Source organism: Medicago sativa, chromosome 1, assembly GCF_051527215.1.
Source record: "Medicago sativa cultivar Bolivia chromosome 1, Bolivia_mono, whole genome shotgun sequence".
In the NCBI taxonomy this organism is placed as follows: Eukaryota; Viridiplantae; Streptophyta; class Magnoliopsida; order Fabales; family Fabaceae; genus Medicago; species Medicago sativa.
The window spans coordinates 15,898,421-15,970,509 of NC_140749.1; the positions used below are offsets into that span (position 1 = coordinate 15,898,421).

Sequence of the window (72,089 nt, forward strand, 5' to 3'; positions counted from 1 at the left end):
TGCCATATAGACACGGACACCTTCGACAGAATAATTTTATTCCAAAGTTTTTTCATCGGAAACTCCTCATCACCAACACTCTCACCGTTTAGAACATTATATGTTGAATTGACAGAATATATATTCGAATTATCCTCTTCCTTCACTAACATATCCCTACTCTCCCTTCCCTAAAATTAACTGCCTCTAACTCATCAAACAGTGTGTTCAGCATTTCTCCTTCCCAACCATCTAGCTCTCTAGACCAGTTCAGGTCCCACATTCAAGTATTTTCAACTTTCCTCCTCACATCTGAGATTCTAGCCGCCTTACACAATGATAGGGAATAAAGCCGATCGAACCTCCTTTTTAAGGTGGCTCCACCATCCCATTTGTCGCTCCAAAAAATTGTGTCCTCACCTCCCCCCATATTTCTACTAATCCCGGTTTGAAAACCAATTATAATTATCTCCCAATCCCCTACTCCACTCTGTCAATCTCTTAACCAAAGAGACAAGTCCCTCGTGTTACATTTAATTTTCCATGCCTCTTCCTCGTGCTTGCTTTTGAAAACCTTGTACCATAGTCGACCTTTCTATGTTCTCAACCTCCATGAATTAAAGACCCTAATGTTTTTTTACACAGAATCCCCTCATTTCCTTATCCTTAAAAACCTTGTCCCAATTTACCCAATTCACTCTCCTACTCTCATGATTCCTACCCCACCAAAATTGATTTAAAAGAGATTCAAGTTTAGAAAAAATATCTGCCGGAGCTTTGAAGAAAGAAAGATAGAACACTGGTATGGAAGAAAGAGAGAAAAAAAAACTAACTAAAATGTGCATGCATTCATGTTATGAAACAACACCCAAGTGCAATCGTAAACATATTTTTTTTGCACCCAAAAAACTAAAAAAAATATGCAACATCCAAATACTAATTAAAGACTATAACTTAAGTCATAAAAAGAACCAAGAGCATAAACTAGAAGAAATATCACAAACAACAAAAATAACAACATTATCATTAAGCCGACTAAAACAAATATATCTTTCGATTTAAATAAGTAGTTGTAAATTTAACAATCAAACTTCACGCCTATATTTTTGAGTCGTCAACTACATTTTGAGGGGGGAAATCCATAAAACATCTTCGAATTCAAAGCACAATATTTATAGGATGCAAGCAAACAATGCATCCTTGACACGAGAAGAGATTCTTCTTTCTGTCACTCAAATAATGCTATTATCTTTCTTGAAGATGCCACTGATGCAACAACATTAGCATGCAATTTATCACAACCTCTCAAATCGATTTCTTTCAGTTGTGTGCTATTTTCTACCACACGCTTCAATCCATTGTTTGTGACACGATAACAATTTTTCAGTAAAAGATGCAAAAGTCCACAACAATTCTTTGAGGTCACATAAAGTGTTTCATCATTAACTTGTGTAGATGACAAGTTCAACACCTCTAGCTTGGGGACTTCAAAATTAATTTCAAGTAGGTTTACTCTTGAACAAGATATGTTCAAATGTCTAATCTGACAACATCTTTTTAAAACTTGACAAATACCTACTTGGGATATGTTATAGCAATAGCTCAGATTGAGCAGCTGCAAATTGGGGAAAATTGAAGCAAACATTATGATGCTTTTATCTCTTAACCATTGGTTGTGACCCAAATCAAGAGACTTCAATTGAGGTCTTACAACAATATCCTTCAAAAATTTAGAATTCTCTATCTCTCCACTCATTTTCCAATTACAGTGAGATACGATAGTCTCTTCAAGAAGATTACAATTTTTGAACAAGTGGAAAAGCGATTGGTTGTTGAGGTAGCCCTGACCAGAGAGATTAATTTTGCGGAGTCTGAAAAGTGCTAACGAAAGAGTCTCTACCCCATGGAGAAAGCTATTGCAACTGTCGTCACAAGATAAAGGGTCACTGAGGTCAAGTATTTCAAGTAAAGGGAAACATTTGGCAATGAGGAACAAGTCATTACTATTGAAATCACGGATGTTCGAACAAATGAGAGATGTCAACGTTGTAATCTTTAAGGAGAAAGCTTGCAACCCAATTGCGGGAATGTAGGATTGACTGGAGAGATTGAGCGATGTGAGTTTCAATGGGAAACAAGAAACTTGAGACAGAAGCTCGTTGAGGTCACCTTTGTTGCACGTAAGGTCGAGGGAGGTGAGGTTGGTGAATCTTTGGAAGAGGCGAGAGGGAAGAGGAGAGGTTGATTCACAGCAGGCAGGCACAGCCAAAGAAAATAGGAGACCGTTCGTAACGGAGAGAAACTGTTTTGAGACAACAGAAAGAGACTTGAAGTAGAAACCATCGTTGACGTCGTTGTCGTTGATGAGGAATTTGAAGACGGATTCCCAACAATCATTAGGTAAAGAAAAATCTGATGCTGCAACAGCAATTGTGTTTCTTCTTCTTCTTCTTCCTCTTCTTCTTCTTGAGTCACTGGACCTCGCCATTGTGAAGCAAGCAAGCTTCGTGGTGTTCGTCTTGCGATTTAACAATAGGAGTTTGGTCTGATAGGGTTAGGGTTTCAATTTCAAATAAGAAGGAAGGATGGTGGAGTAGTGGACCCGGGTTGAGCTAATATAGCCACATATTTCTAGGCCAGGTTAGTATTAACATAGCAAAAACTTTCGAAAGTTGCTCTTTAGGCACCTATTATTTACTTAAAAGCACCTCGAACCACCTAAAATATCTTCAACGGTAAAAGCAAAATGCAGTGGCACAAACTCAGAATTGGGCATTACTTACACAAATAGTCGACCAAATTATTATTATTATTATTATTATTATTATTATTATTATTATTATTAGAGTTAAATATGTTTTTAGACCCTATTCCAACTTTTTGTTTTAGCCTTTTAAAAAATTTCTTCGACTTTTAATGTGTATCATTTGTAATTTTGAATTTTTTTATGCATTTAAGTTTGGTACGTTATAGAATTGTCTCTTGTAAAAAGGTAATTTTTTTTTTTTAACAATGAATTAATTAAATATGAATTCTTATGTTTTTGACACTTAAAAATTTATATTTAATCCATTTTAATTTTTTATAACAATGGATCTAAAAGAATTATGTTTTTCTTTATCTACTAGTACAGGTCATAGTTTGACCTTTCCACACAGACCATGGTAGTTTTTTTTTTATTTTATTTTAATGGTAGTATTTTTTTTTTTGAAGGAATTTTAATGGCAGTATTAACTATCCCTCAAAAAAAAAAAATGGCAGTATTAATTAGTGGTGTATTTGAACGAATATATCTACTAATTTAAATTTTAGTCTATATTTAGGGACATTTTTTTCTTGGTAGCTTGTGCATAATTATAAACTAAAATGTTAAGAATGATATCCTCGAGTTGGATGTCAAATTTATGGTAGATGATTTTTATTCTTCATCAATTATTTTTCAATTTTAGAATACTGTAGTTTCAGTCACATCTTGTAGTCTTTCATCAATGCTGCTATCAACTAGTAACTTGCAATCCTTCTCGATGGTAACCCTCACATCTTGTTCTTGTTGATGAAACACTGCAGTATCTGTATTGCATTTCAGCCCTGTTGATTGTCCTTTTTATGCTCTTTGCTTGCACCTCTCATTCCTTTGCTTTAATTAACTGCACTTTGTGTTGGAAATTAAATAGAAGTACAAGGAAACTAATATACACTTGGTTCAATACTATATACATTATTTGGGGGTTTTTCATGAGTTTTCTTACAAAATAAGTTAATATCTAATTCACTCTTGTTAGAATTTGTTTTTTTATGTTGTTGGATTTTTTATTTTAACTAAGCTAAAGAAGCAAAAGAGAAAAAAACAACAAAACAAAGAGAAAGGAAACTACAATCTATGGATCATGAGATAAATTCTAGAGGAAGTGCCTAGTTTAGCTAAAAAATCAGCATAATTATTTCCTTCTCAAAGAGCATAAAGAAGGACTATTAGTTGAGCTGATATCTTTTTAGAAGGATTAAAACGAACAGTTATAGTATTTATAAGGACCAAAAATATATTAAACCATTAAAAGATTTAAAAAAAGAAAAGATTTTCAATGCATTTTTTTATAACTAAATATATTCAATTTGATATTTGCCTTTTCGTAAAACTTCTTACTTATTAACTTGTCGTGCATGTTGTAACCAATCAAAAAAAAAAAAAAACTTATCATGCATGCCCTGAATTGCAACTTTGGCCGAATTATTTTTGATATTGATTGTCTGTCAGTTGTGAATGTAGTGAATAATACTTGTTGGTGTGAGAATGAGTTAGGCATTTTACTTTCTATCTATAAGGCCGTACTTTCTTCTAATGCTAGTTACAATCTAGTTTTTATTTGGAGGCAAGCTAATAGAGTTGTTTATAATCTTGTTAGAGCGTACGTATTGCATGCTAGCCTCCATAACTTTTCTTATCCTCCAAATTGTATTTTCTCTATTGTCTTAGATGAAATGAATTGAGTCATCTTTCCCTTGGAAAAAAAAAACTTATTAGGCACATGCCAATTTTTTTTTTTTTTGGTGGTGGATTAGGCACATGCTAATATTCATGAATATCAATGACAAATTACAAATTTTGTCAAAAAAAATTGCAAATAAAAATAGGTACTTATTGAAAACTAATGGCAATTTCATTTTATAACCAACAATGAATTGGTTCAAAATGGTAAAGAATTTAAACCCCGTAAACTGGTTAAGGAATCAAATGTAGTAAGTATTACATTAATATTTGTGTTGTCAACTCTTCAAAAGCACAAAAAATATTATTTTTATTTTAAAACTTCCTTTTTTTAGTTTCCTTAACCAGTGCCCATGGGCAATGGTTAACATGACCCTTTTTTTTTTTTAATAGAGCAATTGACACAAATAATTTTGAATATGTATTCCTTATTTTTCTTATAGGATATATCCTCATCTTTTTGAGAGTCAAACAGATGAAATGAGAGTAAATTTTTTATTTATTTTTAAAATAATGTTTTGAGATATATTTGAGAGGCACACTAGATTTTCATATTTTGTTTTCTTAGGGTTCAGTTTAGACCTTTACTCTAATTGTTACTCTCTAACAACCATTTTCCTCTAATTCTTAATGATGCAGCAAAAGAAACAGAAAAATGATAATCTAGGAATTGAAAAGATAAAGAACACTCTAAGCTAATATGTAACTATAACTTTCAGCTACAGCATAATGCATAAACTGCCATAGTAGTGATAAGTTAAACAATAAATAAACATTGTTGCATGTCCATGTTATTCAAAAACCACTGCTTCCAAATCCTAGATATAAGTGATTCCATTTTTACATTTTTTGCAATATTATGCAAAAATGAATAGACAAAAGTGCATCAAAATAACTTCCATCGCAAGCAATTCACAAGAAAAAATTATCAACAGTTGAATTATGAAACAAACAATGCACCTAATAAAACTGTACAATTATCTAGTGAATAATTCCATGAGATGTTTATGCTACGTCACAGAAATAATCATAATTAAAAAGTACTAAACTAGTAATTTCTTATACGTATATGAGACACAGTAAAGTTCTATATTCAATTTCCCACATGCACTTTTCTGAGTTGGTAACTGGTTCGGTTAATCAGTCATATTGGTTGAATGCCTAAAGCAAAGTTTATAAAATTATTGCTAAAAGGAATAGCCAAACATTGCATTTGCAGGCAACTGATAAAGGATATAATTGACAAACCAGCAATAGCAGAACGCAGCGACTGCATCCCTGAAAACAGATAGCACAAAACAACGCCGCCGCCACCTGAAACAAAACCGCTTCCAATAATGCACTATTTTACGAAAACAAACATCCCCTGATACTTGACACTGGTTCAACCAACTACATGATAAAAGCTTGACACTGTCGACAATTGATTCAATATCCCAATCCATATGATGAAAAATCCTTGCATTTCTTGCCTTCAAAATGCTCCACATACTCGCGAACCAAATGGCTTCTTTAGTCAAGCGGCCCTGTAAAGGTAATAAAGTGGATGTACACATAATGTGAAATACCATCTGTACTCCCACAGCTAATGTACAATTCCGAACCATACAGTCGGGCAAGCAAAAAATAAGTGGTTAGAAGTCTGTGTCTCTCTATATCCTTCTATGCAAATGTAACTCTTACCTACCTAAAATTTCTTTTCTACATAAATTGTCCTTCGATGTAATACAATTTTGCATTACCTGCCATACAAACACGAACACCTTCGACATAATAATTTTATTCCAAAGTATTTTTGTATCGGAAACTCGTCATCACCAACACTCTCGCCGTTTAGAACATTATAAGTTGAACAACATTATCATGTTTCTAAAATTATAACTGCCTTTAACTCCTCCAACATTGTGTTCAGCGTGTCTCCTTCCCAACCATATAGCTCTCTAGACCAATTCAGGTCTCACACCCAAGTATTTTCAACTTTCCTCCTCATATTTGACGCCAAACTCCTTACACAATGATAGGGAATAAAGCCGGTCGATCCTCCTTTTTAAGGTGGTTCCACCAACCCATTTGTCGCTCCAAAAATATGTGTCCTCACCTCCCCTCGGTTTGAAAACCAATTATGATTATCTCCCTCCTTTTTAACACGAGAAGAGTTTCTTCTTTCTGTCACTCAAATAATGCTATTATCTTTCTTGAAGATGCCACTGACGCAACAACATTAGCATGCAATTTATCACAACCTCTCAAATCAATTTCTTTCAGTTGTGTGCAATTTTCTACCACACGCTTCAATCCATTGTTTGTGACACCATAACAATTTTTCAGTAAAAGATGCAAAAGTCCACAACAATTCTTTGAGGTCACATAAAGTGTTTCATCATTAACTTGTGTAGATGACAAGTTCAACACCTCTAGCTTGGGGACTTCAAAATTAATTTCAAGTAGGTTTACTCTTGAATAAGATATGTTCAAATGTCTAATCTGACAGCATCTTTTCAAAACTTGACAAATACCTACTTTGGATATGTAATGGCAATAGCTCAGATTGAGCAGCTGCAAATTGGGGAAAATTGAAGCAAACATTATGATGCTTTTATCTCTTAACCATTGGTTGTGACCCAAATCAAGAGACTTCAATTGAGGTCTTACAACAATATCCTTCAAAAATTTAGAATTCTCTATCTCTCCACTCATCCGATTACCCTTAGATACGATGGTCTCTTCAAGAAGATTACAATTTTTGAACAAGTGGAAAAGCGATTGGTTGTTGAGGTAGCCCTGACCAGAGAGATTAATTTTGCGGAGTCTGTAAAGTGCTAACGAAAGAGTCTCTACCCCATGGAGAAAGCTATCGCAACTGTCGTCACAACATAAAGGGTCACTGAGGTCAAGTATTTCAAGTAAAGGGAAACATTTGGCAATGAGGAACAAGTCATTACTATTGAAATCACGGATGTTCGAACAAATGAGAGATTTCAGCGTTGTAATCTTTAAGGAGAAAGCTTGCAACCCAATTGCAGGAATGTAGGATTGACTGGAGAGATTGAGCGATGTGAGTTTCAATGGGAAACAAGAAACTTGAGACAGAAGCTCGTTGAGGTCACCTTTGTTGCACGTAAGGTCGAGGGAGGTGAGGTTGGTGAATCTTTGGAAGAGGCGAGAGGGAAGAGGAGAGGTTGATTCCCAGCAGGCAGGCACAGCCAAAGAAAATAGGAGACCGTTGGTAACAGTTAGAAACTGTTTTGAGACAACAGAAAGAGACTTCAAGTAGACACCATCGTTGACGTCTTTGTCGTTGATGAGGAATTTGAAGACGGATTCCCAACAATCATTAGGTAAATAAAAATCTGTTGCTGCAACCGCTATTGTGTTTCTTCTTCTTCTTCCTCTTCTTTTTCTTCTTCTTGAGTCACTGGACCTCGCCATTGTGAAGCAAGCAAGCTTCGTGGTGTTCGTCTTGCGATTTAACAACAGCAGTTTGGTCTGTTAGGGTTAGGGTTTCAAATAAGAAGGAAGGATGGTGGAGTAGTGGACCCGGGTTGAGCTAATATAGCCAAATATTTCTACAGGCCTGGTTAGTATTAACATAGCAAAAACTTTCGAAAGTTGCTCTTTAGCACCTATTACGTACTTACAAGCACCTCGAACATTATGTTTTATCGATCTTTAAAATTAATGATACTCCATCCGTCTCATAATTATTGTCTATTTAGCATTTTTTTCTTCTTTTTCTTAAAATAATTGTCACTATTATACCGTTATTTATTGAATTTCATCCAACTTAACTACTCCACTAACTACAAGTAGTAAGGGTGTTATAGTAAATGCAACTAATTTTACCATTGAAATCAACACAATTAATTACTACCTCCGTCCCTAATTATAGGGCCCTTTTGAAAAAATAATGCATATTAAGAAAATTGATAGGTGTAATAAATTTGTTAGTAATTAGTACTCCCTCCGTTCCTTTTTAAGTATCACTTTTGGAGAATTTTTTTTTTCTATTTAAGTGTCACTTTACATAGTTCAATGCAACATTAAATGTTATTTTACTAATATTACCCTTATTTATTATTGTGGAGAGAGAAATATATGTAATGAGACATTAAATAAATAAGGTTATTATAGTAAAAATAGAAATTATTGTATCAAAAGTAACAACATTTATTGATTGTCTTGGTTTGTGTAAAATGTCAAAATGTGACAATTAAAAAGAAACGGAGGTAGTATTGTTTTTACAATTTTTTCCTTTAAGAGAGATAGTTAGTTTATATTTTCAACATAATATTTAATGTTGATTGAGGAAAAAGATATAAAATAAATAAGGGTATGTTTGTAAAGAATTAATTAATGCACTTGGAAATACCAAAAGAGTCTGATAAAAAGAGACAAAAAAATTTCTCAAAAGGGTCTTATAATTAGGGACGGAGGTAGTATTTCCTTACTAATCGTGCACAAATCTTAAAATGATTCGACAAGTGGTAAGGAGCTTGATCCCATTAAAATGATTCGACAATTAAAACTTCATATCAATAACATGATAACCAAAAAAAAAAATCTTTTTAATCATTTTAAAGGGATCTTGATTTTTGTTTTTCTTAACAATATATGACTAATTACTCATTTACTGCCATATATGGGGTCAATCAAATTTAAAATGGTTATGTATAACGCTCACTGATTTGTTGTAATAATTACATGCTTAAATAACGAAATTAGAATTTTTTACATTTACTTGTTGTGTTATTTTTTTGGGAAAATTACATTAACCTCCCTTAAGGTTTGTGTAAATGTAATGCACACCCCCTCTATTTTATAACTCAACAAAGACCTCCCTTATTTATTTGATAAATGGCTCCTAAGACCCTTTGATTGACGTCCATTTAACTTGGGCAAACGTCTGGTTTTTGACTGCTCATCTCCAAATTCCCACGTATGCTGAGACAAGAGAGATTGAACAATTTCAAAAGGCAAAAAAAGTTTATATTTCGTAAACGTACAAGAGGTGTCAATAAAGTGTTACAAATGATTGTCAAAGACCAGGATAATCCATGAGTTTTGCACCCATGATCTATTTTGTATGTTTGCGTGGCCAGTTTATCATTCATTCACACCAGTTTATCATGTAATTTATTTGATTTCAATTTCAGTTTTATGTTGTTTCAGCAACAAGCTTTTGACCCCTTATTTCAGAATCACCATACACATATTTACATGGAAAGATTGAACAAAATTAATCAAATTGACATGGAAAAACGACAAGTTATACACATGAGAATATTCCAGGTGGGTCCAAATTTGGCTTTGAAAACGAGGGGATTCAAAAGTTTTAATATAAATGGATCATTCAACATGTTTGCATTTTCCTTAGGATGGTTAAGTATTCCTTCAATTTTCCAAGAGGTAAGGCGGCAAAATGCAATGATGGAGTTACGGAGGGACTAATCGTTTGACACTAAGGAAAATGGGTGCTTAATTACTTATATCTAAGACTGACAAATTATTCTTCTTTTAATTTTTACATTTTGCTGGTATTGTGATGGGAAACTAATTGTGGAGTGTATGAATTCCTAGACATTGATATCTACATTTTTTGTTGGAGCTTGATGTGTGTGATGGAAAAAGAGTAGGTTTTAGAAATAGATAACGGAAGTGGATGGAGTTTATAACGGCAGGGGTTGTTGTTGTCAATTATTAAAATAGAGGGGGTGTTGCTTACATTTACACAAACCTCAGGAGAGGTTAGTGTAATTTTCCCTATTTTTTTTCTTCAAGGAACTTGTTCGGTTATTGATTCTCAAATATATGTATATTTAAAGAGATGTGGATTTCCCTTAAAAAAAATCAAATGTCGATTTGAAAAGGGGCACATTTTGGCAATGAGATTCAATGGTTTTTGTTGGTACTATATCTGGATAGTAATAATTGTCGGAAAAAAATATCTGGATAGTAATGGACATAAATGATAATAATGAATTTTTAAATTCAATCATGCAACTTTTTATTTTGTATTTAATGAGCTTTGAATGTGATATTTCCGATTCTGAATGCATTCCAAAGTCAATGAATCCAGAAAGGTCAAGAAAAAGAAAACAAGGAGTAGTAATTAAACTACCGTGCATTTCAAAGTCAAATACTACCATCTACAGCAGTGAAATTAGTTTTATGTTAGGGGTCTTTTTAACTAATGTCATCGGAACACTCTTTAGGCATTTTTAAAAAGTTAAATATTTTGATTTACAATGCGTTGATTACACATATTTTTATACTCCCTCCGTTTCAAAATGAGTGTCGTTTTAGCTGTTTACACACATATTAAGAAATGCAATGATTAAGAGAAAGAGAATGGTTATTTTACCAAATTATCCTTATTAACTATTGGTTAGTTTTAAAAGTAATACTTTGGAAGTAGTGTGCAGAGTATTAATTGGAGGGTACAATTGAAAAGAAAAAGTTATTATTGCATTGGAAACTGAAAGCGACACTCATTTTGAAACAAATTTTTTTGGCTAAAGCGACACTCATTTTGAAACGGAGGGAGTAAAAGATTACCATTTAAAAGTCTTAAAGAGTGCCCGAAGACACTTGCTAACATTTCTCTTATTAATAATGTCTTCAAATTAAAAGGTCAATGTAAACCAAAAGAAAATCAAAATGGTCACTTTTTATTAATGAATCATTTATTTAGTCAAAAAAAAGAATCATTTATTGTGAATATACTCCCTTCCGGACCTTATTATAAGAAGAAAAACCAAAAAACATCAAAACCAATACGCTTATTAATTATGATCAGTTTTTGAATATTTTTACAAATACTTGAAATGGAGAGAGTATATATTGAATTAAGGGTGGTGAAAGTAGTACTCCCTCCGGTCCTATTTATAAGAGAAGTTTGGGTCAACAAAAATTGATGTAGTACACCCACTGATATTAAAAAGACAAACATTAAATAAGAGGTAAAAAAGTCTTTTAAGCAATAATTACACCTTAAAAGTTGTGATATTTTCTTATAAATAGGACTGTAATTTTTTTTGAATTTTTTCTTCTACTCACTTCATTCCATAATAACTGAACCATTTGTAAAAAAATATTGTCTCAAGAATATTGACTCATTTCACATTTCAATACAACATTAGTTACTTTTTTCCAATTACAACTCTAATTAATACTACTTTCACCACTCTTAATTCAATACTCTCTCCATTTCAAAATAAATGTCGTTTAAAGTTTTTACACCCATATTAAAAAATGCATTAATTAAAAGAAAGAGAGGTGTTATTTTACCAAATTATCCTAATCAACTATTGGTTTCTTTTTCATTAAAGAAAAAAATAATACTTTAGAGGTATTGTATATAGTATTAATTGAAAGGTACAATTGAAAAGAAAAAGTTATTATTGTATTGTAACTGGAAAGTGATATTCATTTTGAAATAATTTTTTTGGCTAAAACGGCACTCATTTTAAAACGGAGGGAGTATATTTCACTTTACATTTATGATAAAGAAGAATGCACCAATACTTACAAAGACACTCAAAACCATTATTATCTCTCTTTCATTTATACAATTTTCTTAATTTGTGTGAAATAGTCAACCAACTCAGTTAAACTGGGACGGAGGGAGTATATAGGACCGGAGTTAAGGATTCCTAAAAAGAAATTATTTTATAAAAAAGACGAATATTTCAATTTTCAATGCATTAATTACACATATTTTCATAAAAGATTACCATTGAAACGTCTTAAAGAGTGTATGGAGGCACTCGTTAAAATTTCTCTTATCTTATTTAAACAATTAATAATGTCTTCAAATCAAAATGGTTAATCTAACCCCAAAAAAATCAAAATGGTCAATTTTTATTAATGAATCATTTATTTAGTCAAAAATTAAATGAATCATTTATTGTGAATAAATTAATAAACTTACATGTTTTTTTTATATTTGTATTCTTTCCTATAAATATAAGCTTCTCTTCTAACAATTATCTCGACCATCATACAACAAAAATTACTCACTTCTAAAGAAAAGATTAATAGAAAGTGCAATGTCTCTGTTTATCCAAAAAATTCTCTTGATGTGTGTGTTGTTATTGCTATCATCGCACAATGTTCTTGCAGTGCATTCAACAAATTTTGGACCACAGAAAGTCCATGTGACTATTTATAATGATTTGTCTGGAAATTTAGACTTAACCCTTCATTGTAAATCTAAAGATGATGATCTTGGATCTCATTTTCTTCAACATGGTGGTCAATATAGTTTTAGTTTTGGATATGGCATAATTAAACAAACACTATTCTATTGTTCCTTTCAATGGAATAATGAGTTACATTGGTTTAATATAGTTGAATCAGGTAGAGATGAATGTTTTGATTGCCTTTGGTATATACGACAATCAGGACCATGTCTTGTTGAAGGAGGTTCCGGTATTACTCCTGATAGTTGTCATCAATGGAAGAAGTAATGCACTATTACTAAAAGAGATATTTGAATAAATGATGTATTTGGGGTATTAATAATCAATGTATTCTCTATCTTTTTGTTTGCATGAAACCCTAATTTCAATCTTAAATCTTAATTCTCTATTTTATTTGGCTGGGATGAGTTTGCGAAGAGAAACCAATTCTCTTCATTTCTTTCACAGCTTCATTATCACTTTTATTACACAACTCTTCACCAAAGTTTATGAATTTAAGGGAGAGTAATCTACAAAGTCGTAATAAAAAAATGTGAATTTGAAAATTACAACTTAACATATGAAAAAGAAAATATATAGCTTTAACAACAAGCTCTTTTATTTTCATGTCGGTTACGTGTAAAGAACAATGAAAAGATAGCAAGAAGGGATAAGGAAGAAGTCAGATTGAAAAGATACGGAGAGTGCAAAGAATATGTGCATGGAGCTTGAGAAAAAACACCATAACTTAAAAAGAAAATAATAGAAGAGAGACAGAAAGAGTGCAAGGACAATATTGGTCCCGTTTGGATTGTATTATTTTTTAGCTTAAAATAATATCTTAGGCAAATAAATAAACTATTATGTTAATTTATTAATGCTCACTAACAAAAATTGTATCTTCATAAACTGCCTCGACAAACTTTCAAGTAATATATTAAATCTTATTCATTTGTATAAGTTGTTTTTCATAAGCTCAAAAATAACTCAATCCAAATGGACCTTATGCTATGTGCTGTTTGCATGAAGTATCCAATGAGGGTGGTAAGACTAACTAAAACACGATTTGCTGCTTTATCAAATAATTATCACCGTAATAGTTTATGAAAACAGTTTTATGCAAAACTCATGGCACTTATAACATGCTTTCATATATGATAATACTTGATGAATAAAAGCTGAATTTATTTTATTTGGGATTAACAATTATATCATGTTGCCAGTTGCGTAGTTTCTTCTGGGATTAACAGCTATAGGAAACTTCTATAGAAAGTTAGAACACAACTTTTTGGACAAGAAGCCAATAGAAATCATGAAGACATATAAATAAATAAAAGAAACTTGAGTAGTCTTTGCAGATGCTACCATCCAACTAAAAGTTCTTAAAAAAATTGATTACATCCAAAAAATTCAAAATTTAATATGGTTGAAAGTGGAAACAAACAGATTCAGAATCACAAATCATAATTTTTATGATAGTCCTCATTTCTGCCGAGTGATTTGTTGGCCAATTTTGACTTGGTTGAAATGAAAGAGCAAGGCTATTGAATGTGGCCGGGATACTGCATCATTCCAGGGCCATTTTGTGGTGGCATCGTACCAGGTGGCATGTAAGGATTATTTTGCATCCGTTGTTGCATTGCGTGCGGTGGAGCTGTTCCCCATCCAGGCTGATTTTGAGGTATAAAATTCTGGTTGTTATTTGGAGCGTACTGAGCGGTATTGTACTGTTGAGCAGGAGGACCAGTCATGGGAGCTTGTTGTTGCCCCGAAACTAAGGGCTGAACGTTCATAACTGGTGGTGGTGCAGTAGGCATGGTATAGTCTCTGCTTCTGTCATTATTGACCTGTAATAACACAATCGGAGTCTGAGACAACTGAAACTCCATACTACACATAACAGGAGTATGTATTTTTTCATGTGATTAACAACTACTAATGGATCATATTCTTTGAAAGTGATATCACAATATCAAAGTAAATTGATGAGGCACAAGACTGTATTTTCTATTGCACTATAGTAAACTCCTTTTAGCCATTACAACAGTCTCGTGCTAAAAAGACATAAATACCTATTCAATAGACAGTGTAGTCTGGTTACCTTTATACTCAGATCAGTATGACGTGAATAGGAGAGGTGAAGCTTGCAAAATCCCCCATCATAAATGCAGTGTCCTTCCAAGGCTTCCTTGGCCACAATGGCTGTTTGAACATCTGTAGTCCATAGAATTTAAGATCTCAACAATATCATTAACTGTAATTATAAAATAATAAAACAAGTTAAATGTTTCTAAGTACCAACCAATCCAAAATCATCATTGCTCAGACTCACATACACTGTTTTAAAGACAGCCAATGCGAAGCAGGCGGCAACCACAGCCCCGACCCAGAAAATGTTATATAAATCACATCAAATTTTCTATTTTTTTAACAAATTATTAATTTTTAATTTTTGCTAGTCCCAAACCATGAAATCTATAGATCCACAGTTTTCATATTAAAACATACCAAAACTAGCATACACTTCTGAAGAAATTTTTTAGAAGAAGAAAATTTACCTAAAAGCATCTCTCTTTATATCTAAAAAACAATCATCTCCGTGAAGTACCACTTTTTTCCCATTTAGAGATTTCGATCTAAAAAAAATCATTTCCGTGAAGTAATAATGGAGAGCTATGAGAGTGGAGGGCTTTGTGTGTGTGGGTGGGGGGGTGGGGGGGGGGTGGGGGGGGGGGGGGGGGGGGTAGTTTTCTTCATAATACAAAATCCCCCTAATTTGGGGAACTAAAAAATTGTAGTGGAGGAGTAGTAATTTATCATTCTCTACAAAACCACTTTCTCAATTTTTTTGAAAGATTTCTCTAGTTTTTCCTCTAATCACATCCCTCCAAAACCCTCCCCTCCAAACTCCCAAACAGAGCCTTAGTTTTAAGGTCAAATGGATAGAAACTAAAGACAAACACACACATCATAAGTGCCCGATTTTCGCAAAACCAAGAAACATAGGCACATTTTAATACTATTACCAAATTAACAATTTAAACCCTAAGAGTGTGTTTGGATGAGGTAATTTGAAAATTTTAAAGAATTTAAAATTCTAGGCAATTTACCTCAAAGTATTTGAATTCCCTCGTAACATTACATTTCCTCAACATTACATTACATTCCCTCATCCAAACAATGGAATTCACCTCAAAGTATTTGAATTCCCTCGTAACATTACATTCCCTCAAAACATTCCCCCATCCAAACACACTCTAAGCAACATGGGAGGATATTGACAGTGACAAGCACATTAGTATGGAAAAATTAATCAACAATAGAAACACAATATATCGGAACAAAGATGAATGAAGGTATTGAAAGAATCTAACCTGGATATTGAACCAGAGCCTGCAAACCACCATTCTTATCAAACATTGCAATCTTTTGGATGGGTCCAAAAGAAGAGAAAACCTGACACAAATAGCAGAGAAAAAGCAGTACAGTATCAGCTAAACTGTGATGTCAGTCAATCATTTCAAAAATAGACAACTGCTAACTGCAGCTCAAAGTACCATATGCAAGACATCCAAGGTTACAGCATATTGCATGTTCTCAATCGATGCAAGAAGAACATTACTCTCGGCCTCCAGTCTCTTCCCATCCAAACCCATCACGGACTGCAAAAATTATTATAAAACCGTGCTAGTTAGTAAGGAAGTCAACGTACATGGCAGCCCAAAAGTGTAAGAGTATGTGCCATCACCAATGTGAATCAAGTGCATATCAATAAGCAAAATTGAGAAGGCTTCATTTTGCACATTCAAGAAGGTTACCTGTCCACTTCCCTCCATAGCTGATTGAGCAACAGGAAGGTATGGATTAGTGTAGTCTCTGAAACAAACAAAAAAAAGGGATACATAACTAAACTAGAAAAAGATATGGTTACTCAGACGTGAAAATAAATGGGCTAAAACATTGTATGAAGGGTGCGATGTAGAGCCAATGCCCATGACAATGAAGCAACTACAAATCACCAGGGGAAAGATAAATTGTAGAACATAGGTTTCATGTATGCCTTAGATGCCAATGAAATAAGTAATACCTGCTTCTGTGACTTTGAAACTTGACACTTAAGTCTGAGTGTCCAGAATATGTGATCTTAAGGGTACATGGTCCCACATGCCCAGCGAGCAGGTAGCTGATACAGAGGGAGAAAAAAAGTAAAGATCAATCATCATAAAGAAACAACAATGGAGCAACAATAATGCTTAATGTGTAAAGGCGATCATGCCAATGAAGATGCAAGTAACTACTAAATTGTAGTCAAACTACACAAATTTTCTACTTGTGATTGGTTCACAGTTGGAATGATGTAGCTAACCATATTTGACACATTCAATGATTCAAACAATTACAACAAACGCAAATATAGTGTATAAACTCCAGAAGTCATTAAACATTACTATTTAAAACAGTCTAACAGTTAACCAAGAAATGTACCACCATACATTCAACACAGTTGAACTAAATACCAAGCCAAAAAAATTAATACAACTGTCACCTAGGTATGCTTCTTCCATCCAAAGCATCCTTTGCAGAAGTGGCAGTTTCTTGATCTGAAAATTGCACCAGTGCCTAAACAGTTGTGTTTAGAATAAGTTTGTGGCCATAGCACTGAAAATAAAGCCAAAATATATGAAGGGTGACTAATCATGAAACCTGGAATCCAGCTGTCTTCTCAAAAGTAGTAATCTTATGCACAAATCCAAAGGCTGAAAAAACCTGCAGAGAGCAATAAACTCAGGATCTCAAAATTAACAAATATATATATATATAATCAAGAATTAACAAATCTAATGACCTAATATTAACAAAAACCTGTGTAAGATAAGATTGTTAACAAATCTAGAAGTTCAAAATAAGTAAAGCAGCTCCCCATTTACATAAATTAACAAACATCATTGTGCATAGAAGAAAGAACTAATAAACAGCCATGCTTGGAAAAAACTATCACTATGCATCTGCTAGAGGCCATGAAGATGGTTTTACTGCAGAACCTACTAGTGCTGTTGGTAGGCCAAAATTACGGTGAGTCAACTCTAGGGAAAAGAAAATGGGTAGTAAGGTAATGAGCAAGTGAAGGGAGAGCTGACAGTAAAATAGTCTGAGGGGATGAAACAATAAAAAAGAGGGGGATGCAGAGAGGAGTATCTAATGTAAGCGAGGGAAGTGGACCTACCCAAGTTTGATGGTATGGACCCAGACAGATCGATTATCATTACTGAAGTTTTATTTTTTGAACTACGTAACACCTTTGAGGAAGTGATGCTAAAAATAACCAAGCATAGCATGGAAGGAGCCAAGGCACTGCTTTTTTACGCTTCCTTGTCGTTACTTTGGTCCAATGGATTTTGTGCCCTGGAGAGTTTAAGCCAAACACATTGTTAATCTTCTCTAAGAGACCGGGGACCATTTGGCATTTGACATGGGGGAAGTAAAAGTGTAAGGTGGTCAGAAGTTTGAAAATTCATCTGAGGAGCTTATTCTCTTAGACAAATCAACCAAGTACTGCATTGAAAGACTTCAGGTGATTTTTGTCTCGAGTTCTAGGGTTACCTAAAGTGCAGTATATTGGGACTTCACAAGTGGCTTACAATCATCCATCAGCCGGCGAGTGAGGACTATACCCTGAGCTCTCAGCTTGAGTTCATACTGCTAAGTTTCAGTTGGGGCATAAGGGGCATATACCAAATCCACTCAGATTTAACACTTATGGGTCAGCCACTGCATAGCCCTAACATGAAACCAACGCTTGTGTCTCTTGTATTAATAAGCAATAATGTTGCTAATTGTCAGAAGAGGTGTTGGTAGCGCTACATGTCGGCCCGTATGGCAGGTTGTTGGCAGCACCAGGTTAACATAAGGCAGCAGATGCCCTCGATTGCATGAAGTTGACGAAGTACATAGTGGTCTTTCATACCTGATTTGGTTGGAACTTGGAAGGATATCAAATTGCTTGCAAGTTAATGCAAAATCAAGCAATTGATACAAATCATTCTCAGCACATCATTATAATGATTTGCAGCAAAATTCATCTTTAAGATCAAGAGTTAACTATCGCACGGTGTCTTGTTGCATTAGAAGAATCGTTTGGTCATACCAACCACTTCTTTATGTCCATTTATATTGTTGGAGTATCATTCTTCTCCTTCTAGAGGCCATTCTAGTTATTTATGCACATATAGAGAAATTGCTGGAAATTGATATTGGATGGCCATGAAAAGGGGTATCCAGGACTTTATCCAATCATGTGATGTTTGTTAATGGTAGAAATACACAGCCACGACCGCTGCAAGAGTACTAAAACCTCTTTGGATTCCAAACCAGATTTGGGAGGATATTTCTATTGCTTTTATCACAGGCCTTCCCAATCCGAGGGTCGTGAAGCATACATGTGTTGGTTGATAGGTTGTCTAAGTATGTCATCCATATGCAGCAATGATAGTAGCTGGACTTTTTGACAAGGAGATTAGGCTACATGGAGTCCTCAAACTAGACTACATGGAGTCCTCACACTATAAGTAGTGATCGTGACACCTTGTACTTGAGCAATTTTTTGGAAGGAGCTTTTTATAGTTCAAGGGAACTCATTTGAAAAGCCTTCCGGTGTTATGCATTCGAACAACTAAAAATTTGGGCATAATGGTTACGGTGGTCTGAAATGTGGAACAATGCATCCTTCCATGCCTCTGCCCAATTGAAATTGTCTATGGAAGAAAGGCTACCACATTACTCTAAATTTTAATGCAATAAGACCAAAGTTGAGAGTGAATCAAGAATGAGTGGATCGGGATGAAGCTCTTAATCAGTTCAAGCAAAACTTGATCAAGATAGATGCAAATAAATTTTTTGCAGGTTAACAGTATTCACGACTCTTCTAAGATAGGTTGAATGGGTGTTTTACAAGCTTTAGACCTTACAGACGGCAGTCTTTGCAGATCTGAGTTAATCAAAAGCTGGCTGCTCATTACAATGGTTCATCTCAGAATCTAGAATGATATAGACCAGTACCCCCAGATTCAAGGGCTCGTCCAGTCTTCCATGTCTCCCCGCTGAACAAGGTAATTGGTGATTATTCCCCTTAAGGCTACTTTAACTATGGAATTGGAGGTAGTGTTGGCAGATTCAGTTGTGTCTTGGCTAGTCGGGAGATAACCAGGGGTGGTTCTCCTATAGGCAGTAGTTTGTTATGTGGAAAGGAGATTTTAATCTCGATATTACTTGGGAGTATGAATCTGTTCAACAAGGATAATTTTCAGAACTCAGCTTTGGGACAAGGTAGTGCTTTTACAGTATGATAACGGTTCTACATCAGAATCCACTACTGTTGTCGTGACAGATCATTGAAGACCTCACAACAACTACAACAACAACAAACAACCAATCCTTTTCCCACTAAGTGAGGTCGGCAGCATGGATCAAATTACGCCATAATGTTCTATCATAAACCATATCTAGATCCAACTCATTAACCCCTAAATATTTCCTAATAGTTTCTCATAGTTTTCCTAGGTCTTCCTCTACCTCTTATGATCTGACTTTCCTCCATCTGATCTACTCTTTGTACTACAACATCTACAGGTCTTCTCTCTATATGCCCGAACCATCTAAGCCTATTTTCTACCATCTTTTCTATAGTGTCATTCATAATCATATCCCGTCTAGTCTTACCACTCATCCAACGCAACATCCTCATCTCCGTTACGCTTACTTGATTATCGTGTTGGTTCTTAACCGCACAACACTTTGTACCATACATCCATACCACATCGCCGGTATGAATGTGATACGATAGAATTTTCATTTCAACTTAAACGGTATTTTCTTATCACATAAAATACTTGAGGCTCTTATCCATTTCAACCACCCAAGGCCGGTCCCAAGCTCCGGTAAAAGGAGAGGGTTGAGTTAGCCCTCGACGGCCAACGTAAAACTTTGTCGGTTCTCTATGACATAGATCATGGTAGACCATACTCTTGGAAAAAGAAAATGGACAATAGGGTAATGAGTAATTGAAGCATGAGCTTGGAGTAAGTTGGTCAGAGGGAATGAAAGTAAAAAAGGAGGGGATGAAGAGAAAGAAAGCACAGGAGTTTGTTATGTAGTTTTGGACTGAGAAAATTCTCAGTGAGGAGCCATAGGCTCTAGTTTAACTTAATACAGTTTCACTTTTCTGTTATGATCCTATAATATATGTTTATAATCACTTTTACTAGTATTACTGTTTTGCTGTTTGGGGAATACATGTTTGAGCAAATCAATATATCTCTTGAAATGCTAATAGAATACTTTTCTTATACATATTTAGCTGAATGATGAATTAGACTATTGTAAGCACAGATTGTGGCTTATTGAAACATGAAGAAACCAGTCCATCCAAACAATTGTTCAACACTGCTAACATTTACTCCAGAAAATTTGGGGCATGCCCCCAGGGGGGATATGGATGATTCTATTTTGAAAATGGTTTTCTTAAAAGAATAACAACTTCAAACATAAAACTAAAATAATTATTATGATAAAGATTTCAAAGGTAGTGAGTAGTGTTAATCATTTCGTCACTTATATTCAAACAAATGCTCTGTGAGGAAAACTGCTTACTAAATACTAATTCACTTTGCAGTTGCACAGATGAAAAAAATAATGGTAAAACCTAAACTACAACAATGTAGGAGCTGAGGGAGAGAGTAGGGAAGAGAGAGGCAGTTCTAAGGAAAGGAGAAAGGAAACAAACACACACAAGCTCTTTCTCCAAAAGCACTAAGCTGCCATCGAAGATATTGCCTTGATATGGGCCTGCCGATTATTTACATACATGTCAAAAAAATTCATAGCCTGACAAAGCAAAAACCTAATCACAAAACTAAAAGAACAGCATCCACATGATGACATTTTTAGCATATATAGCATAGACATACACAACTGCTTACCAAGTGCAAAACATCTATGCTCACAAGGCGTGCATCTTCACCCTCTATTGTTACCAACAGTACATTTCCAGCAACATCTGCAGCGGTTTTATTATTCACTATTTCTTGTCTATTGGAATACTGCAGATACACAGTTTTTCCCCGCACTTGAGCAGGCTCTGATGATGAGGCATAATATGATATCATCGCAATGGCTTGATTTATATCTGCCTGCAGGTAACGATATATGATTTATAACTAAAATCAGTAGCTTAATTCGAAAGGAAAAACACAATAGAGGAAGAAAAATAACATATTCTACTTACAAATTCAATAAAAGCTTGATTTCGATTTGCTCCAACATTGCACTTCGTGTTCACAACTTTACCAAATGGCTTTCCAAGTTCAATCAGCTCCTCTTCTATACACTCCCATGGCAAGTTTCTCAAATGAAGCACCTTTGATGGTGGCTGCGTGTAACGAAACTGTGGTTGAGTAGACACTGATGACATTTCAGACTATAACCTTAAACCTGTTGAATGGAACCACAAAAATATGCAGTCCCTTGGACTACAATATCCAATTCAGAATCAGGTAACCCATCATAGAAGCATACTGATGTACTATGTAAAAAAATATATGTATCTAGTTAATTTTCACAAGTGAATTAATTTAGGCAGCATGCTTTGTAAAGGTTCAAACTTTCTGTTCCACCAGCATCCTATCTAAATTAATTGTATCAACTGTCATGAACAAAATTGTGTGCGTGTTAAAGGTAAGCTAACAAGATGAATTCCCAAAATCCGCAACCTCCAACAACAACCAATCTGCCTTATCTCTCTAAGTGGGGTCAACTATACGAATCAAACGACGTTATACTGTTCTGTCATAAATCATGTTGATAGCCAAACCATTTACCTCTAGACATTTAGACTCCATCGAATCACAACAACAAAAGAATAATAGTTTAAGGATAAACTTGCAGAGTTAGACTAATTCAGACTCCACCAAATTACAACAGCAAAAGAAAAGTTAATTTAACGATAAACTTGCAGAGAATTTCAAACTGCAATGGAATATTTTCACATAAAGTCCTAGTTATGTCATTTTACAGCATAAGATTTCTCCTTTAGCATTTAACATCTCGCGTCAGGGATAGATGTGGTAAAATTCATTTGCACATAAGTAGATAGAAGGTGCTGAGGGCATAGATGCAAGAAGTCGTACATGTGCTGCCAGTAGTCATAATGCTTTGAGGAATCCCATTTTAAACATACAATAATAAAAGCAACAAAACCACAGGCTAACAATGTGAAACTCAGTGGAGAGAAGACTAGTAAATTATGTAGTAAGAAGAGTATATCAGATAGAGGGTAGTCAAATCGCAAGAGCCAGAGGAAGACCTAGAAAAAATATTCAGAAAGACCTAGAAATTAATGAGCTGGATAGAAATATGATATATATATATATATATATATATATATGACATAACATTATGGCGTCGTTTGATTGATCCATGTGGCCGATACTACTTAATGGAATAAGACTCGGTTGTTTTAACAATGTGAAACTCAATCACAAGGGAAAGGGAAACATCCTAGTGTTTCAAAAACAAGCTAAAAAATCAACTCCATTTCCCAAAAATCAGTTAGGATTCGGTACCGATGGTTTGAACTGGAACGAGTTCCACAACTAACACATACCAAAGTCATCATAAGATTGCACGAATCAAATAAACTAGCCAATCCCCACCTTAATGGTTCCCTCTCAGCCCAAGTTATAATCTAGGCCTATTTGGATTGACTTATCTGAGCTTATCTACTAACTTAAGCACTTGTGAGACTATTTGGGAGAGTTTATGGAAATAGCTTATGACATGTCATAAACTGTTTTCAACTTATTTTCATAAGCTCTTCATTATAGCCAAAGAGCTTATGAAAATAGCTTATATAAAAAGTTTGACATTATTTTTTCTTGTTATCAAAATAGCTTATACATAAGCACTTATTTAATAAGCTCTTATAGCATAAGCACTTAATTAAGCTGTTTATCCAATTAAAAAAAAGACATTTACAGTTTCCATTATGCGCTAATTACAGAAAAATACAACAATTCATATTAAAAAAAACGATGAAATAAAAGACTATAATTTCATCAGAAATTGATGAAATCTACATCAAATTAACGGTGATGATTGAAAAATAAAAATTAATATCGAGAAATTGATATGATATGAATTACCTGAGAGAGAATGACGGAGAGAAAGGGATTGTGAAATTTGAGAAATTGTGGAAATTAGGGTTCTAAACGCAGCTGAAGAAGCTAAAGATGAGTATCGATGCGTATGATGTGGTTCATTCTTACGTACTATATCCAAAAAGAAACGTAATCACTAGTATTTTTATTTTTATTTTTATTTATTTTTCCATAAAATATGTTTGTTATTTATTTGGCATAAAATATCTTGAAACTATATCCAAAAAGAAACGTAATCACTAGTATTTTTATTTTTATTTTTATTTATTTTTCCATAAAATATGTTTGTTATTTATTTGGCATAAAATATCTTGAATTTTGCTCTCCACCCAGCACATTTTGCTCGCACCCTACAGCGATGCCAAAATTGCTCTTACGCATGTTAAGTCACGTAGCGTGACTTGACTAACGCACGTTGTAACCTATGCGTGAGTTAAGCCACGCACTCATGGTATATGCGCAAGTTAACTTGCGCAACTTGTGTAAAAACCGATTTTATTCTATACTAATTCATTTTTATTCGAAATTATAAAATAAATCCGATTTTATACTAATTCAATTTTATTCAAAATTATAAAATAAATTTTATTCTATACTAATTCATTTTTATTCGAAATTATAAAATAAATGCAAAAATAAATAAATTCGAAATTATAAAATAAATGCAAAAATAGATACAAATAGTAAATAGAACATAGAACTCTCATTTTATTAATATTATTCAACGATTACAATTAGCAATACATATCTTTTATTCCAATTAACTAATCTACTTAATATTTATTTTTACCCTCTTCGGTATATGCCAATAGCTCTTGGGGAAAATAGTGATCCATCGTGTTGGGGAAAACGACATCAAGACCCCTTGAGGTAAATTTATATTTGGTTCCTTTTATACCCCCATGATGATTCTTTTTACCCACGGTAAAAAGATTTTGGGAGTAAAAGGAAGCAAATCGAAATTTAACTCAAGGGATGATGCCCTTTTCCCCAACCTAATGGACCACTATTTCCCCCAAAAGCCACCGGTATTTACCTAAAGGGGTATAAACACCCTAGAAACTATAGAAACAAAAGAAGAAGAGAAAGAGGGGGATAGAGTGGGAGGAGAAAATGTGAGGAAAAGAGGAAGTATGTGAGGGTTTTTATAGGTGGTATAAGGTATTTAGCACTTAATGTGGTCCAAAAATGTGGTCAAATGTGAAGGAAAACGTGCAAAAACGAGTCAAGACCATTGACTACCGTCCAAGAAACGTTTGTGCTTCAGTTTTTAGCACCGGCCACCTTGCGTAAGTTAACTCGCGCACAGCTTATAAGGCACGTGACTTAAGTCACGCATAGCTTATATGGTGCGTTAGTTAAGTCACGCAGCGTGACTTAACTAACGCAATAAATTTTTTATAATAAAGTAAATAAAATAAATTAGAATAAAGTAAATAAATTAAATTAGAATAAAATAAATTAGAATAAAGTAAATAAAATTTTAGAATACAACAACAACAACACCAACCAAGCCTTATCCCACTAAGTGGGTTCGGCTACATGGATCAAATGACGCCATAGTGTTCTATCAAAGATCATATTTGGATTCAATTCATTGACCTCTAAATCTTTTTTAATGGTTTCTCTAATGGTTTTCTTAGGTCTTCCTCTCCCTCTTTTAACCTGACTCTCCTCCATTTGATTTACTCTTCTTACAACGGCATCTACGGGTCTTCTCTCTACATGTCCAAACCATCTAAGCCTATTTTCTACCAACTTTTCTACTATAGGTGCTACCCCCACTCTCTCTCAAATGGTGTCATTCCTAATCCTATCATGTCTAGTCTTACCACTCATCCAACACAAGATCCTCATCTCCGCTACGCTTACTTTACTCTCGTGTTGGCTCTTAACCGCCCAACACTCCGTACCATACAACATTGCCTGTCTGACTGCTGTCCGATAGAACTTTCCTTTCAGCTTAAGTGGTACTTTCTTATCGCACAAAACACCTAAGGCTCTTCTCCATTTCAACCATCCGGCTTGGATATGATGATGTACATCAGCTTCTATTTCTCTGTCATTTTGTACTATGGACCCAAGATATCTAAACCGTGTAACTTGGGGTATGATATGATCTCCAACTTTCACCTCCAAGGTAGACCCACTTCTCCTTTTGCTGAAGTTACATTCCATGTACTCCGTCTTGCTTCTACTCATGCGGAAGCCATACGCTTCTAAGGCTTGCCTCCAAGTCTTTAGCTTCCTGTTTAACTCCTCCCTCGACTCACCAAGCAAGACTACATCATCTGCAAAAAGCATACATCTCGGTGCGAACTCTTGGATGTGTTCCGTCAGCACATCCAAAACTAAAGTATAAAGATAAGGACTTAGGGTTGACCCTAGGTGCAGTCCTATTGTTATGGGAAAATCTACGGTATCCCCATCCTGCGTCCTCACACTAGTCGAAGCCCCCTCATACATATCCTGGATAGCTCTAATATAGGCAATCCTCACCCCTTTCTTCTCCAGGGCTTTCCACAAAATCTCTCTAGGTACTCTATCATACGCCTTCTCCAAATCAACGTCAATAAAATAATTTGAATTAAAATTTGCGATTAAATAAATGCGAAAAAAAATGTGATAGCGTGAATTCGAATAAAATTGCGATAGCGTGAATTCGAATAAATATTGCGATAGCGTGAATTTGAATAAATATTGTGAGCGTGAATTTGAATAAATATTGCGATAGCGTGAATTCGAATAAATATTGCGATAGAGGTTTCGTTACATTACATAAATGACATGTATGTCAACAATTACATTACATTTCGGAATGTACCTTCCAACTGCAACAATTATCTTACCACTGAATGGGGCAAATTCAAACTTGCTAAGCAGCAGGACTCCAACATTCGATGAGTTAACTAATGTGAGTTAACTAACGCTGCATGCTTAAGACAACACGCCACGTGAGTTAACTAACGCTGCGTTAGTTAACTCACGTGGCGTTAGTTAAGTGGCACATGTTTAACACTTGCGCATGTTAACTTGCGCAAGGGCATATTTGGCATGGCTGCAAGGCGCGAGCAATTTGTGCTGGGTGAAGAGCAAAATTCAAATATCTTCTCTTTGTACCGATGGTGTGTTATATTTTTTGAAAATTGCTTAATAGACCACTTGAAATTCTCGCATGCCCCTCAAATATCAAAAAATGTTGACATTGAATCCTATCTCCCGATCGTTGTTAGTTTGGGAGTTTGGCACCGAATCACTTGAGGGACGAAGGATAAGAATCGATCCATAATCGAGAGTTACAATCTGATACGTCTTGAAACACAGAACTGCAGAATACATAACCCCTGCTTTAGACATTCATCATTGAACATTCAGACACTCTTAACTAACACATTCAACACTCAAATGCAGAACCTTTATTTTACGCATTCAAACACTCAAATACATTTAGTATGATCTATTTATTGATATAAAATTCATAAATATAATGACATGGAAACATCAATATATTAAACATGTTCAATGCCGCGGTATTAAAATGTCAATATACAAAATTGACATGAAAACATCAATATCACATGAAAAATATCAAGATACATAAAAAAATAAAAACAAAAAATATATTGAATCCCCCCGTTTGCAAGTCTTGAGTAAGTCATCCTCATACACCTCACTTGATACTGGATAACTAACTCTGTTTCTTGGGCAATTTGATGTAGAGTAGCATATAAACAAGTGTATTATGTACTACCTTCCATTTCATTTAACGCCATGGTTCTAACCATCCGACATATCTCCAAAGTATCCAGAGTTTCACTAGCATTCTCATACTCTATCAAAACCTCCATATTTATCGGCATGGGCGGGTCTCCTTCTATAAAGAAGGTCATATTTGGTGGCTTGCGACCCTTGCTAGGAATGAACTAGACTTCACATGGTGTCCTCAATATAGTTGAATGCTCCATAACACAGGCTTCAAAAAAAAAAAAAACATTACTAACACATTAAATTACAAACATCATAAATATTACAAAGCAAATAATGACCTCCAACTAGAGCGATCAGGAGTTAGGCCCCGAATTGTTGGGTGTTATGAATTAAGTGGGTTATTTTTGGGATTTCGAGGGGTCTCTGATCAATTAAATTGGTCAGTGGTTTTTCTTTTGGGCACGTGAACGATTTTGTGTAATTGCTATTCAATCTTAGACTTTTGATGCACTACACAAATGTTGTAGTGCTTGAGCTATAAATAGGCTTAGACCATCCCCAATGGTGAGGTCTTCACCATTTAAGACCCGATACTTAATAAGTACCTCCATTGGGGGAAATTTTTTTGAGGGTCTCTTAAGACCCAAAGTCTCACTTAAGACCATTATTCTTAAGTGGACCCCACACCAGTTTTTAATAAAATAATCATTGTTGAGTTGCTTTTGTTGAAATGTAAATGATAAAGAGTTATTAGTGGGACCCATTTAGACATTTTGTTAGAGGATCTCTATTGAAGTGGTTAAGTACCTATTAGGTACTATTATTAAAAAAAAGTGACGTGTCAATGTGGGACCCGTTTAAGACCTCAAGATTGAGGGTCTCCATTGTAGATGGATCTTTTTGGTTTGGAACCACTTACCGCTAAATACTTCTTATACTTGCATCGCTCTTTCAATAAAGTTTTTTTGTTTTGTTTTTACTTTGTGAATTTTCATTATTTTATTTAGGTAGCTCATCCTTATGATGAGTGAGTAATTTACTTTAATCTTGGGGTTATGGAAAGTAGTCTTATGATAAACTTTTTTTTTTAAGGTATGATAAACTTTCTATGATCTATATTTCTTTATTTTGTTTAGGAAATACATTCACCTAGCTAATCTTATTGCTTTAAAAAAAATGAATTATGGTAAGTTAAAAGTCTTTTATTGTTTAATAAATTAGAGGTTAAATACTTTATAAATAAAATGATCATAAACTTAATGTCAAGAATTTTGGTTTAAAGTTTGATATAGTGTTTAACTCTAGATCCAAGTATGTTTTTTTTTTCCTTTCAATATGAATGATCCATCAAACTCCCCTACTAACCCAACAATATACTATTTAAAAAAGCACTTTAACGATCCTACCCAAGTTTCCACATACACGTCGGTACCTCTTAAATATAAGTTGATTTTGAACATGTAAGAATTAACTTGGTCGGAAAAGCAAGATGATATATGAGCTTTACTAAAACCCTTTGTTAGCACCTTCATATATATAAAAAATGTCACAGGATCATGGGTCCAAAAAACTTGAGTACGTGGACAATATAATGCTAGGCATATGCAATCAATACAAACAACTTTGGAATATATGACTCAAAGATAACGCATTGTTTGGTTCCACTGATTGTGCAACGACAGAAAGCTATACAAGGGAAAGTTTCTAAGAACCTGTGCCATCCATAGTTTGGTTGCTCTGACAAATAGGGTGGAAAGAATGGTTATTGTGGGCCCCACGTCCAAAATGCTTTCCGCCCATAAGTGCGAAGAAAGCAGTGAGTAGAGGTGCAGTCCAGGAAAATGACAAAACAGCCCACGTTTTTTAATTTTTTTTTATTACTCTAGTTTCTCCCTTCTTTTCTTTGCTTTATGGCAGTCATTTATCTAATCTTATTTATATAAATTATTAGAAAACTGAGAAAATAATATAGATACGTTAAATATACTTACATCTATACTATATAAATAAATATTAAATATCAAAATCAATTTATATGTATAGATAATGTCACATTTTAAAATAGGGGTATTTGTGACAATTACTAACTTTACATCTTTCTTTCCTTTCACTTTATTATCACTTTCAATCATACCAAACAACTAAAACAATCATCTCACTTTCCATTCACTTTCCTCTTACTTTCTTTCCTTTAACATTCTTTCCTATTACTTTCTTTCCTTTCACTTTCTTTCGTCATCCAAACAAAGCCTAAATAAATGAAGAAGAACCAATAATAATTTTGCATGTTAGCATTAACACACCTCCATGTAAATTTTACTTGAATTTGACTAGAAAATATCTCTGAGACACTCTTTAAATATTCAAAAGTAGAAAAGTATTTATTAAAAAAATTAAATACTTTAATTTTCAATACATTTAATATATATATTTTTGTAAAAATTTGTCATTTTTTCTTTGGTCAAGTAATTTAGTGGCAAAAATTCATTTTTTAAGATGAATAACTGGGGTGTTCAGGATTCGAACCTCAACCCATACATATAATAATGCGTTGTTCCTGCTAACTGAGCTATGCTCCTAGAGTTTTCAGACATTAGTATTTTCTATTTTTATTTTACAAACAACAAAAAAACCTGATAAACTAATGTAATGATCATGATGTGTCTTGTGAGATATGAAATTTCACAAATAGATAGCAGCTTTTACGTGTCCTTTCAAGACTTCTCCATGCTTACCAAATCTTCAAAGAAGAAAAAGACAATTCTGGGGAACAAGAGTGCGCATAACGTACTTTTTTGTCATCCTCTTCTACATTGTTGCCACGTTGAAAAACTTTAACTGTGTTATGTTCTGAGAACTTGCTTGGTTTGGTTTCTGTGTAACTGAAAATTCAGAAAAGTTTGTAGGGAATCGTTCAGTGTAAAAGGAGTGTAGTAAAATAGAAACTGTAGTGTACAGCTTTTGATATAGTTCAGTGAGTTAAAGCCACTAGAAGAGAAACAAATGCTTGTGATATGTCTATACTCGAGATGTGTTTTTCTTTCATAGTTCATTTATTCATTTGTATAAATGACGTGTTATTCTGTTTGTATAAGTTGTAACTTCATTATTTGAGGACCATCATCACATGGGTTGTGAATTTGTTGATGTAACAAAATATTACTTGTTCAAACCCTAATTATATAAGTGCATGTTTGGACCGACGGTCGTCAAAAATCACACTAAGTTACTTCAATATTTTGGTGAGATCTATACTTTAGGGTTTTTACAAAGTCATCGGCCATCCAAATATTCAATAAATATGGTAATCTCATTCAAGGAAATATATAATCTTCTTTGATGTATTGTCCGACATTAACTATATGCATTTTTTTAAGTTGGGACTCAAATTTTAGTTAATCACATTATGAGAATACAATCATATTCCCTAGACTCAACTCATGATGTTGAGGGAGTGTTTCATTTTTATCATGAATATCGTATTTTTCTGTTGCAATCAATCATGTATAGTAGTTCACCATAAAAGATCATCACGTGTAGTTCACTGTATTTTTGTGTTACAATCAAAGTGTTTCAATTTATCATGCATGTATTATTTTTTCTTAATCCTTAGATTTTTAAGAAATAAGATCGTGAATAGTTTATTCTTAATTGAAGTTTATTAACTGTTTGAACCTAACCACTTAACTTGTAATTATTTTTTTACATTTGAAAGGATACTCATACGCAGTACACAGAGGTATAATGAAATAACAAAGTGTGTCGAATTATTTTTTTGTGTTACAATCAATCTTGTGTAGTTTTTGAGGAAGTGTTTAAATTCTATTATCATGCATGGAGTAATTTAATCCTTAGGTTTTTAAGGAATAAGATAGTGAATAGTTTATTCTTAATTGAAGTTCATCAACTATTTGAATCTAACCACTAAACTTAGAATTATTTATTTTACATTTGGAGGGATACTCATGCACATGTATAATGAAATAACAAAGTGTGTCGAGTTGTTAAAAACAATTAACTAAAGTATTTAGCAATATAAATTCTTGTTTCAAATTTGACAATATATATTAAACAAAATAAAATACTCCAAAAGTGATCTTGCTGTAAAAGACAAACTTGCATAATATAATCCAAAAGTTGAAAAATACAGTTTCATTTTCCTTTCTAAGTAGCCCTTTCCCTTTATTTTCCTTTTCCACCCCATTTGTATATTTTTATCTTTCATTCCTTTCCTTTTCAAAGTTGATCGTTATGTCAGAAATTATTTTGTATCATGGGGTAGTATGTGGTGTCCCTTGACACATGATGATATGGCCAGTATTTTAAAATTGTAGTCTGCGCATATGGTCGAATATGGGAGTGGATTTCCTCCGGTGTATTTTCTCCTGTTTTCTGCAGCGTGGGAATCTACACCATTAAATTTATTATCTCTCATAATTTCAAGTTTTTAACATTTAAATTTTCAAGGATTAATTTTGGTTTAAAGGCTGAGATTTCACTGGACCCTCCAGTCACTGGGGAGGATCCATTCCCGGTCGAATATGCTGGGATCTAACTAAGTTATATAACACACTTTACAAAAAAAAAAGTTATAGTTACGTATAGTATTTATGCCATTTTGGAATGATTTAGTGATTGGTAGAATATGGAAGGAGTGATATAATATGTATGTATCCAATTCATAATTTTTTAAAAATATAATTAATTCATCCATAAATTAATATCAAATTAAAAAAAAATTCACACTTCAATACATACTTTGTTTAAAGGAAGGTCAAGAGATCAAACATAAAACATATATGCACAGCAAAGTTTAAAATTATATATATGAAAGATTTACGTACACTTGAATAGAAAACAAATAGACAACAGACTGAGCTGCTAGGCCTTTTTGGATGGCAAAACCAATTCTCGTAAATACAACATTCATGAACTTAGAAGACATGACATCACTACGCATGACCTTTTAAACTTTATGTAAAATGTCAACAACCTCTGATGCTAGGAAGCCGAAAGATTACTATGCATTTAATTATAATTGGATTTTAATTAATTTTGTGAAATAGAATTTGTTAAGAAAAAGTTGTACCTATTTGCTTAACTTTAATAAAAAAATTATGGGTCTGGTTAACGAGTGCCCTAAGGGCACTCTTTAAGAATTCCTAATAAAGAAATTATTCTTTAAAAAAGTCAAAAACTTCAATTTTCAATGCATTGATTTCATAAACTTTGATAAAAACTTACTATTTAAAGTTACTAAACAATGCCCTAAGGGCACTTGTTAACATTTCCCTAAAATTATGGTCTGGTTAACAAGTGCCCTAAGGACACTCTTTAGGATTCCTAATAAAGAAATTATTCTTTAAAACACTAATCATCAAAACACAAATTTTTACGGTGACTATGCATCAAAACACTAATCAACATATTGTGACATAATGATAGATAATCAGATCTTTTAAGCATATGATTAAAGTTTTGGCCACAAGAGTAACAAAGTAGTACTTTGTATGAGTCATAAAAAAAAAATGAAGAAGGTAGTAGTACTTTGTAATAAGAGTAGCTAGCCATGTGATTCTGAAGTTGATGATATCATATAATTTGATGAATCATCATAAGCTAAAGAGCCTGTGAAAGTTTATAGTAAATGTATTGTGACCCCATAACACCATGTGGGATATAGTTTGAAAGGTTAAATGCTCTCTGTTGTGTCTCTCACCAAAGCACATGATTCTGGTGATAGATAGAGAGGTTTCTGCTTCTAGTCTAGTGAGTCATCAGATCACAAAATTCGAAATTAAAAAAGGCATAGATAGGATAGTATATAGGATTCTTACGGATGTAATTTAAATCTTATATAAGAAAGAATTAAAGTTGGTATTAATTTTTCAAGAATCATTTATCTTAATGGGATATGCATAATATTTTGTGGATTTGGCTCTAATGTGATAGCAATATTACTAAGAAAAATGTGGTTTGTTTTGGTGACAATTGGTTTGTGCATGATCATAATTTTGACTGTATTGTTTGGGTATATACTCTTATTCTCATTCTGTTTAAGTTCTTCATGAAGTTACTAGTATTAGTGAACACTGAACTTTAGTATATTAAAGTTTTGTAATGTATGATATCCAAGTCCAATTAATAATTATTCAATATCATATCAATTTTATACATTTAATTATTTTAAATCAATTTAAGTTTTGAATGGTTTTTTTCTTTTTTCATATGATACTCGATAAAACTTCATGGTGCATGTCTAGTGCTATGATTTTTTTAGGGAAATGGTAACAAATGTTCTTTGGACACAAAAAAAAATTAAAAATTACATATTCAACACATTAAAACTTTAAAAAAAAAAAATTCTTCGCAATATTTATAAATAATTTCCTCGTTTGCACCGTTAACATTAAAATAATGTTGAATTACGTCCACATTCCTTAAGTTTAACATATTTTCCCAATTACCGTTATAAAATGTTAAAATCTAGTCTTAACAATAAAGTCAAGTTGGTGTCCCTCGGATTTTAACACAGATGGTAGGGATATTGTATAATATATACATGTTCGAGTTACGAACCTCGAACATTCCACTTATTCATCTTAAAAAATTGAATTTCTAGTCAATATATTACTTGATCAAAAGAAAAAAAGTCAAGTTGATTGTCTAAACTACTTAGTGTGTGTTTGGTTTAGCTTTAAATATAATTGATTCTGACAGAATTGATTCTGATAGAATTGATTCTGACAGAATTGATACTGAGAGAATTGATTTATGTTTGGATACAATTATGTAGAATTGATTAAACAAACTGATTTATGTTTGGATACAATTATGTAGAATTGCTTTTGAATGTATAATTACTAAAATAGACATAGTTAAAGGAGAATTGATAAAGGGCAATAAAGGAAAATAATAGGTTGTAATAATAAAATATAAAATTTATTGTTTATAATTGATTCTAGAAAAGCTAGAAGCTAGGATTTGTAGCTTCATGGAGAATTGCTTTTGGAGGATAAAAACAATTCTAAAAAGCCAAACCAAACATGTTGTTTTTGGCTAGAATTGCTTTTGGCACTGTTTATAATTGCTTTTGGCAAGCCAAAAGCTGAACCAAACAGGCTCTTAATTTACAAGAAGAAGAATTTAATGACATTGATTATGCATATAAGACTTTATTGGCAAGTTTTAGAGGCTTTACATGAGCTTGGACTTTGTTAGAAAGCTTCAGAAGTGTGGACTTAAGAACTCAGTAATTCCAATATCTTTGATGAAGGGATGAAACGACAAAGCAGGTGTCTTTAAAACGATGTTCATTCAGACGTTTTTATTTTTGTTTGGTGATCCTTTAGTATCCAAAAGGTTTATATACTAAAGGTTTATATGAATATTGTCCGTTGCATGTGAGTTTGCTGGTTTTTTTTTCTTCTTGTCTTTAGCACATGAACTCCCTTATGTATCAATCAAGGGGTCTGGATTCTTTCGAGTGACCGGCGAGTCAAGTTAAATCTAACTCACTCATTTTTTATTAATGTATGTGAGACCCTCCAATAAGAAGTGAATGAACAGTTTTAATTTACATTGCATTCCCCTGTGTGAAAAAAATCACGGGAGGGGATTATTTCCCTATCGGGGTCTGGATTCGCTCCAGTGATTGAAGAGTTTAGTTAAATTCAAGCCACTCTTTTTTTCATTAATGCATGTAGGATCCTCCCATGCGAAGTGAATGCATGTGGAACATTGTTGATTAAGCTGCATTTTTTGAAGAAAAAAAGCAGTTTCTGTTTCTTAAAAAAAAATAAAAAAATTGGAATTCATGAAAAAGGTGTATGTTATACATTCATAAAAAAAAAAAAAAAAAGGATTGAATGGTGTATATCAAACATTTTTTAAAAAAACCTCTAAAATGTTAAGAAAATACAAAAACTCTGTTTTTGGAAATATACTCACGGGGTTCCTTCTCTAGAAATTTCAATAGCATCCCAACAAATCATTCCACATATAGCATATGTACTTTGATACTATTATTCAAATTTAATTTATGTGTTTTAACCAAATTAAAATTGCTCCTTTTTTGCCACATTTGAGGAAAGAGTACCTCGTGACATATAATAGGACCACAAATGAGCACATACATATTAATCAGTTAGGACATGAAGAGTATCCCCACAATTTTTTGAGTTCACACCCTTCACCTAGTTAACCTTTCTTTCAGCTAAGTGATGTCAATATTCCTAAATCAAGAAACAGAATTATATCATTCAGATGAACCACAGCAACAATCTAACATGTACTAAAGAGATACATAACCAATTAACCACTATATGGGTAACCATACAAAAAACAACTAAGAAAATGCATCGAAGTTTTATTCATTTTTGGAATACTAGATTCAAACGGAATACCACAAGGTTGAAGAGTGTTCTTCCAATCAAGTGTGTTGGGAAACTGGAAAAAAAATCAAAAATAATAATCAATTTAATATGTCACGTGTCTTTTTTCAACATTTGTCTCTTCTAAATTAACTAAATTCTCGGATTCGAATCTAAACTTGGGTGTACTCCAACATCGTTAAAACTCTTAATTATTGAGAGTTTACCGTTCAATTAGGTTCCACAAGACTTAACATGTTATTCCCTCAATTGCAAGGAAATGTTATACAATTTACACACAAAAAAGTGTCTCCTTTCAATATTATAATTTCTTAAAGCATTTCAGATAAATAAACTGACTCGTTCTTAGAGTCAAACAAATTTGATGTTAAGGTCAAACAAGACCTGGTCTATTTAAGACAAGATCGAATGGATCTAAAAGACAATGTGATATATTTTATCAAATAGTCTAATGATCATAATTTTATTCTTTAAGATGAATAAGTAAGTGTATAATCTAAATTTTACACCTCGTATATTACAATGTTCCTATCAAGGTAAGTATACTCACAAGAACGTGATTAATTTAATTAAGTCGAAAAGTTAAAAGTGAAAATATAAATACATTTAATATTTCATTGTGTGTCCATGCCCAAACTCGGTTCTTCAGAAAAATAGGAGGAGTGATATTTGTACAACCAATTGTTGTACAACTTTTGTGACGACTCCTTTTTTTCTCTCTTCTTATTGGATAAAAAGAATAGAGAGAATGAAGAAGAGAGAGAATAAAAACACATGTGAGTATGAGAGAGAGAGTTGTCACAAAAGTTGTCACAAATTGGTTGTACAAATATCATTTCGCGAAAAATAGTACAAGTACTTTACAATAGTTACTAATTAAATTGACATGGATTTCAACTTGAATATTTTGCTTATATAAGCCTTGTCACGACCAAGTCCAAGTTAAAATAGAATTATTAATAACTAGGGGTGAGTAAAAGATTAATTGATAATTTGATTTATATGTTATGTTATATCTAACTCTAAATCTGATCAAAGCAATCCCTTATACCTAATCCTTTCATAGTCTCGAATAAACATGATGCCAGAATCCAATAGATCTCCCCACTATATACACACATATTTCTAAGTAGTAAGTGGCACACATCTGTCTCCACAAAAATAAAGGTTTAATGGAACATGCAATAGGAACCAACTCCAATTTATGTGATGAATTAATACATCTACTAGCAAATTAATTAGCAATAACTAATAAGAACATAACTTCATTTTTTTTGGGGGGGGGGGTAGGGGGGGGGGGTAGGGGTTAATTAATAAACAAACATAATAAAAACTAGTGAAAATCTTAATCTTAGGTCTTGAACATTGTCACACATGACAAATTGTACTAACTAAGAAGTTGTCACATTCTTTTCTAAGTTCCCCTTTTCTAAACCACCCTTTTCCAAGTCCAAGTCCAAATTCTCTAGGCTTACAAGCTTAGGAAGATCTACTTTGTTTGGTTCTTCAATAACAACACTTCTTTTCCAATATTTGCAGTGGAGAACCAGCTGGAGGATTCCTAAGGGTGTTCCAATCACACTTGGTCCCTATTAAAACCAACAACATCAATGTCAATAAGATTATCTTCATATAATTAAATTATTATGTTATTAATAATTTTAATTAATTATCAAATTATCCGAAAATGACACAAACCGCAACGAATATATCCCGAATGAGAAGTCCATAAGTGAGCCACAATACACTAGCCAAAAATGAACACAGTGATAAAGGTAGTGGCATGAATTCCACACTCTTTGTTTGTATCACTTTCTTCTGCAAAAGCCAAAATAAAAATTATGTAAGCTAATGACTATAATTTACAAAAACCATATTAAAATAAAATATGAAGCTATACTCATTTACTTCACAATTTTTTTGAAATATTGTCGGACAATAAATGTGAATGTCTCTCTCCACCGGATCAACTATAGTTGATCAATATTAGAGGAGTTAGTGTAATTTGTCCTTAATTTTTAAATAAAATAATTTATTTTATAATTTAATTAAGTGAACAAAAGAAAGTGACAAATAATGATAAATTGACAATAGAGGAATACATTAAAGTTTTTTTATTTTATTTTTCAACCACCAACTTTTAAGACGGAATATATTCATGAAATTATAGGAACGTATCAACTTACTGCTCCACATTATTAATATCACAAAATAAGAAGAATGTTGGATTTTGATAATAGATCTAGTCCAATGATTGAATTTGCTTAACATTTACAATTTCAAAAATCATTTTAAAATAATAATAATAATGTAAATGACTATGTTATAGTTTAAAATTTCAGAACCAAAATGAATATTTCATTATTCCATTATATAGATGAACGATACCATGTTCCCCTGTTTCTTTTCCTTTTTAGTAAACTGTACCCAAAAATTTGAGTGGAAGAAAAAGATGACTCACCATAACAACCAAAGGAGAAGCATACATTGCTATTGACACCCCCAATCCTACACTACCAACAAGTTGCTTTCTGTGACTATGATCAGGGAAGGCAAAAGCTGATGCAAGAGCAATGGCACAGAACACTAGAAGAGTTGGTATAGCTACCATGGCTACTTTCACCTGTAAAAAACTTAATGATGAGTTTCACAAAATACTTAACTTTTTTATGATTCTACAAACATGCATGGTGATAAAATAAACAATGGTTTTTTTTTTTTTTTTTCTAGAACAAATGATGCATAACATAACATAATTGTGGTGGCAAAGACATCAAAAATCTTGACATCGCGGCCAAAATTACACTTGCGGTCGCAAAAACATAAAAAGTTTGACGTCGAAAAGTAGTTTAGATGCTGGAAATCCAAAAAATGTTTACTATTATCTTAACTCAAATGTTTCTTTGATCTAATTTCCATCTTTTGTAATTTGATGGTATAAAATAATATTGACCAACCCAATCATTTCACTTGGTTTTGGAAGAAATATAAAATAATGAGAAAATTTTCATGCACATAACTATTATTCATTTGGAACAATAAGGTATGAAATTTTTATATAAAAATTTTGTGCATTGAAAAGAACTTAGAGGCTCAAAAATTAATGTATTACTTACCTTTCCTTTGGATGAAGAATACCAAAAATAAATGAGAACATAAGCTAGCTCCAAAACAATCCCAACTCCATTAACAGTGACAAGAGGAAAATTTTCCCATTTGTTGCTTACAATAGGCAATCCATACCAAGTGAAAAGGAGACAGTTCAATAGTCCTATAGTGTAAGGAATACATGAAAATTCCTCAGTGCTTTTTTTCCTTATCACCCTTTTGAAGGTAACACTGCAAAATCAAATCAAGCAAAAATATTTTCAATGCTTCATAGATGAAAGAAATTAAAATAGTTTGTAATTTATAATGTTATGTAACATACATTGGTGCAGCATAAAGTGACACTGATGCAACATTTCCTGCAAGAAATTAATAACACTTTAATGAGTCATTTTATTTTAAGACTTATGCATAGTAATGTATAGTGATGCTAAGAAGCTAAGGAATGAACAAAGTACCAATAACAGCAACAGCCAAACGAAGGGTTTCTGCCATGTTAAAGTTTCGATCTTTGCTCTCTAGTGATATGAGAGGAAGATATTTTGTAGTAGTTTGTGAGAAGACACTTTGAGGATGCTCTATTTATAATACTTTTTTGAGTACTGTTCAACACCTAGTAGAGGCTTGCTTAAAGTATTATTATAAGGTAAAAAACAAAATATGAAAAAGAATATAGAGAACTCAAAAACATAGAGAGATAAGGTTCTTAGTTAAACATATGAGGAACTATTCTTACAAAGGTTAAACATGTGGTTAGCCTTCTTTTAACTATATAAAGAAAGTGTATTTGGACAAATAACATAAAATTATGCTTATATATCCTATATCTTTCGGCTTGAGAAATTCTACTTTTTATTATCTGTGTGTAGGCTAAATGATTCTCACCTAATGATTTGTTGAGAATTGCTCTTTAAGCATCTAGGAATTGTTCACAGACACCTCAAATTATCCAAAATACCTTCAATGACAATTTTTTTTTTGAACAACAAAATTTATTGAAGACTTGATCCCTGCTCAAGACGAACAGAGACCTGTAACAGTGAATACAGAACAACAGCGCCGTATATAGGCGGATCACCAAAAAGAAACACCATAAAATACACAAAACACTCATCACCTAACCAAGACCTACCTTCAACACCCAATAGAACAACGACCACCAAACCCAACTTCACCACCGAAATAAAATCCATCGCAAACTGCCACTGAAAAATGAAATCCATACAGCCCTTCGCTCGCTACTCACCCCAAAAAACACCCCTCTAAATAAAAACAACCACTTCTCATCAACATAGCTGAGCCACATCCAAAAATATCCTATTCCAACGTTTAGTCGGCCTCCACCACCTCTTTACCTCTGATCCACCGAAGAAAAAACACCAAAATAAGCCTAAAGCAGACTTGAATCAAAGCACCAACTCCCGATCCTGAATCAAAAGCGATCATTAATTACCGTTTGCATCATTTTCTTTCTTATTTTCTAAGTGCTACTTAATTCTTCTTTCTTTGCTAATATGTTGATTTGGAATTTTATTTATTAATTAATAATTATCTCTTAATTTTATTACCGATTCAACTTCAACGCTGCAGAATTACCAAGAGCAGTAAAAAAAGTTTGTTATTGATTAGAATATGAATATTTTTTTGTTAGCTATAATAATGATCGATGACCATTTTTTTATGTTTATTGATGTCATTTATATTGTAAATAGAAGATTGTTCTTTAAAAAATATTATATTTTTATTTTATGATTCATTTTTACTATAAGAGCCGAACCTCCACTTTGATTGAGAGGGTATATGAATAACTTCAAAGAGTAATCTCTTCAAGTTAGGTGATATTTGTAGTCAACAAAGCTTCAAAAGAGATTTTAAAATTAATCTTTAAGGTTTAATTAAATTCAATTTTTGAGATCATTTATTAAACCTACCCAAGCTGTGACCAACATTACATTTGTCATATTAGAAATTGACTTGTATCCAAGCAAAGTTTCGGATTATGAGTCTTGTGTACGAAAAAAAATATGGTTGGAAGGGGTGACCCCATCAAAGATATCCGTTCTGAATTTTCAATGGAAATTAGTCATTGTTAAAAATCCGTGAACATTTGCATCAGTGACATAGTAAAAAAAACTCATCCAACCTAGTGAATATTGAATATTACTTCAAAAGTTAAGATATTAATAATTCTTATTCATATTAATACTAGACTTTTAATTTTCATTAATTTGAGAAAAATTATGAAATAAAAAAATTAACCTTGAAGAACCGTTTGAGTTATTCTAACTTTTCTTTCGAATGACGAGTTCTAACTTACAACAAATTTATGTATAACTTATCAATTACAAAATTATGAACTTAAACTCAACTCACATCATATGTGACCAGAATGTTTAACCATCTATGCCATCTATTACATTGCCATTGGCCCTTGCCCTTGTCCTATTAGCCAATATATACTCCAAATTCCTTATTATTTTCCAGTTTGGGGTTAAAGTATGGTACAAACAAAATACACATTTGCTACTAACTCTGATTAGAGAATTTAGGGTGGTAGATGGCACTAGATTTGCACCATCCCTTTTTGACATATTTCCTGCGTGTCATTTGAAATTTTAAGTAAGGTTAAAAAATGCTGGCTATGTTCATTCTTTGTTTTTATGGATACAATTTGATAAGTGGCTATGCTTTTATGTTGGTAAAGCATTATAGATACCAATAATGCCTTAAAAAATATTACTAATTGAAGTGCTCTGTTCTTGATGATGTGGATTCCATTTTCTTGATATATAGAAATTCATTTGACAAGCCACAAATTATGTTCATTGGAATTGTATTGTTTGCTTCCTATGTTTAGAAAGAAAACTTTTTATTTTCTTCTTCTCCTCTTAAATTTGAAGATAGTAAAGAAGATGCCCTAGACAAGTTTATTCTTGCATGTCAATGGGGTGTGACATCCCATCATATATTATAGTTTATAATCACACATATTTTGACTTCTACTGCAAAACGTATATGTGCACATGATGTACCAATTTTAGTAATAGTATTTTTTTTTTGAAGAAATTTTAGTAATAGTAATTAAGAATAATTTTTGCATTACACACAATGACCTTTTTTTTTTTGTCTTATCTATTTATTTTTCAGAAAAAAGACTCTCATAAGAGTTTGCTCGAGAGGTAATAAGTAAAATTTGGTCAATAATTCTGATACAGATTCAAACTTGAGTTCTATTAAATAAGTCATTTTCAACCATTTAAGTTCAATCGTTTGATTTACCATAGCGAGTTTGGTGGCTAATTTAGAGTTTTTCTTAGGATCGAACTCGAAACCCTAAGATAAATGAAAGCATAAAATTTTACATTAATTATTCCCTAAAAAAAAATGTACGAAAATTATTCATTGGCTAAATCAACTAATATAAACAGTACACGAAGGAGACAAAAATAATATTACCCAATAAGAGAAAATAATATTATATTATTCTTATTCACGCACAAGAGATAATATAATTGCAAGTGTGGAATCATATGAGTGAAGGAATTCAACGATAAGAAATTAAACGATATGCCATTGATAAAATAATCATTAGCATAACCTCGTTCCATTTCAATGCTAAAAAATAGTGGGCTTATACTTGTTGATGGTAATTCCCCAAGACCAAGAGCATCATCTACCCTATAATCCACCCTAGATTGTCAAATGTCAAGTGGTTCCACTATGCAATATCATTTTTTTAATAACTCACTCAATGTAAGAACTCTAATTGGCCATTAAGAAAAAAACTCTAATTGGGTCTCCTTTAGGCATGTTGTTCGTTCATTGTAGCAAACTATTTATTTTTTCAAAGGAATTGATTGCTATTAAAGAACTCTAAGTCTAACATAAGATAATGATAGTGACGGAAAAGAGTTTATAAACAGTAGAACTTATAATCAGTGAAAGTTGACTCGATTGTTAAAAAGTTGACCAATCTGTAAGGTTGTAGATTTTCGCTGCCAACGTGATGACCTGGTCTTGGTGAGACTATAAAGCTCAACTCACCTAAACTTTTTGTAAAAATAGGTTAGACCAAATATAAGAAGTTAATATTATAACAAACTATCAATCCTGATCACTCACAACTTATATCTACATACCAAAATCTATGTTGGATGTCAGGGGTGTATTAGAAGGAAAAAAAAAAAAAATCAAAGTCCTACCTAATATAAAGATAATACCTGAAATAAATTATATAAAGAGTGTCACCTCTCACCTTATAAGTTGGTTTCATAAGAATAAGTTAACTTCAATGTAAGAATCTAATAATTATGTGTAGAAGCATTCATCGGTTACAACTTACAAGTGGTTGTTAAGTCACAACTCAAATAGTATTAAAATCTATAAGATCCAATCTTATTTAACAATCTTCGTCCAAAATCATAAAACATTAAGTATATTGGTCAAAGTCACTTCCAATGTGAGACTAAACACTTACGATTAAATTCCGACATAGTAATAAGATGCTAATTTGCTTAATGTTATATAATGTGGTATGATAAGACTCATTAAAAGTGATTTAAACTACTCCAAAATTTTACTGTTGGAAATGCTCAAAGAAAGATAACCACAAATTAGGCAGGTGGGAAACCATTGTGATGCAACATATTTTTCCTTTCCTTTTTAATGAATGCGAACCAGCCAGGAAATTTTAGAAAGATGTGATCATAGACACCCTTTTTTGTTAGTCATGTCAAGTGACACTCATTGATTGTAACTCATTTGGTAAATTGCCTCAACAGACTGGAAATTCAATATCCTAAAGTATGAGCGCAGCAATTGGTTTCTGATTCTTTTCGTATGTTTGGTTTTGCATTGCTAATGCTACTCAAGTTGGCAGCAAGAATAATAATATTTTATGATACAGATTATCATAGGCTATATAGCATTGCTGTTCATAAAAATATCACCTCCAATGGTTTGTTTTGCATTTGCATTGCACTTTTGCTTGCAACGGGCTACAGTGTAGAATTTAAAGCATCACTTTTTTTTTTTTTATTTTGACTTCAATTGAATTGAATGAATGTCGGCCCTATATATTTTTAAACAAAAAAGTGCAAAATCATTTAGTTACTTTTTGAGAAACTCCCTTTTATTTTATTTTTCTATTTTAAAATTTTGTTTAGTTTAAGATTTTAGGTGAAGACGTGAAATCAAATCACTTGATCGTCATGGATCATTAACCTGTCTCTACTCTCAAGGCTCTCCCGATCTTCTCAACAAGCGGCATTAAAGTTCTAGTTCGACTATTAATAGTTCAAGTGTGAATGATAGTTTCATATGGACTGCGAATGAGTCCCCTCATTCTTAAAATTTTGGATGAAGATGTGATGTCTAATCTCTTGGTTGTTCAAGGAGTTTACACTGCCTATGAGTGAATCTATCGATGGTTTAAAAAATTGGATAAGATGTTTTGTCTGATCGCTTGGTGGTTCAGGACTTCAGGTAGTATCACATTTGTTGTGAATGAGTCCCTACGCTCTCCTCCAGACGCACATACTATAATAAGAGGTAAAAGTTGATTGGTAGCATATTCGATCAATTGAGTAATTTTCTCATCCACTATGGATCCCATACTACCCCCCATAAATTGAGTCCTTCAATTTTGAGTGGAGATGAGGTGTCTAATCACTTGATAGTTGTAGATCATAAGCTCGTTATTGCTCTTGACGCTTCAATAGACTCTTCTATACAATCTCTACTGCTAAATGTATGAAAGTTAAATTAAAACTTAAATGTATTTTTAAAATGATATTTAAATGAAAAAAAATGAATGGTATTTAAATTCAAATTTCTCAATTATGAACTTTTATAAATTTAAAGCGTGTGTAATTTTGTTTTACAATGACAATCAATGAGAGCTTATTACTTTGACACTTCATAGAAGTAATTTTAAAATACACTTAGAGGACTGAAATAATGTGACAAAACAATAGAATCTCATTGACGGTAAATTTTTTTAAAAAAAAAAATATTCCCCTAGCAATACATATCTTTTACTCCTTTTATATATTAGTATTACCTAGGGGTTAAACTTTTTTCAAAATCTAATGTGAGATTTCGAACTCACACTTTATACAACAATATTCTCTACCTCAAGTGTGGGACTCTTCGTATCCCTAGTCCACATCAGGAACCACTACTAGAACTTCAGGGCGAGACTTAGAAACTAGGTTGAGAAACATCACACAATTGAGTATGAATATCACATCTTCACCCAAAATTCTCTCATATAACTTGTTCATCGACAAAATTACAAAACCTCTCAACTTCAATCGTAAATTTTACAAGGGCAAAATTGTAAATTCTCTCAACTACAACTTTCGAATAGAAATATTGCAAACCACAAACAAACTATTCATACCCCAAATACACCAAAAGTGGTTATTGTGGTGAAGAAAACTTAAACTAATTCTTCATATTTGTAATAGTTCTGGACTTAAATTATATTATTCTTTTCACTATTCAATTTGGGACTTAAATGAATACTCTCTTTCACAAATTAAAAGAGATATAATATCCACTTTTTTTTATCTGCACCATTCAACATGAATTACTCTCCAAATAGGGTGCCTAGCTTGTGCATATTCGGTATGTCGAATGGATGGATCAGCAACATCAACACACACAATTTTTTACCACACAAATGTGATATCTATTAAGATTTAAGAACATAGAATATGTTCTAAACTCGAATATTAAAAACATTGCTTTATTTTACGTGTACTGTTTGTTTTTATGTGACGGCAAGCACAAAATCTACATTGGTGTCGATACTATATACCACCCTTAATTGGCACATGGGTCTCCAACGAAAAATAGAAATTCAGATATATTCATTCATTCATAGAATAGCTTCTTTAAGCATTTAATTTTCTAAGACAGGTAGAACTTACTAGTTTATATGACATAATTTGAATTGTCACGATCGATCAAGTAGGAAACCTAAGTGTATGGCCTATTCCCAATCGTATCATTTACCATTTAATAAAGAATTTCCCTTTTTGATATATTTATGGCTAGTGTTTTTTGCTCATTTTATCACTAAGATTCACCATATTTAATCTTGGTGTAATTAGTGGTAGGGATCAAAACAAGATAAGGAGATGAAACTAGTTGCAAGAGGGAATAAATTGAAAGACTTCAAATTAGATGGGAAAGCTAGCAAAAATATATGTCTTTTGGTCCATTAAATGGTCGATTTATCATTTCCTATATTTTTAAGTTATATCACTAGAGATATGCACATTCAGTCCAATCCCTTTTTAATTCCAAATATGCTAAGTTTTTTCCTTTCCACCTCAACAAACCGTCATGCATATAATCCAATTAATATTTTTTGCTCATATTAATAATAATATCTTTTTCTTATTTTTAAAATTAGAGCTTTCCTAAAAAATTAGAGCTAATGAGTAATGTCTGAGTCCAATGATGACTTTATGTTCTATTAAATAAAAATGGCACACACGTTCGTTCCATATTGACACAAGTACTTGTTACTTGAATTTTTATCTGATTTTGCGGTATCCACGAGTATAAATAATTTATGAAAAAAATGAATTTTGGTAAAATAAATTTTAAAATTCAAGGTGTACATTATCTTGGAATTTGATTAGCCGACTTGGTTCGATCGAGCTAGCCCATTTTAACACCTCTAATTTAAGATAGGCAATGCAAAAGTATGGAAACTGTCTTTAACTATCACAAATTTATATACTTAAGGGATCAATATTCAATATCATAGGAGAAGTAGAGAGCATACATATATTGATACTAATGCCTAATGCACGGAAAAGTGTACTTTTATGTAAACAGCAATGTGGATATTCATCATCATCACCATCAAATAGATTATATAGAAATGGCATCAATCATTCTAATTTATTACTTCTTCTACTTCAAGGGATTTTGGTTACACATATAAGAGTAAACCTATAGTACGTAGTCCTATAAACATGCATATAGTGCAACATTGCATCACTCTTTTCGCTTTCACTTACTAAAATCATGCTGTCATGCTTGTTTCTTCGTTTGCCATGCGCGCACTACTCTTGGAGTACTCACTTCTTGCCTATTAGGATCGACCAAGACATTATAGCTAAGGTTACAATTATTATGAAGGAGAATATAGGGGAAAAGAAAGTGAAAAGGGTCCTTAATAATAAGTTATCAAATGAAGAAAGTGAAAAGACCTAACATATAGTTTTGAAAATGTAATGGTTCAACTAGTTGATCATTGAATCAGGCATCGTAGTTTCGACTCCGTTCGAGCGATTTAAGGTGATTGAAATTGAATTACGATTTGAAGATTCCGTCAGTTCGACCAATGTCAGAGTTAACCTAATTTTTATGATAGTCATCCAAATAGATATTTTCTTTCTTATGAGCGGAATGAATATCAATAACAAAAAGAGCACTAAAATTGTTAAGAGTATAGATTGATCACTCCCCATAAATAAATATCTCCTTTTTTGTGAAGACATGCATGGGTGAAATGTTCATATTCTCATCGACCGAATTTAGAGTGTGCTATATAGTTAATTAGAGTTTATTTTGCTTGGTAATGTTACACCTAACGAACATGTTATCACTGTTAACGACATTTTGTAACGTATATTGACATATAAATACTTACAATATTTTATTAGTAATAATACATTGAATGCATAAAGAGATGTCAATAGACGATTGGACGCTAGCTAAATATAGAGTCTGACTTTACTAGAGCATGACTATCTCATTGGCTTATCTCGCAACAAACTCTTCTCATTGAGAGTTATTAACAATTTTTGAATCAAGCTAAAAATAAAGTTCTTGTAAGTGAAGATCACACACCCTCTTAAAGTGCACAAGCTTCCCTCAAATCGATCGAAGTCTTGACAAGTACAAATTTTTTGCAATCGTCTTGAATACAAATTTCAGTCCCTACTCGGATATTATGAGAAATAAACGAGGCATCAATATTGCATTTATAGTTCCTTAAGTTGGTTTAGACCAAGATACAATATTGTTTGGTGTTGCATTTTTGCTTGTATTCGGCGGACCCAGTCACGCATGCTGCAAATCATCTATTGTAGAGGCATTCTCCCACACTTTTTTTATTCTTCTTCCATAATGTCCAGATTAATTGCACTATTAGCGAATTGAACATCATTACATTGCTGCAAAATACTTCAAACATAATCTACAACTTTGACATTGCTAACTGGACAACAACCCACAATTTGAGATGTGACAACATCGTGTGTGCCGTTATAATCAATAGAATTTGTATTAGTTCCTTTTTTGTATTCGTGCGATGTATCCACTGACTTTACCGGCATCTAATTTTTGTAATAAAACTTGGTTGGACACATTTTGTGGTGTCCCCCGCCACATTTTTTTATTCATAAAGTTCGAATCTGAGACCGATTTGAGTCATTTATATTTTTCTTTTAATAAATATTCACTTTGGTCCTGGAAGTGACAAACCCTATTAGAATGATCCTTGTAAGAAATATATATGTGTTTCAAAACCACTGCACCATGAAACTAGCTTCTATCTAAAACGTGCTTCTCCCTTTAAAAAAAAAATCTAAAACGTGCTTCTAGAGCAAAAGTAACACATAAGCAAACATAGTTTACATTACAAGGATAGGCAGCCGGTAAAAGCAAGGTTTTACTTGTGCACTTTAAAATATTTTTAATTAATCATGGGACAACGTGACAACTTTTATCACATTAAATGACTAAAATTAATGACTGTCTAGGCATTACTTCCTTCGGTCACTATTATAAGCAAAAGTTAACTTTTTAGATTCATTCAATAAATGATATATGTGGTCTATATATAGACTACATACATCATTTATTGAATGAACCTAAAAAGTCAATTTTTGTTTATAATAGTGACCGAAGGGGGTAAGAAATTAGTGAAGAAATGATGTCGTACATGACTCTGATGTCTAAAAAATGTGACACATCATAATAACTAACCAAAGAATTTGTCAAAAAAAAAAAAACTAACCAAAGAGGAAAAATGTTATCTTAGGGATTAAACTGACTAATAGATATGAAAATTTAAAGGAGTTTTTAATGTTTTAATTTCTTTTCTTAGGACTGTTTACCATTTTCATGGACTAAAATGTTGTTTACTCGTTTTCCTTTCTTTTTCCCCACACTAAATTATTTCCGTTCATTATTGTCTCTAACTTGTATCGTTTCTCAATTTTTTGATTTAATTTTTTATCATTGTCTAAATGTTTTTTTCTTCATACAAATTTGATTATGTTGGCGGACCCTAGTTTTTATAATTACATAGCTCCCTAGTTAGTGGAACTATTATAAAATTTTATCCAACCACAACTTGGAAGCAATCTTTCCGTGGTTTTATGTCTACACGACGTGGAATGAGAACATTAATATAATCAGTCATGTATTTATTTAGGAACAAAAAGTTGATATTGTAAACGAATACCGTATAAATATACAATCAATTTAAGGTTTGATTTGATTTAAACAAATGGAAACAAAATTTAAAAGAAATAATCAAACAATTGAGTTCAAGTGGTTAATGAGCTTCATCAATGACGGTTCGTTTGAGAGAATCTAATTTCAATTTTTGGATGGAACAATTTTTCGCAAGGTTATTCTTACCTCACGGTCGAACCTGGATTACTAGGGCATATACCATGTTTTTGTTTGGTGTCAATTTTGTGTCAACATATCATTTTTGTAATATAATATATACTAATTATTTAGTACTCGGCCTCCTTCATAAAACCATTTATACTATTTTATAAAGAAAAACACCATTTATACTATTTTATTTACTAATATATTTATTACTATTATCTCTAAAATACTCTTGATCATTTTATTTAACTTTTGTTTTCAATATGGAACCAATTTACTACTATTTTGAAGATAGATAATTTAGATGATAAAAATATTTTTTTACATAAGACTATGTAATTAATTACTATCATTTTAGTCAACTATTTACATATAAATCATTCCCTTGAGAGGGTTTAGGTATAACTAACTCACATATACTTGCATGGAAAAGTTTTTGATAAGAGCCAGTTGGAATGCAAAAGAATTTGTCACTTCCTAGCTGGATAATTTATTTCTTTGCCCCCTTTCTAGATATCACATGATCAAAATAAAATAGTTCACGCAAACCATTAATTAAAAAACATTATATATGTCACAATGCTGCTTATATACTGCTACTAATTGAATATAGTTTTCCCTCCAAAAATAAAATATATTTCTCCCGTTGATTTGAACTTTTGGTAAATTCTTGCTGGTCCACATAAACACTTTTTGGTAGACATATATGTACGGTTTTAATATGAACCACTAAATCAGTTGGAATATTTGTTGAGTTTTGACCTTGTTATAATAACCAATTGGAGAAAGCATTATATATGGCTGCCCATATTGTTTCTGTATAGTAACAAATTAGTTGAATCTGTGTCATTGCCAAGTAGTTCTCGAGTAGGATGCATGATTATTTCCTTTTCTATTTTTTTCTTTGATAACAAGGATGATCATTTCTAAGGGAAGATTACGCAGCATGAATGAATAAAGTGGGCACACACCAAACTATAATATGCATTCATATATCTATGATATTGAGTCACTACATCTTTATTAACAAATTTGTCAAACCTAACAATTTATCTAAGATTTTAATTTTGTCCCTACCGGTTTCACAATGGAGTATTTCAAATGGATCCTCAAATATCTTTTTACTATAGAGAGTATATTTGTATGTCATGATATGATAATGGATTTATTTGACGTGACAAACTTAATATATCAACATAGCTATATATGTCATTGCATTAATATTACACTATCATTGCATTAATGCTACAAAATTTTGAGGTGAGTGAGATGTTGAAACAATGCGTACCTTACTTGTAGAGAAAAAAACATTACCTTGTTTGAGAACATTACTAGATGTGTGAATCTTGCCGTGATGTGGCATGACAAGACAATGGGGCGAGGTGGTGTGGACTTTGTTATTGGTGAACTCAATGGTACTCATGAAGTCTCATTGAATATGTATCCATCATCTAATAATCAATGTCATGTTATATTTTGATATTAACTTATATTAAAATAAATTCAAATGTTAAAACAAATTTTACCTACGGGTATCGATACCCAACCAAACTACAAGGTATCTAAGAATTTACATTTGTTTTTTCCGCCCTAGAACTCGATGTGGTTCGAGTATCCTTGTACTAGTTTTCGATTCCAACAATGTTGAAAAATAAAATCCCACATTTCGTACCAAATCGAGTTCGGATATCCTTGCCTTATCCCATAAACTTGGACCATATCTTTTTATTTTTTATTATAAAAAATTAATAAAATAGAAAATCCAAAACTAAGGCGTTTCAACAATATATGTTTTTTTTTTTTAAAAAAAAAAAGAGTAAACGAATTGTTTAAGGGGTAACCTTTAAATATAAAAATAAAACATATATGATATATGTAATTTAAGGTTTGTAATTGAAGAGAAGTAAAAATGTAAGTCTGATGCAAGTAACGCTGGTCAAGGGATGTTTGAGGGTGGGTATTAGTATCCGCAATACCTGCCCTGCCCCAATATTTTGAAATCTGGGAAATCTCATACCAGAACACGAACCCAATCAACTCAAGTTTTTTCCATCAAATTTTGTGTTAGTTCAACAAGTATCCACATATATAGGTTTTGTTGTCATGCCTAACATGTGGTCAATGATTCTTAAAAGGATGTTATACTTGTAGTGTTTGGGCTTTCAACTTAGAAGCCCAATTTGGATGGACTTAGAAGCCCGGTTTCGGTTCAACGCCATCATCCGCGACTTTGTCAACCATCTCCCTAAATATCTATTGAATAAAAAAATTACAAAGGAAGAAAAAATAAATTACTTGCGGAACAAGCTAACCAAGAACAAAAGTGGCGCAAAAAATTCAAAAAAACATGGCTGCACAGTGGCGTGACTTAAGTCACGCAGCACTAATGCACTTGCGACAGTTAAGTCGCGCAGCCAAGTTAACCTGCGCAAGTTAACTTGCGTACCATGCCCTACTCCCTACGAAAAACAGACGAACCAAGCAGGTAAACCAGCAAAATGAGATGAGTTTAGATGGTACAATACCTGATAATTGATGCTTGATGAGCGTAGAAACTTGCTTCCTGACGATTTGCAATGATTTGGGATGATGATTTTGACCCAAAAAATCGCACTTTTTGGGTTTTTGAAGGTGAAGGGAAAGAAAATGGTGGTTGGAGTTCGGACTGATGGGTTTTGTTCAAAAACAGGAACACTGCGTGAGTTAACTTACGCAGCGTGAGTTAACTTGCGTAGCGCATGTTAACTTGCGCAAGGGCAAAATTGACATGACTGCAGGGTGCGAGCAAAATGTGCTGGGTGGAGAGCAAAATTCAAATATAGATCACCCCCAAAAAAAAAAGTTAAATAAATTGTGGACATTCTGGACCCCTGAAACTTTGTTAGGTATTTTTATATTTAATTGTTTTAAAGTGAATTTAATTTTTAATTAAGTTTGTCTTTGGAATACCGATATTCAACAAAACTTTAAGACAACAAATTTTTCCTGATTATTATCTGTATTCAACTTTTTGCGTAAAAATATATGTTGCATTTGAATGTTGTGCATGAATCTTATTGAATGTGTAACCTATACCAATGCCAATTTTTTCTTTAACTGCATATGAAATATCTGCATGCTCGATATTGAACAAATTAGTGTCTGACTTCAAGTGGTTTATAAGATTATTTAAGGTTTGGGAGAACTCGAGTTGAAATTATGACTATAGAACAACTTTTTGTTCGACTTTAGGATGTGTTTGTTTCAAGGTAAGAAATTACATTCTTTGAAATTATATTCCTAGGAATAATATTTCTAGGAATAATATTCCTGCCTATATGTTTGGTAAAAATTAGATTTCCTGGAAATCTTCTAGAAATTATTTAATTAAAAAAATAAAAAAGGAAATAAATGTTAGTGGCAGTGGGAAGTTATGACTAGGGATGGGAATAGGCCAGGCCGGCCTACAGAGGCCTACGGCCTAGCCTACGACAGGTCAGACCAGACCAGACTTTTTTCTTAAATAGAGAATGTCTAAGCTTTTTTTGAAGCCTATTTAACTTAAAAGGTCACGGGCCATTGAAAAAGCCTCATAGGCCTATTAGGCCGACCTATTTAAGTAAATATGAATAATATTATTTATTATTTTATTATATTTTGTACTTTGAATTAAAATAAAAAATTGTTAATTTTTTCAGTAATTTACGCTCATTAGTATACATTAATTTTTTTGCATATATAAATGTATTATTATAAACTAGAATTGAAATATGATACTATATATAGTCAAATTCCCTAAAAGCTCATGTTGATTATCAAAAGAGAGTTTAATCTAATTGATATATTAGTTCGCTAGTCTATTTAAACTTAGATCACATTGCTTATTTAAATATGTTCATATGAAATAGGTTTTTAAACAGTCTAATAGGTCGTATCAGACTTTCAGAAGGCCAGACTTAGGCCTAAAAAGTAAGTCTATAATAGGCCGCATGCCAAGCTTAGGCCTTCAAAAAATTTGGCAGGTCAGGCTCAGGCCTTGCAAAACCTAGCTCGGCTTAGCCTTTTCCCACCTCTAGTTATGACAAGTTTAGTTTTATTCCCCATGCATTTAACCATGAAAATAACAATAGAAGAAATCATGTATAAATAACATTCCTGATAACAAATTTTCAAAACTTAAAACAAACATGAGAATGCTACATTTCCAATATCTCTTTCCCGAAAAGCATATTACAAACCTTGAAACAAATACACCCTTACTTTCTTTCTAATTAAGACCCTGGACGAGTGGGAGCTCCGCCTAATTAATTCTACATTTATGTAGAAACATGAAATGATTATATTGTGATAAAAGTATACAAATAATTTAATTATATAAATAAATTTTAAATAGATAATGATAGATTTATCATACTTGTTCTATGTTTTCTTTTATATATCACTTTAGCTCTAGTACATTTTAAAAAATATATTAAAAGTTCTGTGAACCAACAAATTTTTTTATTTTATTTTTTGGATATGGATAGAGCCATTACCATTAGCCAAGACCAATTAATTAAAATAAATCCACAGACAATTTAATATTATTTTATATACCAAAATACATGAAACTTTTTTTTGACGAAAAAAATATATGAAACTTTATGAGTGTAAACTTACTAGACTAGCTCTACGATTCAATGCCATAATAATTTAGGTATTAAAATATCTAAAGCATACGAATCTTCTTAAATTAATGTATATAAATGGTCTTGTTTTGTAATCCAATATTGATGGAGGGTAGCATTTTCTCCATCTCATTCGGATATGGTAATATTATATCTTATATACAAATTATATGAATCTTGACATGGAAAATGAATGTTCATGAATACGTAACTTAAGTTCAATATCGATTTTTAATTGGTCCATTCTTCACCAACTCTTTGGACAGAAACAGTGCTCAAAATTTTACGAGTGATCGATCATGTCGGGCAACAAAAGTATGTATCAATGGGGGCAGTTGATTTAATTTTGCAATAATAACTTAACATGGATTTGGACTAAAAGATACTAAGATACTTGTTTTTGGGTGAAGAATATCTAAGATTTTGTTGTTTTGAGAAAAACCTAAGATATTTTTCAAGTCAACAAAATAATGTACCAAATACATTCTTATGTACACAAACGGGTAGTTTCTCAGTGATATAGAATTGAAACTATTCAAACTAAAGAAGACCAGTCATTGATTAAAAAGATCATGACCAAGAGTGTCAAGGTAAGTCCAAGACAAATTCAAGAAAAATAACTTAGGCCAATCATTCATATCATCTGGAAATGTTATTTATAAGAGAAAAGAAAGAAGAGACATGAAAAAAAAAGTTAAGTTTAATAAATATCAAATTCTAAAAAATTCATGAAAATGAATCAAATGGACCACCTGAATGTACTCGTGAGCTTAACTCAGTTGGTATGGACAATGCATAATATATGCAAGGTCTGGGGTTCGAACCCCGGCCACCACCAAAAAATTGGACCATCCGAATAGCTTTGAGAAAACACAGAAGAAACGTCAGTCAGGTGGTTTGTAGAAGATTCAATGGATTTGTTAAAACCATGATTGTTGAGTGCAAAATACTTGGTTGAGTAAGATTTTTGTTGTTGAAATTTTGGTATAGTCGTGGGACAAGATGCATTGCAGTCATTCTAATAGAGAGGCTATAGTAGATTGTCTTTTATTACGAATTAAAATAAAAGTGATTTTGACATTGTATAATTTAGAGATTATTTTTCAGAAAATTTAGAAATTGTTAAAATGAATTTAATGAAAGTTCATTCTTTAACTAATCACGGGCTAAAGCGGAAAAAAAGTTTTAAAATGGTTAGCATAATTCAAACCTCATTTCTTGTGTTTTTCACCACATTTAAATTGTGAATTTATGCTAACAACTCTCATATTACACGACGTCAGTTATGGGCTGATCTCACTCATTTGCAGGGCTGTTTTCAGGGTCCTTGGTTGTTTGTTGGGGATTTTAATGCGGTGCTTGGTGCTCATGAAAAAAGGGGCCGCAATCCTCCTTTGCGTGCTTCTTGTTGGGATTTTGCCTTTTGGACTAATGCTAATTTGTTAACCCATCTTCCCACTTCAGGTCCTCTCTATACTTGGCATAACGGTAGATTTGGTCCAGAGAATATTGCCCTCCGATTGGATAGAGCTGTCTGTAATGAAGATTGGCTTTCTTTTTGGCGGTTAAGTACTTGTAGTGCTTTGGTCCGTCACCAATCTGATCACCACCCGCTCTTGTTGTCTCTTGATATTAACATGGTTAAACATGTGGTGCCTTTTAAATTTTTTAAAGCATGGACAGAACATGAGGACTGTCGAAGTCTTGTTAGCCGTAGCTGGGTGAAAAATGTTAGAGGCAATGGCATGGTTCGGCTACAGCTGAAATTGAAGAATTTGAAACAAGAGCTTAAAACTTGGAACCGAACAATCTTTGGTGATGTTGATAAACAAGTTCGGTTGGCGTTGGATGAAGTCAATCGTATCCAAATCTTGATTGACTCAGAAGGGTTTTCAGATGATTTGTATGCGCAGGATCTAGAGGCACAATTGATTCTTACGAAGGCTTTGAACTATCAGGATAGTTTATGGAGGGAGAAAGCACGAGACCAAAACTTTATTCAGGGTGACCGTAATACTTCTTATTTTCACCGAGTCGCTAAGATCAGGGCTGCCGCCAAACCTATTACTCTTCTTTATGATGGGGATACAGCTATTACTGAGCCAGCAGATATGGAGGTCCATGTGCTCAACTATTTTACAAACATTTTCAGCAGTGATAATAATTGTGTTCAAAATGATATGCTGGATCGTTGTGTTCCGTGTTTGGTTTCGGAGGAAGATAATCACAATTTGCTAAGGCTTCCTTTGCGTGATGAAATCAAGGACGCGGTTTTTGATCTTAATGGGGATGGGGCGCCTGGCCCGGATGGTTTTGGTGGTCACTTTTATCACACTTTTTGGGGAATTATTGAAGCGGATGTCATTCAGTCGATGCAGGAATTTTTTATCACAGGTGCTTTCCCGCCTAATATTAATTCTAATCTGCTTGTCCTTATCCCTAAGGTCTCAGGAGCGCAGGTCATGGGGGACTTCCGTCCTATAGCTCTTGCAAATTTCCAATTTAAAATCATCACAAAAATCTTAGCAGACAGACTTTCTTTTATTGCTATGCGTATTATCTCTCCGGAGCAGCGGGGGTTTATTCGTGATAGGAATATTTCGGAGTGTATTATTCTTGCATCTGAGGCCATTAATTTGATTGACAAGAAACAATTTGGCGGAAATGTGGCTTTAAAAGTCGATATTAAAAAAGCCTTTGATACTTTGGACTGGAATTTCTTGATAGCGGTGCTCAAAAAATTCGGTTTTTCACATTTGTTTACCTCCTGGATTCTTGCTATCTTACATTCAGCTCGACTCTCTATCTTGGTTAATGGTAAGGTAGTGGGATTCTTCAATTGTGCTCGTGGCGTCCGACAAGGGGACCCTTTATCTCCGCTTCTCTTTTGTTTTGCGGAAGAGGTTTTGAGCAGGGCGATCTCCATGGCTTGTGATGCGGGCAAGATTGTGCCTATGTTTTATTGTCGTGGGACCTCTATTCCTACTCATATTTTATATGCAGACGACGTTCTAATTTTTTGTGCAGGTACTAAACAAAATATTAGATGTCTGATGAAAATCTTTCATGACTACTCGGAGGTGTCGGGGCAGATTATTAACAATAGTAAAAGCCGGTTTTTCTCGGGGGCTATGACTTCCTCTCGGTCACAGTTGATTGCAGGAATGCTTGGGTTTAGTGCTGGCACCATTCCCTTTTCTTATCTTGGTTGCCCCATTTTCAAAGGGAAGCCGAAGGTGATTTATTTTCAAAGCATTATTGACAGAATCAAAGTGAAATTCGCTACGTGGAAGGGTAATTTACTATCTATTATGGGACGAGTGCAGCTCGTTAAATCAATTATTCATAGTATGCTAGTATATTCATTCCATATATATATGTGGCCAAAACGTCTTCTTCATCAATTAGACTCTTGGATCAAAAATTTCATTTGGAGCGGCGACATTTTCACTTGCAAAGTTTGCACGGTTTCTTGGAAAATTATGGGTCGCCCTTGGGCAGCGGGTGGTCTGGATATTAAACCAACTCGTCTTATTAATGAGTCCTTGATACTTCAGCTCGCTTGGCATTTTATATCGGGCAAGACTCAATGAGCAACGCTGCTTCGTAAGCGTTTTGTTAAAAATGGAATTCCGATTCAACACTACTTTCAATCTTCGGTGTGGGGAGGGATTAAACCTCAATTGGCTACAGTTACTTCTAACTCCATTTGGATTATTGGTACAGGTACAGACATTAATTTATGGAATGATAACTGGCTCGGTAGGAGTTTGGTGGAGTTGTTGCACATTCCGTCAACCATTCAAAATCAGCTGAGTGCTTCGGTTGCGGATATTATTGTGGATGGTGCCTTGCTGCTCCCTCCAGCAGCGCTGCAGGTTCCTGAGGTAGCAGCCCTTGTTTCTGACATCAGTTTGCCTACTGATCCATTACCGGATTCGCTTGTTTGGCTGCACTCATCAGACGGAAAATTAACTTCAAAGCTAGCTCTCAATTTTCTGCAAACAGCTGCGGTTACTCTTCCATGGGCTGCTGCAATCTGGAAAGCTTGCATCCCTCCATCGCATTCTTTTATCCTTTGGCGCACCATGCATGGGAAGATGCCCACGGACGAAAACCTTCGTCGACGTGGATGTACGATTGTTTCGATTTGCAGCTTTTGTTTGTGCACGGATGAATCTTCTGAACATATGTTTCTCCACTGTTCTTATGCTAAAAATATTTGGTTATGGCTGGGCGGTCTCCTCCATACTTATTTTGATACGTTATCTTTTGCAGCCTTGCTTGGTTCCATTCTACAAAATTGTTCATCCCAAATTTATGACATACATTTGGCTGCGGTAATTCAATCACTCCATGGTATTTGGCTAGCTCGGAATTCTTTGCGTTTTAATGACAAACCGGTCTCCTTGCAATCCACAAAGGTTCGTATTCAGGCGGATATTAGTTTTAGTGGCAATATATCCACTGGTAAATGTATGGTTTCTGATGCAAATATTCTAGATGCTTTATCGGTCTCTCCTCACAATCGCCGTGTTAGCGATATTTTGATGGTATATTGGAAGGCTCCCTCGGCCCCTTGGATTAAAGTTAACACCGATGGCTCTCTAATTGGTTCTCACGCTGCTTGTGGGGGCCTGTTCCGTGACCATAGAGGTTCTCTTTTAGGAGCCTTTGTCTGTAATATCGGATCATCTACTGTGTTTTATGCTGAGGTTTACGCTTTTCTTCTTGCTTTGGAGTATGCAGCTCAGAAAGGGTGGAGGAATGTCTGGTTAGAGAGTGACTCGACGAGTGCTCTTTTGGTATTTAAAAACCAGTTGCTTGTTCCGGTTTTACTTCGTAATCGATGGCATAATGTATGCAACCACGGTATTCAGATTATTTCATCTCACATCTTTAGGGAAGGGAACCGTTGTGCGGATTTTTTGGCTGATATGGGTCACACAACTCAAGGCAAAGTTTGGTTATCGGTGCTGCCCCAGGCTATTCAGACTGACTTCTTCTTGGACCGGAGTGGGTTCCCTCGTTTTAGGCTCCCTTAGTCAGCTGTTTTTCTTCTGTTTATGTTTATTTTTCTGTTTTGTTTTCTAGAGGGTTTTGGCCTAGTCCCCCCTCTTCTTGTATTTTTTTCCCCCCTTTTTTTATTAAAATTTTTCCTGAGTTTGGCGGCATAGGATGGGGGTTCTGCGGGGTGCCAACCTAGTTGGGATGTCGTTGCTTCCCCTTGATGCCTGTCCATTCTCCCGGCTTAGCAAAAAAAAAGAAAATAATGGTCGGTTATATTGGATAATCTGCAAATACAAAGTGTTTCCTAGAGAGAAATTTCTATAACAAAACTTTTATAGTGTCACCCTTCTTTTTTGACGTGGATGATCATACAATGTTCTAACCACAAAACATATTTATAAGCCTTAGAATACTAGTTAAAGATTCAAAAAAAGGAAATAATTGCTAAATTTTTATGTAGAAAAAAATTCCTTTTTGGTATTTCAATAAGTTAAATACACAATTTTTAAGATAAAAATTATACTTTGAGGTTCTTAACAAATGTCTCAAGGGCACTTGTTAGCATTTCCCTTATAATATAATATCACATTGAATCAGACTCTAATATCATTTATTAGAGAGTCGAAAGTAACGTCAAAAACAACGAGTTAATGATAATGATCACGAAAAGACAACATCACATCTTTATTCAAAACCTGAAGACAATGAGTATATAAGTACACTTTCTTATATTTAATTCATTTAGCTTAGTGATGTTGGAGACCCAAACTTAAGGGGAGATTGTCTAAATTCATGTGACTCATCACGTAATTATGAAAACTATATAGTCAGGGTATTAGAAACACAAATGTGAAAATGAGTGATCGTTATGATTTTTTTTGTCAAGGAGTCTAGTGGTTAGATACTCACCACATAAGGTGAATAAGTGGAGAATTTGGGGTTCAAACTTCGATCCTTATATATTACATGCAATGTCCCTAGCAACTGAGTTATGCTTACGAGAACATTTTTCGTTATGATTTATTGGGCACGACTTATTATAACTTACGTTTAAAGATAATTATATATTTGATTATTAATGCGTCTCTTTAATATCTTCTAATCTAAACATGTAAATACAATAGGTATACTTTAGGTACATTAAGTTCGGTAATTTTTTATTTTATTTTTGTCAAGTAGCATAGTGACTAAAATTTCATCCTTTTTAGATGAATAAGTGAGAAATCCAGGGTTTAAACTCCAACCCCCGTATATATAATGCAATGTCCCTGTCAACTAAGTTATGATCAGAAGGACAACTTCGATCATTTTATTTCAATGAATGAAGCTTATTTCCCGTCAAAAAGAAATTCTTTAATTTTTTTCAAAGAAAAAAGCGAAGTACTAAATAAATGACTACTAGAATCGGGGCTTTGGGCATGGCCAGCTCCCATAGTGTGACGGGCGGTGTGTACAAGGCCCGGGAACGAATTCACCGCCGTATGTGTGTGTATACATAGGAGTGTGAATAGAAGTAGCAGTGTGAATATCTAATTTCATATGTTGTATTTGTGCATCTTTAAAAAGTGAAGGGCTAATTCACCTTAAAAAATGGCTATTACTTTTTCCACCCTACTTATTTTTTGCGCGTCTTATTTTTTTTTCGAAAATGCCCATGCAATTTTTGGATTCTATAATCCGAAATGAGTTTTCACTATTTCGTATTCTATAATCCGAAATATGCTTATATATAAGCAGCAATCAACATCTTTTCAATTTGAGCAGTTTTGAACTTTGCTTTTAAAAACAACAAAAAAAACAAAGGAAAATGATAAAAACATGTCAAATAAAATTATAAAATTATAAAATACCATCAAAAAGTTCTAAAAATCGAATAAAACTAATGCAAATTTTTTCGGATTTTTCTAAGAGTATGAAAAAAAAATGAAAAATGGGTCGAAACGATGAAATTTTGGATTTTGAGGGGCGGGGTCCCGTAAGAAGTCCCTTCTACGGTAGTCTTGATCCTTGATTTTTTTTCTTCCTGATTTTATGGCCAAGTTTTGGAGCAATCCGATCAAATAGCCCGAATATTTTTTTTCCGACTAGGAACAACTAACAATGCCCTAAAACAGAATTATGAGAGTTAGGAAGATTAATATGGTCCTTAAAATGTCTATCCATGTTACAAATATGTTCAGAATTTGTGCTAATACAGTTTGAATTATATAATCCGAATTGTTTTTTTTCCCTTGAATAAGGATGTTTAGGGGGTGTTCGGATTCTATAATCTAAAAAATCCAAGGAACGTGCCATATTTTTTTGGGGTTTTTGGATTATATAATTCGAATTGGTGAAAACTCATTCGTTGCACCCAAAACAAGGGGAAAACTCCATTCGAATTATAGAATCTGAAAATTCCATAGGCATTTTTGTAAAAAATAGGGCGCGGGAGAAGGTGATAGGGTGGGAAAAGTAAAAGCAAAAAAAAAATTGAAGGGCTAATTTTTAAATAAACTGGGCTGGCATATTTAAGAACAACATTTTAAGATAACAGCTTCTGCACCCTTGTTTTTTCTAATAAACTTCTGCACCCTTGTTTTTTCTACTATATTCCCTTTTATTTCCTTTCCCTTTGGTCTAAAAGTAAACAGACAGATATGTTAGAGACTATACCCAAGAACTTAGAAAAATTTCAAACAAATACAAATTATAAATTCAACCAATCGGAGGTCTAATAATTTTTATTTAGTTTTGCCTCCATAAAAAATAGTTGTTGTCTCTGTAAATTAAGCTTTTTGTAAGATAAGTTGGTACTAATTTTAACTATTTATCCTTCTAATTTATATGTACTTCTTAATAGTTTTTCTCAACAAAAAAAAGTACTTAATAATACTAAGTAAACACAATGATATAAAATACATTATATTTTAGAAAGAAAACATCTTCCTTTGTTTTATTAACCATTTCCAGAGTTGCAACACTAGAGTCTTTGGATATTTTTTTTATGTTATCTTATTTAAGTTGTAATGGCACTTAACTACATCTTTGTTATGGTTGTTTTAAGTTCATTATAAGCTAATTCTTAAACTAGGACGTGTTGAACTTGTAATGAATTTGTTGGTTTAGTAAATTATATTGTGCTTAAATTTTTTAAGACGCCTGCTTATTTAATATATTTGTGCAGAGATTGATCAATTTCATTCAAGTACTAGCTTAGTAAAAATTGATAGGGTTTATTATTTTAAGTGTAAACCGAGAGGCTAATATGGTTGTTCAATAATTGACACATTATTTGAACTAGAGCCATTATAAATTATAAATTATACCTAAAATCATAGACGGAATCACACTCAAATATCACAAAGGGTAATTGATGAGATGAGAACTTAGACATAAAGAAAACTTAATAATTTTTTTTTTTGTGGTGGCCGGGGTTCGAACCCGAACCTTGCATATTTTATGCATTGTCCTTACCAACTGAACTAAACTCACGGGGGACTAATAAACTTTTGTTTGAAGTAGCTGAAAAGTACTCCACACTATATTCTACACTCGAATATTGTTAGAATGAACGGGACCTTATCCCATCAATGATACATTATTAAACTGTTGATTTTAGTATTAAATTGATGAATGTAAGGCCTAACTCATGTGAGTGATTTCTAAAATAATGGAATCATCTTCAACTTATTGAAAGATCCAAGACCAACTACATGTTGCAAAATATAAGGAAATCAGTCAGAACACAGCGCTACACGTTTGGAAAAGCAACCAGAGCGTTGACTCTCTTTGATTGGGCGTTGGGTGCCATGACAACTTCGTTTCGGGCACTAGGCGTCCGTACGAGCGTCAGGTGCGATTTTGAACTTCCGGAAACCTCTGTTTTGTGCGTTTTTCTCATGCTTTTGGGTTCCGATGATTGCAACTCTTCATATATTTTATTGAAATGCATTGTTTCATTGTTATTACATAGCTGTAAGTAAACCAATACAATTCTTGAATCAAAAGTTATGATTTCAAATAAATGCAACTCTTGGTGAAAGGTTGTTTTTTCATATTTGAAGTGGTATATCATGTATTATAAATACATGGTCTGTAATCGTCAAAATGCACACAAATTGTGCAACTTTCATAGCCCTGTTCTCTCCCATTTTTCACTCTAAATCATCCTCCTGTTCTCTAATGCATGAGTGAAGTGTAGGAAACATTATTCTGTAAACTATTATCGAAAGGTATGTTTAGTGTGCTTGTGCTAATCATGTTAAGGCATCCAAAGTGTCCTGAAAGGGATTCACTATTCATACCATTTACACCCAATATGTACTTATTGATGAAGGCGAATCGAACTTAAAAGTTAATATGGAAACACATGCTTTAGTTTTACATGCATTGTTCATCATCTTTTTCATTAATCAAGTTTTGCAGCCTTTATCCAACAAAAAGATAAACAAAAACTCATCTTGAGCTTGTATTTGACAATGGTCTGTTACAATAGAATCACACAAAATTCCAAACTAAGTCACATCATGATCAATTACACTTGCAGTTCTTACTATAGTCAATCAATTTAAGAAACAAAATAAATTAAAAATGCTATTGGTCCCCCCCTATTGTGCAGTAACGTACAAAAACTGTGAGACATAAAAAGAAAAGAGATATTCACTGATTCTTGATCTTGTCTCAAGATGGTTATAACCTTTCTTAATAAAATGTTTGCTGGATTTGTTGAGCAAGTTCTTCAGCACTGAGTTGGCATTCAATTCCAATCTACACAAGAGAAATTTTAAGAAAATATAATTAATTATTAATGGACCAAAATTGAAAACATAAATAACATTAACACATATGATACATGCATACTCAATCATTAGCTGCTATGAATTAAATAAACAATATTGGACCATACATTGATTTTTTCACCAAATACATACAATGCCAGAATGATGTTAATTGTTATGATATACATCCCTGGTGTCTCAGAAATGTGAAAAGATGCTTTGTGTACTGCATGTCATTGATTAATTATTATACTATACAGTAGTAATGTACTTCACTACTGTAGGCTTTTAGCAAAGAATTTACCATTATTACCACAGTATTCAATATTGATTCTCATCAAAGTTACCAATTTTTATTTTTTACAGTAACAAAAAATGACAGCTACTAGAGGCTCCAAAAGGATCAAAATTTGTATCTCTTGTTAGCATAAGGATCATCAATGTAGTTGTAAATAATAGTAATTAATTAAGCATAAACAAAAGATTAAGTTACCTTAATAGTGAACAAGTATAGCATGGTTTCATCAGCAGTATTAACTCTAACATGAACAATCTCAAGCATTAGATCTTCAAGAACAGACATTATTCTAAGAGCCTGCCCCGGAATTCGTGACGAAACGGTTTTCAAAAGCACATGTGAACCACAAAACTTAACCTCAACATCAGCAACCGAAGATGTTGAATTCGCGACAAGCTCATTGATGTTATCATTGATGGAAGAAGCTGAAGAAGTTGGAGATGGCTCAGATGAAAGGTAACCACCACATTGTTGTAGCCATTGATATGGAGTTCTTGGACTAATTGGTAAGATTATTCTAGGACTTAGTGGTAAAGGTCTTGGACTTGTTACTTCACTGTAAACTTTTCTTTGTTTCTTGGATTCTAGGCATTGTAGTAGTTGATGTAACTCGTTGATGTAATCAATTACACCTTCAACTATTGATGCTTGATCTCCCTAAACCATATAGAAGAGTAATTAGTTGCATTTTTTATGCAAAAAATAATAATTTTAAAGAAAGATAAACATAATTTTAATCTTAATAAAAAGGTTTCAAACAATTGCAATTGTTATTGCATCAACCGTAGACTACGGTTCGTAGTTAGGGGTGTGCAAAAGAACTGGACCAGACCATAAATTTGGTCTGGTTTATGAATCATGCACACCCCTAACTAGTTTCATTTAAAACTTTGAAAAAAATTATTTAGAATTTGAATTTGTGACAAGTTAGTTAATATGTACTCACTCTTTTGACATAAAAGCAAGGCATAAGTGACTTCAAGATAGATAGCTGCTCATTCATTTGCTTTCTTCGATTGCGTTCGACCGTGATATGCGACATACGATGTTGTCCATCGTTGTTTTGTTCCTCTATAATTGAAGAAGTCACAATCTTCTGTCTCTTGCATTTCTGTGATGTCTCAGCATGCTCATTTTCAGAAACTTGAGGAGCACTTGAAGATGTTGTTTTTGAGTTTTGGTCATTGATAATGGGAGAAAAATTATTGAAGTTTTCCAAAATGGAAAATAGATCCTCTGAACCAAACTCAGTTTCATTGAATATATCAGATAACAACAAGGTGTCATGATCTATTGGAGCCTTTTGAGTTTCCATTTTGTACTTGAGAAAAAAATTTAAAGGGAAATGATGGAGGATTTATGATAGTTTCAGTGTTGTACTTCACTGAAAATGTAGTTTTTTAAATGGAAAGAAAGAAAGGAAGATTCCATGGTAGCAGAAGAAGGCAGAGCAGTAAAGCAGAATGACAGACACTAAATTGGTTTTCAAAAAATTCAAATTTAGAGAAACATGTTGAGAGAGAAAGAGAGAGAGAGAGAGAGAGAGGGTTTGAGTAATGGTAGTAATGTATATTTCTATTACTAGGAAAATTGATAGCACATATATGTTATTATTGGGTTAATATGAAAAGGAAAAAAAAATATTATTCCTTCCGTCTTAAATTTTAAGTCGTTTTGAGAAAAATAATTGTTTAAGTCGTTTTACGATATCAATAAAATTTTGATCTTACTTTTTCTTTTATATCAATTGGAAAAAACCGAAAGTTTCACTTCGAATAGATAGAACTCTTGGTGAGAGTTTACAAAGAGGCATCATTACTCACCTTACAAGTCGGTTTTGTAAGGTTGAGTTAGACTTTAAATTTTAACGTAGTCTCAGAGCCTTTATCAAGATCATTTGGGTCACATGCTATCAGGTTTCCGTTATCAAGTCAACCACCATTTATATCAACGCTCTGGATGTCTAGTGATGAACATGAGGGGGTGTGTAAGGAGTCTCACATCAGATAAGAGATGGTTTGACAATTATATTTATAAGTAGGGACAATCCTCACCTTACAAGCCGGTTTTGTATTAATGAGTTAGACTCAAATTTCAAGATGGTATCATAGCCTATCGATAGGTTACCCTTCATTTATATACACGCACCAAGCAGATAGAAATCTTGATAAGAGAATACAAAGAGGAGACAATCCTCACCTTACAAATCGGTTTTGTAAGGATGAGTTAGACCCCAATTTCATCACGGTATTAGATCCTATCGATCGGACCACCTACCATTTATATACACGCATGAAACCAAGAGTGTTGGACTTGTGAACGTGAGGGGGTGTATTAGAAAAAACATAAGTCCAGCATAGGATAGATATAACTTATGTGAAATTGTTAAAAGACTTCCTAATTTAGGACAGAGGGATAAAAAAAAAAAAAATTGAAAAGAGGACAGAGGGATAATTTGGTGAGTTGTTTATTCTCTCGTTATTTCAAGGACTTTAAAAGGGGTATTAAAGTTATGGATTTCCAATGAGGGAATGGTTATGATTTTTTTTTTTTATAAGTAGCTTAGTGATTTTTTTTTTACCGAAGCAAAATTAACTATTATCATTAATCAACCAATGTTCAATATAAGAAGGATAAGAATAAAAAATACGGTGACTAGCCCAAGAACAGGCCGCCCTAGCTAAAGTATGAGCAACCATGTTCGCTTGTCTCCTAACAAACTTCACCACGAAGTTGGAATGTAAAGATAACTGATAAATAATACTAGAAACAATAGCATAGAACTCCGAATCACCATGGCCCGAAGACGAAAGAGCTTGCACTAAAGTAACTGAGTCCGACTCGAAGACAACCCGGTCCCATCTGTTCCCCTTGGCAAAGTGAATGACATCGAGTAGGGATAATGCCTCCCCCTCCAAAACTGTCATATTTGCCCTTTGCCATTTCGTTTGAGCCCGAATAAATTGCCCACGGAAGTCTCTAACACAACACGCAAAAGATGTAATATGGTTACGATCATGGAACGCGGCATCCACATTGCATTTCAACCAGGGGCGGTTTCACCCCCCAGCTAGGCTGGGCTAGTGCCCAGGCTCTGTTTTTGCTTTACTTGCAACAAGCCCAACCCATTAGTCGCGACTCCATGCTTCTGCTTCTGCTTTACTTGCTTTTGCCCAGGCTCTGCTTTTCTCTCTATACAAACATTCACTGTGAAATATAAGCTTAGATTCATGATCAGCGTGAAAATCCAAGCAAAATGGTATTTTAGTTTGTGAGATTTGATGAATATTTGAGGTTTTAAAAAATTTGAAGCTTTGATGGTTTTTGTGTTGTTCATTCACGTGGCTAGAGGAAGAAGAAAGAGTGGACTCTCTTTCTCTTCCATTGACTCACGCGGGTCCCACAACTTTTTTGTCCTATTTGCTGAATGTTCACACGCACGCCTGCCCATCGTATACTGTGCACCCTTGTTTTTTTAACTTTTTGGTTTAGATCTTGTGGCTGTGATGAGCCCTTTAGTGATTAAGTTTGGACCCCTTGATGCATCAAGTGGTCCAGATTTAATCCAGCTGAGCCAATTTTGTTTTTATTTATTTCTTCACCATTTTTATTATTTTTTACACCATTTTTGGCACTTTAATGCCTCTTTTTTATTCATAAAAATTTATGATGTGAACTAAATGTAATTAATTGATCATGAACTTTGTTTAAAGATATGCTATGAGTAGTTATTTATTAGTTAATTTCTTTTCAATCTGTCAAACATTCTATCTTTACTAAATGTAGTCTATTTTTATTATTCTATTTACTTTAAACATGTTATAATTATGGAAAAAAAGTATTGATCTAAGTTATTATACATTATATGATAATATAAATAGTTTTAATACGTTTTGTGAAACGTTTTGATTAATTCACACCGCGAAGACCGTTTTGTTGAAGTACAAGAATTTTGTGTTGCTAAAGGTATTCCGGTGCCAAATATGGATGAAGAAATACCGGATCGGGGTCGTTCAAGACTAGAAGAGGTCGCGGAAAAGACATTTACCTCCTAATTTTATTTAGCACGCCATTGTCAGGTTATATTTCTTCTCTCTTATTTCAAATTGTACTTTTGTTGAAAAAATAATGAACCTCTTTTATTTCTATTTATGACTCTATATATATATATATATATATATATATATATATATATATATATATATTATGTCATATATGAATTCGGGATAAAAATTTTGCCCAGGCTCTAGAAAAATCCTGGCTCCGCCACTGATTTCAACCATGTCTCGCGCGGTTTCTCCCAAACTGAATTGTTTCCTTGCACTCTATTTTGCCTATGTTGCACAACCGATGGTGAGGGCTGTTTATGAATCTCCTGCCATTGATGCCATGCATCTAGTGATGTCCTCCCAATGCTTGTTGAAGTATGATGAGCGTCATTCCAAATGACATCATTACGTGCAGCCCAAATTTGCCAAAGAAGTAAAGCCACCCGACCAGCAATGTCTCGGCTTTCGGAACAACATATGTCAAAAACTAAATCTGCCAAACTGCTCACAGTGTCAACTCGTGATTGTAGCACAGTCGAAAGCCCTGCCCAATACCAACTCTCACGCGCCACTGTACATCCCACAAAAGCATGCCAATCATCCTCAACAGTCGTATCACACCAGGGACATATCACCTCACATTGTACATGTCGAGTTTGTAGATGGAGACGCGTCGGAACACACCCCCTGCAAATCCTCCATAATAAGTTACGTGTTTTATGAGGGGAGTTCACCTTCCAGATTCTATGCCACTCTCCTTCAACATGGAACCGATCAGTATGTAACAATTTCATCATAGCCAATTTATAACCAGTTTTAACAGTATACCTCCCACTACGTTCCATCATCCACGTTATTTTATCATTATGAACTTCTGCAAACAGTGGTGTGTCGAGAATAGCTTGCACCATATAATCTGGAAACAAAGATTCAAGCTTATCAATATCCCAAACTCGCTCCTCATCAACTATCAAATCAGACACACGCAAATCGTGCACAATTTGGCTTTGTGGGGATTGAATCCAGCTACCATGGACACCTCGAACCCATCGATCATTCATCACGCTGACCTGAAGTAGCTTAGTGATTAGAGCTCACATATTTTAATATAGAAAAGTGGGGTGTTTCGAGTTCGAACCCTAGCCTCTGCATGTAATAAATAAAAATATTGTTTTGAAATTTATTTATTTATTTTACTATAAGAGTATGGTTTTGTAGTTTAGCAGAAAGGAAGAAAAAGGTTGAGGATCATTGTGTGGTACTACACGTTAAAATCACCATTAACAGTACCTCTGTTTTTTTTTTTTTTGACAAAAATAATACCTCTGCTATCATTCATTAATGCACCTACAGAGAAATATTTAAATTTCTTCGAAATTTTTTGTTAATGAATAGTGTATTTTTGTTTGGAGAAGAAATACTCCCTCGTCTCATATTATGTGATCTAATTGACTTTGTCACGTATGTCAATGCACAATTTTGAACGTAAATACATTAATAATCTATTAAAAAAAATTATGAAAACTTGATATTTTGAAAATATTCCTCGAGACGAATCTAACAATATCTTATATGCTATATATTGTCTTTATATATTAGTAGAAAAATAGGGTCAAAACATGTTAAGTGAACAGAACACATTTTTATATTAGGTCATTTAAAATGGGACGGAAGGAGTAATTATAGACTATAGTGCTTCCCTAAAATAAGGTTTACAAGCAGTTTTAGCCTCCTAACTTTCCCAAAGTTGCGATTTTGGCCCCCTAAGAAAAAAAACTACAAAACCGCCCCCTAAGTTTTGCACCTTTGGCAGTTTTGTCCCCCAAGGCCAATTTTGACTCGGTCTTCGCTGACGTGGCACCTTAAGTGAGGTGCCGCGTGTTATTTTTTTTATTTTTTTTTTGCCTTGGGGGGCCAAAACTGCTACAGTTGCAAAACATAGGGGGCGGTTTTGTAGTTTTTTTCTTAGGGGGTCAAAATCGCAACTTCATGAAAGTTAGAGGGCGAAAACTGCTATTAAGCCAAAAAAATATTATATACTATAGTGCTAATCTATTCCAGCCACATTTGTGATCTCGTGTCATTGAAAGAAGCTAACTTTCCTAAGTGCAAAGTATTTTCCTTTCTCACATTAGTTATTCCTTTTATTTGCCATTAGTGTGTTATGATCTGTCTTCTCAATCTGTTTTCTAATTTTTGGTCTGATATTGTTGTGATCGGAATTCGCGTTGTGTTTAATGGGTTACGAGAAGAGTTCAGAGGATCATTACAGTGGATTAAGAGTAACTTACACAATTGAAATTGGATATTATATTTTTATCTAAAACTTTATTTGAGGGGGAGCATAACCAATAAGAATGAATGGACTCACACTTGAGGTAGAGATGATTGGTATCAAGTGTGAGTTTCACATTGTATAAAAAAGTGGACGTAGAATAATATATAAGTGGAACGATTCATATATCTTATGCCTTAAGATTTTGGGCTAAGATGTAGTATCTGATCTCACTTGTGGAATTGTATGTAGGTGATTAAAGTCTAGTGTGATGTTGTCCCCCTCATGACACAAAGTGGTATGAGAGTCAATTTTTGAGTAAAGTAGCTTATCTCGTTGATGGAGTACCAACAACTGTGTAAACATATGAAGATTGTTGATGTGTCAATTGTGAGTAAAAGTCTCATATTAGATGAAAAGCAAATATTGAGGTGGGTGTGTGTGTGTTTATATATGGAGCATATCTAGTGAGAAAACGCACACCAAATGTTGCCCAAAACAAAAAATAAAAGAGAACTGATATTTGAAAAACCATTTTGTGACAATTTTCTCCATCATACTCTCATTAGTTTTTTACTTTCTATCTCTATTCCTTTGGTTTTCGAGTCAATCCTTAATTTCTTTTTATATTTTGGTTGTCAAATAAGTTGTCTTAAAAAGAGGTTGTTCAAATAACATTTCTCAAAATAAAACCTCAACAAAAACCTAAAAAAATGGACACCTACCGGAGGACACTAAAAAGCCAACACCACCATAAAAACATCCCCTTCGACATCACACTAGACATGATGTTCTTATACTCACATGATGTTCTTATCATTTCTCTTCCTCTCTCTCTCTCTCTCTCTCTCTATTGTTTTTGACTGAGAGAGAGAGAGAGAGAGAGAGAGAGAGAGAAAATTGTTGTCACAAAAGTTGTCATCAAATAGTTGTATGCATATCATCAAATAGTTAAATCATCCATGTAAGTTTGCGTGTTTTTGGTTTTCGTCCATGTATCTTTTTTTGTTATGAAACAAACATTGTAAGATGCAAACGTTTTGATTTTAGTCCATACTGTCATCATCCATTACAAAAACGTATACGTGGCAAACAGAGGATGACATGGCAGTTGTTAGTATGACAGACAACGCTGATTTGATAAAGTGAATGATGAGTAACATAGTGAGAGGGACCAAAACCAGAAAACAAAATTTGTAGAGAGATCAAAACCAAAAAACGAGAAGACGAAAAATTCAAATTTAAAACCTTAGTTCTTCCATCTCTTCTTGTCTTTCTTCCTCCATTTTCATCTTAGCCACACACATTCACCATTTTTTCTAGTCATATCCTCC

At 33.4% G+C, this 72,089-nt stretch overlaps 6 protein-coding genes across 7 annotated transcripts; 1 reads left to right on the plus strand and 5 right to left on the minus strand.

The window, feature by feature from the left end:
- Positions 1-1,207: 1,207 nt before the first annotated feature.
- On the minus strand, positions 1,208-2,467 carry LOC146953065 (F-box/LRR-repeat protein 16-like). The gene is made up of 2 exons (XM_085740856.1): positions 1,880-2,467; positions 1,208-1,594 (listed from the first exon to the last, which is right to left on the minus strand). Exons 1-2 carry the CDS (start codon positions 2,465-2,467, stop codon positions 1,208-1,210), a joined length of 975 nt encoding a protein of 324 aa, XP_085596982.1.
- A 4,167-nt stretch (positions 2,468-6,634) lies between these two features.
- Positions 6,635-7,894, minus strand: LOC146953066 (uncharacterized). The gene has a single exon (XM_085740867.1). It carries the CDS (start codon positions 7,892-7,894, stop codon positions 6,635-6,637), a length of 1,260 nt encoding a protein of 419 aa, XP_085596993.1.
- Positions 7,895-13,930: 6,036 nt separating this feature from the next.
- On the minus strand, positions 13,931-23,943 carry PTB2 (polypyrimidine tract-binding protein 2). Of its 2 annotated transcripts, none has more exons than XM_085707747.1 (11): positions 23,841-23,943; positions 21,926-22,131; positions 21,621-21,830; positions 17,350-17,412; positions 17,192-17,265; positions 16,733-16,828; positions 16,464-16,521; positions 16,203-16,307; positions 16,020-16,101; positions 14,747-14,859; positions 13,931-14,492 (listed from the first exon to the last, which is right to left on the minus strand). In XM_085707747.1, exons 2-11 carry the CDS (start codon positions 22,109-22,111, stop codon positions 14,187-14,189), a joined length of 1,293 nt encoding a protein of 430 aa, XP_085563873.1. In that variant the 5' UTR covers positions 22,112-22,131; positions 23,841-23,943; the 3' UTR covers positions 13,931-14,186. The 2 variants fall into 2 exon arrangements, with proteins under 2 accessions (XP_085563873.1, XP_085563869.1); XM_085707743.1 differs by having other exon boundaries at positions 21,926-22,169.
- Positions 23,944-37,124: 13,181 nt separating this feature from the next.
- LOC146953068 (bidirectional sugar transporter SWEET3-like) lies at positions 37,125-39,671 on the minus strand. Its single transcript, XM_085707754.1, has 6 exons — positions 39,523-39,671; positions 39,387-39,423; positions 39,073-39,295; positions 38,418-38,579; positions 37,655-37,774; positions 37,125-37,545 (listed from the first exon to the last, which is right to left on the minus strand). The coding sequence occupies exons 1-6, from the start codon at positions 39,557-39,559 to the stop codon at positions 37,348-37,350; spliced, it is 777 nt and encodes a 258-aa protein (XP_085563880.1). The 5' UTR covers positions 39,560-39,671; the 3' UTR covers positions 37,125-37,347.
- A 15,264-nt stretch (positions 39,672-54,935) lies between these two features.
- LOC146953069 (uncharacterized) lies at positions 54,936-59,408 on the plus strand. The gene is made up of 4 exons (XM_085740876.1): positions 54,936-54,953; positions 55,686-57,657; positions 58,090-58,497; positions 58,642-59,408. The coding sequence occupies exons 1-4, from the start codon at positions 54,936-54,938 to the stop codon at positions 59,406-59,408; spliced, it is 3,165 nt and encodes a 1,054-aa protein (XP_085597002.1).
- Positions 59,409-63,799: 4,391 nt separating this feature from the next.
- Positions 63,800-66,000, minus strand: LOC146953070 (transcription factor SPEECHLESS-like). Its single transcript, XM_085707760.1, has 3 exons — positions 65,378-66,000; positions 64,627-65,088; positions 63,800-64,122 (listed from the first exon to the last, which is right to left on the minus strand). Exons 1-3 carry the CDS (start codon positions 65,744-65,746, stop codon positions 64,057-64,059), a joined length of 897 nt encoding a protein of 298 aa, XP_085563886.1. The 5' UTR covers positions 65,747-66,000; the 3' UTR covers positions 63,800-64,056.
- Between the last annotated feature and the right edge of the window lie 6,089 nt (positions 66,001-72,089).

What these genes read in the sequence shown, in the direction of transcription:
- PTB2 (XM_085707747.1), bottom strand. Translation starts at nt 22,111, where the DNA reads ATGTCATCAGTGTCTACTCAACCACAGTTTCGTTACACGCAGCCACCA. An exon ending in AGAAGACAGCTGGATTCCAG is followed by an intron (nt 17,266 to 17,349) that starts GTTTCATGATTA and finishes ACAACTGTTTAG; the next exon opens with GCACTGGTGCAATTTTCAGA. An exon ending in CTATGGAGGGAAGTGGACAG is followed by an intron (nt 16,308 to 16,463) that starts GTAACCTTCTTG and finishes TAATTTTTGCAG; the next exon opens with TCCGTGATGGGTTTGGATGG.
- LOC146953069 (XM_085740876.1), top strand. An exon ending in GAAATTCGCTACGTGGAAGG is followed by an intron (nt 57,658 to 58,089) that starts GTAATTTACTAT and finishes TTATTGGTACAG; the next exon opens with GTACAGACATTAATTTATGG. An exon ending in AAACCTTCGTCGACGTGGAT is followed by an intron (nt 58,498 to 58,641) that starts GTACGATTGTTT and finishes TATCTTTTGCAG; the next exon opens with CCTTGCTTGGTTCCATTCTA.
- LOC146953068 (XM_085707754.1), bottom strand. Translation starts at nt 39,559, where the DNA reads ATGGCAGAAACCCTTCGTTTGGCTGTTGCTGTTATTG. An exon ending in CTTCTCCTTTGGTTGTTATG is followed by an intron (nt 37,775 to 38,417) that starts GTGAGTCATCTT and finishes TGGCTTTTGCAG; the next exon opens with AAGAAAGTGATACAAACAAA. An exon ending in TTCGGGATATATTCGTTGCG is followed by an intron (nt 37,546 to 37,654) that starts GTTTGTGTCATT and finishes TGGTTTTAATAG; the next exon opens with GGACCAAGTGTGATTGGAAC.
- LOC146953070 (XM_085707760.1), bottom strand. Translation starts at nt 65,746, where the DNA reads ATGGAAACTCAAAAGGCTCCAATAGATCATGACACCTTGTTGTTATCT. An exon ending in CTTGCTTTTATGTCAAAAGA is followed by an intron (nt 65,089 to 65,377) that starts GTGAGTACATAT and finishes TATATGGTTTAG; the next exon opens with GGAGATCAAGCATCAATAGT. An exon ending in TATACTTGTTCACTATTAAG is followed by an intron (nt 64,123 to 64,626) that starts GTAACTTAATCT and finishes TCTCTTGTGTAG; the next exon opens with ATTGGAATTGAATGCCAACT.
- LOC146953066 (XM_085740867.1), bottom strand. Translation starts at nt 7,894, where the DNA reads ATGGCGAGGTCCAGTGACTCAAGAAGAAGAAAAAGAAGAGGAAGAAGA.
- LOC146953065 (XM_085740856.1), bottom strand. Translation starts at nt 2,467, where the DNA reads ATGGCGAGGTCCAGTGACTCAAGAAGAAGAAGAGGAAGAAGAAGAAGA. An exon ending in GCAATAGCTTTCTCCATGGG is followed by an intron (nt 1,595 to 1,879) that starts GTAGAGACTCTT and finishes CCCAATTTGCAG; the next exon opens with CTGCTCAATCTGAGCTATTG.